Source organism: Pinus tabuliformis, chromosome 7 (assembly GCF_031772625.1).
Source record: "Pinus tabuliformis cultivar Carrire ecotype Pingquan chromosome 7, CPIR1, whole genome shotgun sequence".
In the NCBI taxonomy this organism is placed as follows: Eukaryota; Viridiplantae; Streptophyta; class Pinopsida; order Pinales; family Pinaceae; genus Pinus; species Pinus tabuliformis.
In genome coordinates, this window is record NC_142293.1 from 1,874,509,850 (window position 1) to 1,874,579,530 (window position 69,681).

The 69,681-nt window shown below is 36.9% G+C and overlaps 2 protein-coding genes and 1 long non-coding RNA gene across 4 annotated transcripts; all 3 read left to right on the forward strand.

Annotated features, from left to right (window-relative positions):
• The first annotated feature begins 30,673 nt into the window (after nt 1-30,673).
• On the forward strand, nt 30,674-37,938 carry LOC149255958 (uncharacterized). Of its 2 annotated transcripts, XR_016266430.1 has the most exons (4): nt 30,674-30,958; nt 31,047-31,390; nt 31,510-31,578; nt 37,867-37,938. It is a non-coding gene; the product is annotated as an uncharacterized LOC149255958 (long non-coding RNA). The 2 variants fall into 2 exon arrangements; XR_016266429.1 differs by having other exon boundaries at nt 30,674-31,390.
• Nucleotides 37,939-38,840: 902 nt separating this feature from the next.
• LOC149255959 (putative LRR receptor-like serine/threonine-protein kinase At5g48740) lies at nt 38,841-39,616 on the forward strand. The gene is made up of 4 exons (XM_089457344.1): nt 38,841-39,010; nt 39,088-39,214; nt 39,303-39,371; nt 39,480-39,616. Exons 1-3 carry the CDS (start codon nt 38,861-38,863, stop codon nt 39,368-39,370), a joined length of 345 nt encoding a protein of 114 aa, XP_089313470.1. The 5' UTR covers nt 38,841-38,860; the 3' UTR covers nt 39,371; nt 39,480-39,616.
• Nucleotides 39,617-45,555: 5,939 nt separating this feature from the next.
• Nucleotides 45,556-46,550, forward strand: LOC149255960 (putative serine/threonine-protein kinase PBL11). Its single transcript, XM_089457345.1, has 2 exons — nt 45,556-45,671; nt 45,790-46,550. The coding sequence occupies exons 1-2, from the start codon at nt 45,576-45,578 to the stop codon at nt 46,126-46,128; spliced, it is 435 nt and encodes a 144-aa protein (XP_089313471.1). The 5' UTR covers nt 45,556-45,575; the 3' UTR covers nt 46,129-46,550.
• Nucleotides 46,551-69,681: the final 23,131 nt, after the last annotated feature.

The window sequence follows — 69,681 nt, forward strand, 5'->3', positions numbered from 1 at the left end:
CTCACAGTAATATATTGTTCAAAGGAGCTTGAATCATGAAGAGAATGTGTATTTTTGGATGGAGACCTTTGAAAGTATGATAATACATCCATTTGCCTTGATGGTTTCTTCCCACAATTATATTTTGAAATATCAATGAATATTCCACAGGTAAAATTTCAAATCGATCTATAAACCTGCATCAACAATTTCGAAGAGTTGAGATATGCTTCATATAAATTCACTTGTTCATAGAAAATATAATTGTACTTTGCAAAACAATTGTTGAGTCAACATTGAAAGAATATATATCAGGAATTAAATTTTGAGACAAAATGGAATTTCACAAAAATTATTTAACAATGATAATGGGAAATTATTAACTTTTAAGACATTAAATATAATAATTCATTTGTATAACATTGAAACAACATCATCCTTGCAGGTCTATCTTAGTCATTTTGGTTTACTAGTTTGGCTTGGGTCGATATCCAGGCTAGATATCTATGGGTGGGCTTTGAATCATTCCCATTACATGCAGTCAGTTTTTTGGACAAGTTCTATTAGAAAAATTAGTGACTCTTTGATTTTTGTGCAGAAAATAGAATATTAATCCTCATGGATTTGAATGTAGGCATGATCCAGCATGAAATCCATTGTTAAATGAGTAAATTTCATATGGATTTTTTATAGAATTCCCTTGTTGTTTTACTGTTAAAACCAATGATTTCATACACTCAATGTGGTACAGTTAAACACCAACGATTTCATACACTCAATGTGGAACCGAGAACACTAGCAGTAGTTTAAATGCAACATATTTTATGTTTCTCATCCTCACTATGAGATCATCTTCAAAATAATTTCTACTAAAAATCACTAATATAAGTAATACATACCTTTTGTAGGAATTTACAGGGTAAGTTCTACCAAAAGGACACCGCTCACAACCAGATCTCAAATCAATACACCAGTATTTTTGACGTGGTTAAAACCCTCAGAGTGCAAGGAGGGAAACAGTCCACGGCCTATCCCAACGTGGGTACTACAGGCAATTTATTAATCAAAGAATGAAAATTTACATAAGCTTCTCTCATGCACGGATTACCCGAACAATGACCCTCCATGCGCTTTAAATAGAACTCATGGACCAATCGGGTGTCAAGCCAGGGATCAAGTGTCGGTAATACCGAGGTGAGAGTGAACCGTCGGATCACTACATATCGTGACCGTCGGATTGTAAGTTACAAAATGTACAACGGTAAAGAAACACACTTTACCTAACTCTAACCTAACTCTATACTAGACCAAGTTGAACTTAACTATATCCTATGTGTCGGAATATCCTAACATCCCCCCTTAAGAACAACTTGGGATAGGATTGAAGGATTTACAAATATGACACAATAGGAGAAGGAAGGAGGCACTAGAGCCTATCCCCCCTTAGTGACAACTTCCTGAACTCCAAGCATATATCGAAGTTTAATGAACTTCGCCTCTGTGAGAGCCTTTGTGAAGATGTCTGCAACCTGATCAACTGTTGGACAATATTGCACTTCAAGAACATGGTCATGAATGAGCTTTCTGATGAAGTGCATGTGTAGTTCAATGTGTTTGCTGCGCTGATGCTGGACTGGATCTTTGCATAGCTGGATGGCTCTTTGATTATCACACCAAAGTGTGGTTGGATGCTGCTGCTCAAAGCCAAACTCTGATAGGATCTGACGAAGCCACAAGGCTTCCTTACTAGCTTCCATGGCACCACGATACTCTGCTTCTGCTGACGAAAGAGAAATGGCAGCCTGTTTCTTACAAGCCCATGTAATAGGTCCTGAACCAAGAGTGAAGACATAACCGGCAGTAGACTTCCGATCATCAGGGTCACCAACCCAATTAGAATCAGTGAAACCAACTAACAGAGGAGCTGCTTTGGCACTGTAATGAATCCCAAACTGTACTGTACCTCGAACATAACGAAGTATTCTTTTAGCTGCTTTCCAATGACTTTCACGGGGGTTTTGCATAAAACGAGCAACAAGGCCAACAACAAAGGAAAGATCAGGACGAGTATGGGTTAAATACAAGAGTTTTCCAACAAGTTGACGGTATAAGGTAGCATCAACTTCAGGAGAGGTACAAGAGACTGAAAGTTTGACTTTAGACTGAAAGGGAGAAGGGGCTGGCTTACAGTCTTCCATGTGAAAATGACGAAGAATATCACAAGCATACTTGGACTGGGAAAGGAAAATACCCTCTTGGGATTGCAAGACTTGAAGACCGAGAAAATAGTGTAAATGTCCTAAGTCTGTCATTTCAAATTTCTTTTTAAGGCTGGACTTCACATGGTTTATAAGGTTGGGATCACTACCAGTAAGAATAAGATCATCAACATAAAGAACAAGGATGATAAGAGAGTTGCCCACTTTCTTGGTGTAGACAGTATTGTCAGAATGACACCTAGAAAAGCCAGATTCTAAAAGAAAGTTATCCATTTTGGCATACCAAGCCCGAGGAGCTTGCTTGAGGCCATAAAGGGATTTCTTAAGTCGACAAACAAGGCTGGAGTCTGTTTGTATGAAGCCAATGGGTTGTTCCATATAGATTTCTTCCTGCAAGTCCCCATGCAAGAAGGCAGATTTAACATCCATCTGATGGACTTCCCATTTTAAAGAGGCAGCAAGGGAAAGAACAAGGCGGATAGAGTTCATTTTGGCAACAGGGGAGAAGGTTTCAGTGTAGTCAATGCCTTCAACCTGTGAAAAGCCCTTAGCAACGAGACGAGCTTTATGTTTATCAACTTTCCCATCTGGTCCATACTTGGTTCTGTAAACCCATTTACATCTAACAAGTTTGCATCCCTTTGGTAGAGGAACAAGATCCCATGTATCATTTGTCATTAATGAATGATATTCTTCATTCATAGCTGCTTCCCAATGTGGATGGCCTGAAGCTTCTGCAAAAGTGTCAGGATCATGATTTACTGGAGCTTGAGCCAGTAAAGAAGAGGCTCTTTCAAACTGAGAACGTGTACGTCGCTGATCTGTAGGATTACCGGCAAGATCACCTGCTGCATCCCGAGTAGCACGGACCCATCTTGGAAGTTGAGGATCCTGAGAAGGTGGGGGAGGATTATCATCCTCGCTTTCATCATCTGAAGAAGAAAGGTTTTCACAAGTAGAAGAGATAGGAAGAGGTGGCACATCCGCCGGACTAGGCTCGCAGGCCGATTTATTTTCATCAAATTTTACATCTCTTCTAATGATAACATTTTTGGACTTAAATGGAATAAGTCTATAACCTTTTACATCTTCAGAATATCCAACAAAAGTACATTTCTCACTCTTAGGTTCTAAAGCTTTATGCTTTTCATCTGGAATATGGGCCCATGCTTCACTTCCAAACACACGAAAGTGACTTACATCTGGTTTAATGGAACTCCAAGCTTCTTCTGGAGTGATATTCTCTAGAACCTTAGTAGGAGTGCGATTGATTATATAATTTGCACAATTAATTGCTTCGGCCCAAAAACTAAGACTGAGTCCTTTAGATTGCAGCATACAATTAGCCATTTCCTTTAAGGTGCGATTTTTCCTTTCAGCTACACCATTTTGTTGTGGAGTGTATGGAACAGTATGTTGCATTTGAATTCCATTTTTGGTGCAAAAGTTGATGAATGTGTTTTTAACATATTCTCCACCATTATCAGTTCTTAGCTTAAGAATTTGATGTCCAGATTGTTTTTCAACAAAGGCTTTGAAGGCCAAAAAAATGTTAAATACTTCGCTCTTGAGTTTTAAGAAGTATACCCAAGTGCGTCTGGAGAAATCATCAATGAAAGTTAAGAAGTACTTGCAGCCAGAGAATGAAGCAATAGGAAGAGGACCACATAAATCACTGTGCACAAGCTGTAAAGGGGCTGAGGCGTGCCAAGAGGCACGTTTGTCAAAACTGCCCCGATGATGTTTTCCGAGTACACATCCGGAACAAACACCATCTCTGCAAGATACCATAGGAAGACCTGTCACCATATTTTCTTTACATAGATGCTGAAGGGAGCGATAGTTTAAGTGACCAAATCGCTCATGCCAAAGTTTGCTCACTTCATCATTATGAGCAACAAATACTGAGGGAAGATTGGATGACCCAAAGTTGTGAAACTTATACAACCTTTTGGAATCATCAGCAAGACCAGTAGCTAGAATCTGTTTAGGATCTTTTAGATCCTTGATTACAACATCATGAGGTGAAAATTCAACAATTTTACCTTCACCTGAGTGAGTTATCTGATAGACAGATAGAAGGTTGCAGGATAAGGTTGGAACACATAATACATCATTAAACTGACCATTGTCTAGATGAACAGTTCCAGTCCCTACAACATTAAGAGATCTATCATCACCAATATATATATTTTTGGTGTTACAATCATTTAAAGAAGAAAACATGGCTTGGTTTTTGGCCATGTGACAAGAGGCTCCAGAATCAATGAGCCACTCATGAGAATGAGAAGAAGAAGAAGATACATTTAATGCATAACCAGACTGAGATGATTGACAATGAGATGCAGAAAGTGCCATTCCGGAAGTTGAAGTTGAAGTAGGCTCCACATGGATGTTATGTTTCTTCATTGCGGCTTCCAAGGCTTCCATCTTCTTAAAGCATTTAGATTCTAAGTGGCCATCTTGATTACAAAAGTTACAATGTCTATCAGTCTTCTTCCATTTGTTTTTATTGGTCTTATCATTTTGCTGAAATGATCTTTCATTTTGAGGCTGAGATGGTTTAGGACCATTCTTTTGAGGATATGACTTCTTAGGATTCTTTGAATTTGGTTGCTGCTGGGCGGCTAACGCTTTCGTGGAAGAGTTTCCAAGATTAAGAAGACCAAGGTGTAAGAGTTTTTCTTGTTCTCTTATTAAGGAATCACAAAAGGAGTCAAAGGAAGGGGCCTTGTAGTCTTGTCCTTGACAAATGAAAGCTTCCCTTGTAGAATGGAAAGTGGAAACAAATACAGAGTAGGCTGGTCCCAACTTAGTAAGGATGGAATAAATAAGGTTACCATCTTCTTTCTTAACTTTAACACCTTCCAAGAGATATCTAAGGGTCTTGAATTTGGACAAGAAATCTTCAATGCAAGAAAAATTATTAGGATCCAAAGTAAGCAGCTCATTTTCAAGTTGATGGGCTCTAATTTCATTTTTAATCCCAAAAACTTTAGCAAGTTTTTCTAATGCTTCATGAGGAGTCTCAAGTCCTGCAATGTGGAATCTAAGATCAGGAGAAATAGACATCCCTATCAAACCACGTGCTTGATCTTGTCTATTTTCCCATTTTGCCGCCTTGTCTTCATCTTTTGGTTTCTTCTCTTGGTTTGTGGCTATTCTGAAGAGACCTTTACTTCTAAGTAAATCTTCCATGTATTCTACCCATTGGAAGTAGTTAGTGCTGTCAAGAATGACTTGGCATGGACTTTCCATTTTAAAAAAAACTGAAGCTGAAGATGCTGAAAGTAAGTGTTCCAACGGATAGATCTCGAAAAAATAGGCGGTTTTAAAAAAAACGGCTCTAAAAAAGGCTTCCGGATGAAGAAGTTATGGCTTTTTGAAAAAAAAATTGTTGACGTTGCCGGCAAAGTGCGCGAATGTGCGGGAATGAAAAAATCCGCCCCCACAAAATGGAGACTTGAACCCAAGACCTCTACTCTCTTAAAATAGCTTTGAACCAATTGATCTATACAAAAAATTTGAGAGAGAGAGAGAGAGAGAGAGAGAGAGAGAGAGAGAGGGGGGGGGGGGCCTTGGTTTGCGTGCTTGCCTTGAGAAAGCTCTTTTTCCCTACAAAACACAAAACACAAAACCCGACACGAATATGCAAAGAAAAACGAACCTTGCGGCTCGAAGTTAGCTTTAGCCAAAAAACTAGAAATTTTAAAAAAAATCTCAAAGTTAGCTTTAGCCGAAAAACTAAATATTTTTCTCAATGTTTCTGATTTTCCGAGATCACACTAAGGTGCAGGGAAAAGAGCATACGCATGAGAAAAATCCTTCCTTTCTGTTTCTGATTTGCCCAGATCGCACAGAGTCGCAAGGCAAAGAGCATACGCAGAAATGAAAGGTATAGATCCGGTTAAAAAAAAGGCTAAATAAACTGAGACCGAAATAAGCAGAGAGAAAATAACAGTAAACTGCAAAAGAAACACTGTATACCTCCCGATCTGAAAAATGACGCAGCTAGGGCTACCGGAAACCTTTTCGCGTGAAATGAAAGGGGTTCCTCACTGGAACAGATGCTCCGAATGCAACAGAGCAGTCCTCTCGGCCCGAAAGCAGTCAGAAAAACCAGATCTAGGAAACGACAGCCGCATGTAGTTCTACCAGCTTCAGATTTGGATCACCAACGGACGCGGCCCTCAAATAGCTCTGATACCATGTAGGAATTTACAGGGTAAGTTCTACCAAAAGGACACCGCTCACAACCAGATCTCAAATCAATACACCAATATTTTTGACGTGGTTAAAACCCTCAGAGTGCAAGGAGGGAAACAGTCCACGGCCTGTCCCAACGTGGGTACTACAGGCAATTTATTAATCAAAGAATGAAAATTTACATAAGCTTCTCTCATGCACGGATTACCCGAACAATGACCCTCCATGCGCTTTAAATAGAACTCATGGACCAATCGGGTGTCAAGCCACGGATCAAGTGTCGGTAATACCGAGGTGAGAGTGAACCATCGGATCACTACATATCATGACCGTCGGATTGTAAGTTACAAAATGTACAACGGTAAAGAAACACACTTTACCTAACTCTAACCTAACTCTATACTAGACCAAGTTGAACTTAACTATATCCTATGTGTCGGAATATCCTAACACCTTTCAATCTAGGGATTGCAATTCAAACAAGCCTTAGCAAACTTCCTGAAGACACCTTCACTGGTTTTTTCACTAATTAAATAATTTCAAACTACTTTGGATCATCTTCTGAGATTCTTGAGCCTTGGATCTCTCATCTTAGGTATTTTAATTGATTTCCCCATACATCAGAGGCAACAAATTGGAGTTCTATACCATATTTTACTTAATCCATGGTCATACTCCAGAGTAAGAAACATAACACTAGGTGTTTTAAAAAATCATACCATTTGTCTCCTAAAACATTGCAATAGTTGGTCAAACTCATGTGATTATATCATATACTACTCAAGTTAGATACTAGATAACACTGAAAACTAAAGCATCTGTTCAATCTTATAAAATAAATCTTAACTAACTTTGACTGAGGTATTTGAGACTTTGAATATTCTGAGGCCATGTATGAGGTTTATTTTCCATCTGTGAAAAAATATAATGCCTTCTCAACCTACTTTAAAAACACTGAGGTTTTTTAGATAGATTAGTTGGTCACTGAGGCCCTTAAATAGACTCTTGACCTTCCTTAGATTCAAATTGAGGTTTTAGATGTATTAGAGCTAATGATTTCCTAAGGATTTCTCAACATGGTATTAGAGCTAATGTCAAAAGTATATGCAACTAGAAGAACACAAGAGGGGCCTTTGCATTACTCCATAAAGTAGAAAAGAATGGTTTGTTTGCATAATCATAGAACCAAAAAAAATAGAAGTGACGAAGGCCATTTTTTGAGCATACCTATATTAGTAAAAGCCTCTCAAACTAGGTCAAAGCTCTGTGCAAGAAACCACCAAAAAAAATTAAGGAACGTTTTTTTATCTCTATGAAAAACCGAGCTTCAAATGAAATTTTATGGATTACTTATGGTTAATCTATTAACATCATACCTCCAAATCAGGCCTAGTCTCTAGGAGGTAGTCGACATCTTACAGGACCAAATACATGGCTACAAGAGGAACCTGTAAGTGAAAATTGAAGTAAAGATAGATCACTGTGATAGAATGAAGACAAGAAGGAAGAATATAAGTCAAGTTTCAAAAGGTCTAGGTTTTTGATTGAGCTCAAAAGAGAGACTTATTTTAGGTTGAAGGTCCTATGCATATGTACAAGAAGAACGAAAAATAAAAATACAAGTTTTGTGGCTTAATTCTAGCTAGCAAAGTGAAGCAACAAAATAAATTTGAAAGAATTTATAGAGGTATCAGACCTCTTTAAAAATAGAAAAATAAGGAAATAATATGGTATCTCAATCAACATTCATTTGAGGCAGGGAATCGTAATAAAAATCCATTTTAAATATTTATAGGAGTATCCACAACATACCCTTGCCTTTTTCACACACCTTTCTTCCCTTAGAAATGCAGATAGAAACTTCATATTACTTGCCTGGATGGATGTCACACCCTAACACCCTACACATAGCCATATGCACATAATATAACTAATGCAGATCAATGAAAGGGCTGGTGCTAAGTGATTTTGTTGGCCAATTGTGTAGCATATGATTATGTGCATGTGTATTTGTGGTATTGTTAAACACAAATGATTTCATACACTCATTGTGGAAGCAAGAACACTAGCACTAGTTTAAATGCAACATATTTTCTATTTTCTCATCCTCACTATGAGATCTTCTTCAAAATAATTTCAACTAAAAATCACTAAGAGAAGTAACACATACCTTTTGATCTAGGGATTGCAATTCAAACAAGCCTTAGTAGACTTCCTGAAGACACCTTCACTGGTTTTTTCACCGACTAAAGAATTTCAAATTAATTTGGATCATCTTCTGCAATTCTTGAGCCTTGTATCTTTCATCTTAGATCTTTTAATTGATTTCCCCATAGATCAGAGGCAACAAATTGGAGTTTGATACCATATTTTACTTAATCCATCATTATACTCCAGAGTAAGAAACATAACACTAGTTGTTTTAAAAAATCATATCATTTGTCTCCTTAAACATTGCAATAGCTGATCAAACTCATGTGATTATATCATATACTACTCAAGTTAGATACTGGATAACACTGAAAACTAAAGCATTTGTTCAATCTTATAAAAGAATTCTTAACTAACTTTGATTGAGGTATTTGAGATACTTCGAATATTCTGAGACCATGTATGAGGCTTATTTTCCATCTATGAAAAAATATAATGCCTTCTCAACCTACTTTAAAAACATTGAGGTTTTTTAGATAGATTAGCTGGTCACTAAGGCCCTTAACCAATGCAGATCAATGAAAAGGAATATGAAGATGGGAACAAAGGCCTAGATTGTGATCTTGCCAAAACTAAGGAATCTGGTGAGAATGGTGGTAGGAATGTGAGGTTCAACACTGAAAACCAATATTATATCTTTGACATGTTAATACATTGTCATAAATGTTGAGACCATGCCTCTATTAGTGCCTATGACTACACATACATAAAACAACGTAGACAAATGCTTCCTAGATAGGATAGGTTGTTATGTTTCAATAAATAAAGTGTGCACAAACATTACACCTACGCGCACACGACCAGTAAGACTCCTGGCTATGGAATAAAAGAAATGCACTAACTAAAGTACTTCGAGTTGGCCTGAAAATATGGAACATGCATACAACATTTTCAATAGAAAAATTTATTAAAGCATGATAATGTAGATGCCATGCATTATCATATACAATATGTTTACTGCAAATTTACCTAAATCAACAATACTAATTCCAAAAAACAAGCGAAGGATGGAATGCAGTTACATATCCAAGAAGAGCATTCATAATGGCTTGAGCTAGAACATAAAGGGAACCACTAGATATCGAACAACATGCTAAGACACACAAGCATAATAATGAATGTAAAATAATTGTGATAAAAACAGAGGAAGCACAGTAAGATAACTATGGGTGTAATATGATAGTTACTATAGTGAAACTCCAAAACGGATGGCATGGCAACATATTCATGTATTATACTATCTAAAAGATAACAATAAGATAATTACAAAAAGATGAATATGCTTATTGCCAAAACAATAAAGACAAGAATCTCATGTAAAAGGAATGTCTAGAAACATAGAATTCAATTCCCCAGCCAAAATCCAAGGCATGGAAGTTCAGAGTAACGTAGGAGAAGACATCACTTACAAAAGCATAGAAAGATCCTTCCCTACTAGATTGGGGAAGCCTTTCCATGCATGTCCACAAAACACAATCTGAATGCCCCAAGACTAGCTGAAAACAATGTCCTAAGGAAAATTGCAAAGACTAACTAAAAAAGGCTAGTATCTCATTTTTTTCTTTTTGGCAAGAGGCTCTTCATCCTCATAATCATGCCTCTACTAGTGCCTAAGACTATACATCCTGTGATACACAATACAAATATGTGACTGAATATGATTGTTATAAACATTAGTGACTGAACACAAATACAAATACAAATATGTGATTGAATGTGATTGTTATAAACATTAATGACTGAATACAAATATATAAGGTAATGCAGCGATATATTTTAGAAAAGTAACTAAAGGTTATAGGCTAGTGGAAACAATGAACTAACCTTCAATTCATGCAATGTAAGCTATAATTCGTGGCTGGATATGGGTCTGGAATGCACAGGGATGGAGGCAACAGCATTAACCTCGGGTAGAGAAAGAAGATTAGATAATTGGAATAGGGATTTGTAGTTCTCCTCTCTTTGCAACATTATGGGTTTGTGCAAACTTGATTTGCAATTAAAATCAATCTAGCTGCAACACAAATTTGCTCTTATGGAATGAAAAATATGAACTCAATAACCATTCTCAGATAGATGAGACATAAAAGCAGTCATGAACATTCCTAAAGGAAAACATCAACAGACTGCACTTTGAAATTAACCATTCCAACTAATCTGTCACTCACAGTAGACATGGGACATCTAACAATTTTATTTATATTACATCATATCTTTCACATTAGTGAGTGAATACAAATATATAGGGTAATGCAATGATATGTTTTATAAAAGTAACTAAAGGTTACAGGTTGGTGGAAACAATGAATTAACCTTCAATTCATGCAATGTAAGCTATAATTTGTGGCTGGAGATGAGTCTAGAATGCACAGGGATGGAGGCAAGGGCATTACCCTCAGGTAGAGAAAGAAGATTAGATTCTAGCTCTAGAGTCTACACACATCTTCGAGGAAATTGTAGTAGAAACTATGATAGTTCCGGGTGACTTGAGTCTCTAGACAAATCAACAAGCATAAAACATATTGCAAATTGGAATAGGAACTACACATAGTTTGAGAAACGCTTCATAACCAATCGATAAGCGACGCATGGAGACAGGGGCAAAGTCTACAAATTTTGCATGCAGACATGAAGAGCCAGTAATAACATATAAGCATATTCATATTCAAGTAGTTGGATGGTTGTTGCTGCTTACCTGGAAACGAGTCAACAATTTAGAAATGGTCCAAATGGAGGATTCTTTCACAAAATTGATACCCTACGCTGCCTGCAACGAGTCACCAAGAAATGGAGGAAGATTTCAATTCACAAAATGTATACCCTGGTCCTGGTGCTGCTTGAAAGGAGTCAACAACTCAAATATCAGAAATGGAGCCAACTCAGAAATTAGAAATGGAGGATTCACAAACTGACTACCAAATTTATACATCCTTGCCATCAATGAAAACCAAATTTGAAAACAAGGAGCTGTATCACCCTTGCCCTCCATTTGAAAACCAAGAAATCAGGAAATTAGGGCGATTGGGAGCAAATCCAACCTCCCAAACCAGAAAATGGGCGATTTGCAAGAAGTTAACAACCTTCCAAACCAAAAAATGGGTGATTTGCAAGAATTTAACAACCTCCCAAACTAGAAAATGGGCGATTTGCAAGAATTTAACAACCTCCCAAACCAGAAAATGGGCAATTTGCAAGAATTTAACATCTCAAAGTAAAAAATTGGGCGATTTGCAAGAATTTAACGTCCCAAACCCAGGCGAATCGGGCCAAATGAGTTTTGCATGGTTTGGCCGCCCCTTCTTTTGGGGGCTAAAATGAAAAAAAATATATTTTTAAAATAAAAGTTGGGCTAACTATATCAAATGGGTGTTTTATAAAAAGTTTGCCCCTCTAAAATGCAAAACCCCTTAAATTTCACCCTTGGGCTAAAATTCTCCCCTAAAATTTACCATGCTTAGTGCTTTTTGCTCAGGAAAGCCATTTGCATTTAAATGCTAGACCTGCTAGTATGATGGCTTCAAAGGATCCCACTGTTGCAATGTAAATAACCTGATCTCCATTCTCCACTTCAACATGGAACAAGTGAGCTATTATAATTACACATCAATTTTGTCACAACAATTTGACAACATGAGTAATACTAATATAATATATTTTAGGAGAAAATGTTATGTAGCGTCATAAATTATGCAAGTAGTTTAAATAATATATGAAATGGCTCTCTTTTTGGTCAAATTTTCCTAAAATTGATAGATATTTTTAAGAATCATAAGTTTAAGTTGTTTAATCTACAAAGTTAGAGTGCCCTAAAAGTTTTTTATGGTGCTAAATTCCTTAATGCATTCAAAAGTACAATTTAATTGATAAAAAATTACAATATTGCTTAAAATTATATTACCCAATTTAGATAAAAATAATAATTGTGTCTATTAGTTAAACTAAGTCTAAATTATATTAATAATCGAGATGGCTACCATTCACGATTTGGTCTAGAAAGAAACCTCTAAAAATGACAAAAATATTATTATCAATAATTCCTCTTCCTCTCCAGTGTTACAACTAGCTACTTGTGGGACCAATCACAAGGTGATGATATTCAATGTAGCCTTAGCTTGAACTGTCTAACCTTTTCTTTCTTCATGTTCTTTCCCCTTATGGAAAAATTCTTCTCGCTCATGTTTTGGGAGTTTGTTCTCAATAATTGTTTTACTCATTTAGATTCTTCAAACTTGTCCCATGGAATGTGATATTAATTATCACTTTATTAAGATAAGTTCCCATTGTGATCTTTATCAGATAATTCTGTCTTTTAAATACATGCTTTCAAGTTCTGACTTGAGTGTAAAATTTGCAAATATTGCCTTAGGTAATAATAATAAAGTTGGGTTAATTAAAGTTGGACAATGGAGATGTGATCTATCTATCTCTATTGGTTGGTTAAGGCTAGAAATTGGAGATTTGTGGTTCATCTATTTCTATGTGTTTCATATCATTTGTTACATTCCATTAACCTCTATTTTTCATTTTCAGCTACAAATATTATATTATAATTCATGTGTTGCATATAAAACTAAAACATATAATGTGTTCGAGCATGTGTTTGTTGGCTCGTGTATGCTAGTTTCTAGCTATTCTATTCCAATCTTTGACCAATGCATATAAATGAATCAATCAAAAGAAAAATTAAAAGTGTATGTAATGATTCAAATACACAACATGGTGATTCGATCTGCTAATCTATAACGACTGGGTGTTCATCCATATCTAAATAATTTTTATTGATAAAGACATCATAAGCTTATCACATTCAGATTCCATCCAATAGTGACAAAAGAAGCCAAATTCAAATTCAATCTAGGATCTCCATCCAACATCACTTCATCATTAATGATATGGTAGGGGGGAACCTTAGGAATAGATCTTTCTAGCAATCGAAATCTGCACACATTACATGAACCATATCAAAACATACAAAAAAAAAACCAATGCTAATAGTAATAACTAATTTTATGCACATTTTAGATCCATCATGACTCTCAATTATGGGCACCCATCTGCATTAATATCTCAAACACCATGGAGACATAAAAAAGAATAAGTGATGGAAAACTCCCATCTACTACCCATTTTCTCACCATTAACAACTTAGATGATTTTTTTTCCATAACACAGTCCACGAACATGGAAAATCATCCTCTTAATTTACAACAAAATATTTACTTAAATCCAACACCAAAACATTTTAATGCAACTTACTCAAATGGACTTTGTGTAGCTTGAAAAAACATACCTTAGTAACAGGGATTGCATGTAAATAGAAGCAAACATGCAGAAATGGACTAATTCATCAGACTAACTATAGTGGTGAGCACAATTTTGTCTTCTGAATGTCAAAGATCACAACTGAGTTGTTTAGTTGCTGCTAGTAGCAACAGGTAAATTGGTGACAATATATTCCACCGACTATGCCCTGCACTTCCAAAAAAAACGATGCTCATCTATCACAAAAGTTTTGATGTTGATTCTATTCTCATCGCATGTATTTAACATGAAAAATTGTTCTCCATTACACAACCAATGAAAATGTTCAAAAGCATGCTATTATTTTTGGTAATAATGTTTATATCATATTTTGTGTTAAACACAAAGGAGTTTGCGTGTGTTTTTATTATCTTATTGGAAAGTAAAGACAATCTTCATTGAGTAGTTTTTTAGTGTAATTTTTTGGAAAGTTTTCTGGTTTATTTTGCGATCTAATTTGTTTATTATTCGACACGGATTCATTGAAATCACAATTTTCATAGGTGAACTCTTCAGAATCAAAGTGCCCCATGGATTTTTTATGGTTCTTAATCTATATATAGTAAAAAAACTAGATTAAACAACACTAATTAAGATTTGGCCATAATTCTTTTCCTCGGATTCCGACCAAAAATCTGTCAAAAACTCTAAAAAATCACACTTAAAAACTACTCCAATCCTAATAAAATTGCACCATATGAACATGAGCAAACTGACAAGACCTTACATAAAAAGAAAAATGGTAACTAGATATACATGCAGTGGCGAACAATGATGATTATAACATTAGGATACGTGGCTCTTAAAAATTGGAACACAAATTATTAATGTGAAACAACGCCGATCACTCTCACACCATAAGTCAGAGAGAGGTGTGAGGAGAGACAACATTAATGTTACCTACTCCTTGCAGTCTTGCTCCATGCATAAATGGATGTCAGAGACACTTTGGCATGATTGTCTAGCTAGCTTTTGGTTAAATGGATGTCAGAGACACTTTGGCATGATTGTCTAGCTAACTTTTGGTTAAATGGATGTCACAGACACTTTGGCACGATTGTCTAGCTAGGTTGTGGTTAAATGGATGTCATAGACACTTTGGCAGGATTGTCTAGCTAGCTTGTGGTCAAAAGTACATGACTAGGCTTATTTTGACACCCAAAGATTTCTGGCAAGTAGTTTGTCATTAGTCTCCAAGTAACACCTTAACAAATCCTAGCCCAAATAAAACACAATTTAATATAAAATAATAAAATAACAATAAAAAAATTAATAAACCATCAAAAAAATAAGTTTGATAAACTTTAGAACACTTCATAAGTGAAATACAAAATTTTTAAATTTCCAATATAAAAGTTTTAAATAGGAAAAGAAGGCCCTATGAAGGTCAAATTCCAACCTCCGTCCTGATCCCAAAATTAATGCAATATACATTAATATGGAGTTGTTTTTAGTGTTATTTTTTGGATTTTGCCGAATCCAATTTAAAAATATGAAGTGAAATCTTGATTTGTGTTATTTAAACTAGTTTTTTGATTGTATATATGGATTCAACACCATGAAAAACCCTTAAGGCACTTGCAGTGCGCAGCAATTTCTTATCAAATTTGCGTTTTCAATAAATTCCTGCCAGATTTCAAAGAAATTAAACCTGAAATACCCACCAGAAAAACTTCCAAAAATTTGTAAAAAACAACTCACATTAATATACAATTGCTAGAAAAATATATAAAATAAAATATTAAATTTAATTAATATGCACTTAGTTGAAAAGTATATAAAATAAATATTAAACTTAAATAATATTTGAAAATCTAATTGTATATATCTCCACCTACAACAATATTTATATTACTTTACTGCAAAGTTGACTTTATTATTATTATATTATTGACTTTATTATTATTATATTATTTACAGAGGAAGATATCCTTATTTAATAGGGGAGGCTCGGCCCAAAAATGATATGTAAAATATAAACTTGGATTGAGCTGGGCGGCCATATGTCCGTATTCTTCTTCCAATCCACTGCTTCTCGATAACTTAAGGAAAACTGGTGTCACCATGGATAAAATTTGTTATGGCAAATGGACCGCATGGATAGCTCCCGTAGTAATGCTTTTGCTGAGTTTACTCTATGTGATCACTGCTCAACCAGGTATGTGTTGAAACATTCTAACTCGAAAAAAAGGCTCATGTATCCGGCTCTAACCTTTATGCAACGTTGCAGTATTTCTCTTTCGTCTACTTTTTACAGTCGTCATTTTATATCGAACGACTCTTCTAGGATTTGGGGAACAAGATGTTTGATTTGTTTATTATTTTCTTGCGGCGTGCAGACTTTCTGAGTATAAGTTGTGGAGCAAAAACGAATCACACGGCGGACAACAATATAACATGGATAACTGATGCTCATTACATAGATGTTATATGGGACCTTAGTAAGCAAGCCTATGGGTCATACTTGCATAGTTTACGTTATTTCCCAGAACTGTTGAATTTGTAATTTCAACCACGCACGTACTATTCCAAAACCACCACAGTGAAACCACAAACCGCCCAGAGCATATCGCACCGCTTTTGTGTAAAAGCTGTTTCCGTATTTTTGGCTCCGATGCGATTTGGTGCAGACGCGTGTCACTCACCTGACATCAGCCAACGTAATTTATCAGAAGCTAAAGTTCTGTAGCATGAGGCCTTCCGATATTCTTCTCCACCGTTCGATTGCTTCCATCGCTCTCCACCGTCGATCGTCTGAAGTTGCATATGGGCCCGCATTAAATCAAGGATTGCGTGGAGTGAATGTCAATTTTTGGTTGACCGCCGTAGGTGAAAGTGTCATGGAATTTAATGTTGCTACGTAGATTTAGGTGGCCCTTTTTAATATGAGTATGGGCACGTTTTAGTATATGTTTTTTATATATTTTTTTATACGGCATGTATTAAAATTTAAAATCGTATGTAATAAGTTTATGTTTTGTGTGTTGACTTTTATTATGTGTATGGCACACGGGAGGTAAATGTAGTGTGTGTGTTCGCAGCAGCGAAAGAGAACTAGAAATGTATGCACAACAGTGCACATGATATACTTGGTAAAGTTTTGTTTTGACTTTTGTAATGGAACGGTGGTGAAATGAGAATGTTTTGTGTGCTGAAGGTGTTGTAATATCCATGAGCGCATTTGTTTTGGATGTAAATGTAATTTGTTTTTGATTTACAGCAGCGTGTAAAAAGAGTTTTACACCAGTGAATGTAAATGGAGGTTTTACAGCAGTAAATGTTAATGGGAATTTTTCCAGCAGTATAAATTCTCATATGCATACAGAGCAAATGCTTTTTTTGTCTTTATTGAATAGAAATCTTTTATGGTGTTAAAATACTCTGTTCCTCAGTGAAATTTTTAAAGGCTTCCCTGTGCAAAGATCCTGGAGTTAAAGAAATAGAGCATTGCCTCTGTGGTGTTTGTTTGAATCTTGGTTTTTGGAATTTTTCCCATCAAAAATACCCAACAGTGGTATCAGAGCAGGTTCAGGCTCTTTAAAGAAGTTAAAGAAGCTGAAGGGAGAAGGTTGTTGCTGCAGCAAAACTTCTCAGGCAGACAGAAGACTCAGACAATGAAGGATTCAGGTATTCTTCATAACTATCTTGTTTGTTACTAAAGAGACAGTCAGTTTTTAAAAATACACAGTCAAGGAATGGCTAGCACAAGCACTGGTATGGGTATGTTTAATACCCAGCTCCCACAGTTTAATGGGAAGAACTATGACTACTGGTCAATAACTATGAAAGCCTTGCTTGCTTCCCAAGACTTATGGGAAATAGTTGAAGATGGTTTTGAAGAACCAGCAGATGAAACTGAGTTCAATGCATTAACTCAGGGAGAGAAGGATCTGCTGAAGAGCAATAGGAAGAAGGATTCAAAAGCCCGCGTGTTGTTGTATCTAGCAGTAGACTAGAGTATATTTCCAAGGTTAGCAGTAGCTAAGACAGCAAATGAAGCATGGGAAACCCTCAAGACAGCCTATCAAGGCATGGAGAGAGTGAAGACAGCAAAACTACAATTGCTGAGAAAGGATTTTGAGAATCTGTGCATGAAGGAGTCAGATAACATTGACTCATTCTTCACTCATGTGATTGGTGTAATCACACAAATGAGAACTCATGGAGAAACCATTGAAGACAGAAGGATTGTGGAGAAAATATTGAGGGTCTTACCCTCAAGGTTTGATGCCATAGTCACCACCATTGAAGAGACAAAGGATCTCTCAAACTATTCAGTTGATGAGCTACATGCATCACTGATAACACATGAGCAGAGGTTGAGTAGGAATGAAAACTCATCTCTTGAGCAAGCCTTCAAGACCCAGATGTCCTTTGGAAGAGGAAGAGATCAAGGAAGAGGAAACCGAAGAGGAAGAGGCAGAATCCAGAACAGAGGTGGAAGGAACAGCCCATCAAATGCACAAGGAAGAGGCAGCAATCCAAATCAGAACCAAGGTCAAGGCAGCAGCCAACAAAGAGATCAGTATCAGGCTCAAGGACAAAGGTATGATAAATCTAATGTTCAATGCTATTATTGCAAAAAGTATGGACATTATGCTAGTGATTGTAGAAAGAAACAGCATGATATGAACAACAGACAAAATGCAAATGTTACAAGAGAAAACAGCAGTCAAGGAAATGTCCTGTTAGCTTGTAACATGGCTGAAACACATAGTGAGGACATATGGTTTTTAGACTCAGGTTGCAGCAACCATATGACCGGAAACATAGCCTTCTTTTCTGCCCTAGATAAAAATGTGAAATCAGAAGTCACACTAGGAACTGATAGTAAAGTGTCTGTTATGGGAAAAGGAGAAGTAAAAATATTTTCAAAGCAAGGAGAAAGGAAAACCATAGCAGATGTATACTATGTCCCCGAAATGAGATGTAATCTCTTGAGTATTGGACAGCTTGTCCATAAGGGGTACAATGCTTTCTTTAAAAATGATGTATGCACCATCATGGATATACCACCCAGCAAAAGATGCATTGCTGAAGTGAAGATGACAAGGAACAGGATGTTCCCTCTCCGGATCAGGGCAGACATGAAGAACAAAAGGGAAATGGCAGCAGTCACCCAAGAGGCCTTCCAAAGCGTGCCAAAGGATGAGAATTGGTTATGGCACTTGAGATTCGGGCATCTAAATTTTGGAGGCCTAAACTTATTGAGCAGAAAAGGAATGGTAAAGGGATTACCATTGATAGAGAAACCAGACAGCCTATGTGGAGGCTGCATTTTGGGAAAACAACACAGAGAAAGTTTTCCATCATGGAAGAGCATAAGGGCAAAGACACCCTTATAGATTATCCACTCAGATTTGTGTGGACCAATGCAAGCTCCATCATTAGCTGGCAGCCTATATTTCTTGACATTGATTGATGATTTTACAAGAAAGACTTGGATATATTTCCTCAAGAACAAAAGTGAAGTCTTTGAGAAATTCCAAAATTTCAAAGCACTTGTGGAGAACCAAAGCGGGATGCACATAAAAGTATTGAGAACTGATAGAGGAGGTGAGTATATCTCAAATGAATTTGTTAAGTTTTGTAGAGAAAATGGAATACATAAACAGTTCACAACTCGGTACACTCCGCAGCAAAATGGAGTTGCTGAAAGGAAAAACAGAATCATCATGGAGATGGCAAGGAGCATGTTGAAGGCAAAGCATTTGCCAAATGAGTATTGGGCTGAAGCTGTACATTGTGCAGTTTATATATTGAACAGGTGTCCTACAAAAGCAGTCTTGAACAAAGTGCCAGAAGAGGCATGGAGTGGGAGAAAGCAAGGAGTCACCCACATGAGAGTTTTTGGGTGTGTGGCCTATGCACACATACCAGATCAGCTAAGGAGGAAGTTGGACAGCAAAGGGGAGAAATGCATCTTCATTGGATACAGTGATGAATCCAAAGCCTACAGGCTGTACATCCCATCTACCAAGAAGTTCTTTGTAAGCAGGGATGTTCAATTCATTGAGGAAGAAGCTTGGGATGGAAGCATAGAGAAAACAATGAATGTCAAGAACTGTTTGTCTCATGATGAAGATGAAGAGGAGGTGGCTGAAATGCATCCCCAAACAGCAGCGCCAACACAAGGACAACAAGGGACACCATTGAGGATAAATGAAAGTGCTTCTCCAAGCACACCACAAGGAGGAAATTCAAGTGCATCTTCAAGCACTTGCACACCAAGTGAAAGAGGTAAGAAATTTAGAAATCTAAGTGACATTTATGATGAAGGAATGAATTCTTTGTTTGCCTTGTATTGTCATGTTGATGATCCTATTCATTTCGAAGATGCAATTAAAGATATGAAATGGATAGAAGCTATGGATGAGGAGATGAATGCCATAGAGAGAAACAAAACATGGGATTTGGTTGAGTTACCAAAAGGCAAAGAAGTCATTGGTGTGAAATGGGTCTATAAGACCAAGAGCAATGTTGAAGGCAAGATAGAAAGGCACAAGGCAAGGCTGGTTGTCAAAGGGTACAAGCAGCAGTATGGGAGAGATTATGAGGAGACTTTCGCACCGGTTGCAAGAATGGAAACCGTGAGAGCAGTGCTGTGCATAGCAGCTCAAAACAAATGGAAAGTCTACCAAATGGACGTGAAGTCGGTATTCCTAAATCGAGTGTTAAAGGAAGAGGTTTATGTTGAACAGCCTCTCGGCTATGAGAAGAAAGGTGAAGAGCACAAAGTGTGCAAATTGAAGAAGGCTCTTTATGGGCTGAAGCAAGCGCCAAGAGCATGGTACAGCAGGATAGATTCTTATCTATTGGATAATGAATTTGAAAAATGTGAAGGAGAACCCACAGTCTACATCAAAGAAAAGGATGGTAAAATTTTAATTGTTGTCTTGTATGTAGATGATGTTTTTTTCACTGGAAATGATATTTATCTTATTAAGAATTTTAAATCAGTCATGAAAGATGAATTTGAAATGACTGACATGGGTTTGTTGAGATACTTCTTAGGCATAGAAGTAGATCAAAATGAAAAAGGAATTTTTATATCTCAAGCAAGATATGTAAATCAAGTATTGAGCAGATTTAACATGCAAGAATGCAAGGCAGCGATCACTCCCACAGTGATGGGATTAAAGCTCAGCAGAGAGGACAGCAGCAAGAATTTTGATCCTAGCTTGTATAAAAGCATTGTGGGCAGCCTTATGTATTTAACAGCAACTAGGCCTGATTTAATGTATGCTGTTAGTTTGATTTCCAGATTTATGGAGAGGCCAAAGGAGGCACATTGGCAGGCAGCAAAGAGAATTTTGAGGTATGTCAAAGGTACCAAAGTGTTTGGAATTTTATATCATGCCTCAGAACATTCAGATTTGGTTGGATACACTGATAGCGATTGGGCTGGAAGTGTAGATGATCGGAAGAGCACCTCCGATTATGTTTTTCATATGGGTTCAGGAGCCATTTCATGGGCTTCTAAGAAGCAGTCCATTGTAGCATTGTCTACAGCAGAGGCTGAATATGTTGCAGCTACAGCAGCAGCATGTCAAGCAGTGTGGATGAGAAGAATGTTGAGAAGCTTAGGCCAAGAGCAGGCAAAAGCGACAGTGATATTTTGTGACAATAGCTCAGCTATTGCATTGTCAAAGAATTCAGTGTTTCATAAGAGAACGAAACACATTGATACAAGGTTTCACTACATCAGAGAATTGGTGAACAATGGAGAGATTGTCTTAGAACATTGCAGGACTCAGGAACAGGTTGCAGACATCTTGACAAAGCCATTGGATTAGAAAAGATTTGAATTTTTGAGGAAGTGTTTGGGTATGACCGAATGCCCAGCAGTTGAAATTAAAGGGGAGTGTTGAATTTGTAATTTCAACCACACACGTACTACTCCAAAACCACCACAGTGAAACCACAAACCTCCCAGAGCATATCGCACCGCTTTTGTGTAAAAGTTGTTTCCGTATTTTTGGCTCCGATGCGATTTGGTGCAAACGCGTGTCACTCACCTGACATCAGCCAATGTAATTTATCGGAAGCTAAAGTTCTGTAGCATGAGGCCTTCCGATATTCTTCTCCACCGTTCGATTGCTTCCATCGCTCTCCACCGTCGATCGTCTGAAGTTGCATATGGGCCCGCATTAAATCAAGGATTACGTGGAGTGAATGTCAATTTTTGGTTGACCACCGTAGGTGAAAGTGTCATGGAATTTAATGTTGCTACGTAGATTTAGGTGGCCCTTTTTAATATGAGTATGGGCACATTTTAGTATATGTTTTTTATATATTTTTTTATACGGCATGTATTAAAATTTAAAATCGTATGTAATAAGTTTATGTTTTGTGTGTTGACTTTTATTATGTGTATGGCACACGGGAGATAAATGTAGTGTGTGTGTTCGCAGCAGCGAAAGAGAACTAGAAATGTATGCACATCAGTGCACATGATATACTTGGTAAAGTTCTGTTTTGACTTTTGTAATGGAACGGTGGTGAAATGAGAATGTTTTGTGTGCTGAAGGTGTTGTAATATCCATGAGCGCATTTGTTTTGGATGTAAATGGAATTTGTTTTTGATTTACAGCAGCGTGTAAAAAGAGTTTTACACCAGTGAATGTAAATGGAGGTTTTACAGCAGTAAATGTTAATGGGAATTTTTCCAGCAGTATAAATTCTCATATGCATACAGAGCAAATGTTTTTTTTGTCTTTATTGAATATAAATCTTTTATGGTGTTAAAATACTCTGTTCCTCAGTGAAATTTTTAAAGGCTTCCCTGTGCAAAGATCCTGGAGTTAAAGAAACAAAGCATTGCCTCTGTGGTGTTTGTTTGAATCTTGGTTTTTGGTATTTTTCCCATCAAAAATACCCAACAAGAACCTCTTAAAAAGTCTTGCTATCAGTTGCCAGTGGCCCCTCACGTGCCTTACCTCTTAAGATTATGGTTCCCCCCTTTGATGATGGGATTTGGACAATTCTTCACTTTCTCTATTGAGACAGTGGATATGCTAGCTCAGCGAAATGTTACATTAGATCAGCAGATACCAATTTTGTACGAATTTATATTGGTTACTAATGGTACCGTGTTGTACATTTGTTTGGTCGGATCCGACTATGCTGAGCCATCTATCTCTGCGATCGAGATGAGGAGGCTCCAAGAGGGCATGTATAAAAACGCTCAGCCAGAAACAATCTTGGCCACAATATCAAGATATGATGTGGGTGGAAATTCGCCAGAGAGGTGAACATTGTGAACTTTTTATTTGAACCAATTTAGTGCGGTTGAGCTTTGGATGGTTGCCATGTTTTTTGCGTAATGTTTGACATGCATAGCTTTGGATGGTTGATTGAGCAGGTATCCTCAGGATAAATTCGACCGCATCTGGAGATCAGATTTAGAAGCAAGTTCACATTTACACAATATAAGTTCGAAAGAGCCTATTTCAACAAAAAATGTCAATAACCTTCCTCCAACTGCTGTCTTGCAAACTGCATGGGTTGTAAGCAACCCGAGCAAGATTAGATTTAAAAGTTGTGGACTACCCGCCTACGCGGATGAGACATTAGTGCTGTTATATTTTGCAGAGATCGAGGGGTTGAATATGTCTCAATCTACATCATTTTCGGTCTACGTGAATGGTGTCATACAACAAACCATTACTTTGAGGCGAAATTATTTTGCTCAAGAGTTCACAATACATTCAGATACTACACCAAATCTGGTTTTAGATCTGTTTAAGAGCAGTGACTCCACCCTTCTGTTGAAGTCATAATTTCAACGCAGCCGTACTGCGCTCCCCAAAACCACCGAACAAAACCACAAACCGCCCAGAGCATATCGCACCGCCTTCCAGCGAAAAGTTGTTTTCCGTATATTTGCCTCCGATGCGATTTGGTGCAGACGCGTGTCACTCACCTAACATCAGCCAACGTAATTTATCGGAAGCTAAAGTTTTGTAGCATGAGGCCTTCCGATATTCTTCTCCACCGTTCGATTGCTTCCATCGCTCTCCACCGTCGATCGTCTGAAGTTGCATATGGGCCCGCATTAAATCAAGGATTGCGTGGAGTGAATGTCAATTTTGGTTGACCATACCTTCTAATTAATGAAGTGTCATATATGTAGGTGGATAGTTAAGTTTTTTTTATACGACATGTATTAATGTTCATAAAAACGTGTTGTATTTTTTTTTAAGTGCGTTGACCTTTTTGTAATGAACAATATAACAAATGAAGTGTGCTCGTTTTGTTTGTTGTTGCACACGGGAGGAAAAGAACATTGGTGTTCGCAGCAGCGTGAAGAACCAGAGGATGTATGCACAGCAGTGCACAAGATATATTCTGTAATGTTTTGTTTTGATTTTTTTTTGTAATAGTATTCTGTAATGTTTTGTTTTGATTTTTTTTTGTAATAGAACGGTGAAAACGCAAGGTGAAATGAGAACTGAGCCCGCAATGTTTTATGTGCTGAAGGTTTTTGTAATATCCATGAGCGTATAATGAAATTGTTTTACAGCAGTAAACTTATGTAAATTTTATTACAGCAGTAAGGTGTTTTTCATAGCAGTGAATGTAAAAAGGATTTTACAGTGATAAATCCCTCTCAGTAAAAGAGGATGAAGTTTGTATCAGTTTTTTTTAATAGAAATGTTTTTATGGTGGTGAAATACTCTGTTTCTCAGCGAAATTTTTTTTTAAGCTTCCCTGTGCACAAAAAAATCCTGTGGAGGTAAAACAGAGCATTGCCTCTGTGTGTTTGAATCTTGGTTTTTGGTATTTTCCCATCAAAAATTCCCAACAGTGGTATCAGAGCAGGCTTAGGCTCTTTGAAGGTGACAAAGAAGCTGAAGGGAGGAGCTTGTTGCAGCAGTAAAACTTCTCAAGCAGAGTGAAGGCTCAGTCAGGAAAATACTCAGGTATTTCACAAAGTTTTTTTTGTGTTGCTGAAGAAACAGTCAGTTGTTTTAAACACACAGTCAAGGATTTAGAGGCATAGATCAGAATGCAAGGAATGGCCAGCACAAGCACTGGTATGGGTATGTTTAACACCCAGCTCCCACAGTTTAATGGGAAAAACTATGACTATTGGGAAATAACCATGACAGCCCTGTTTGCCTCTCAAGATTTATGGGAAATAGTTGAATCTGGGTTTGAAGAACCAGCAGATGAAAATGAGTTCAATGCATTAACTCAGGGAGAGAGAGATCAACTAAAGAGCAATAGGAAGAAGGATTCAAAAGCCCGTATGTTGTTGTATCTAGCAGTAGACCACAGTGTGTTTCCAAGGTTAGCAGCAGCTAAGACAACAAATGAAGCATGGCAAACCCTCAAGACAGCTTATCAAGGCATGGAGAGAGTGAAGACAACAAAGCTACAATTGCTGAGAAAGGATTTTGAGAACTTGAACATGAAGGAGTCAGATAACATTGACTCATTCTTCACTCATGTGATTGGTGTAATCACACAAATGAGAACTCATGGAGAAACCATTGAAGATAGAAGGATTGTGGAGAAAATATTGAGGGTCTTACCCTCAAGGTTTGATGCCATAGTCACCACCATTGAAGAGACAAAGGATCTCTCAAACTATTCAGTTGATGAGCTACATGCATCACTGATAACACATGAGCAGAGGTTGAGTAGGAATGAAAACTCATCTCTTGAGCAAGCCTTCAAGACCCAGATGTCCTTTGGAAGAGGAAGAGATCAAGGAAGAGGAAACCGAAGAGGAAGAGGCAGAAGCCAGAACAGAGGTGGAAGGAACAGTCCAGCAAATGCACAAGGAAGAGGCAGCAATACAAATCAGAACCAAGGCCAAGGCAACAGCCAACAAGGAGGACCACATCATGCTCAAGGACAAAGGTATGAAAAATCCAATGTCCAATGCTATTATTGTAAAAAATATGGGCATTATGCCAGTGAATGTAGGAAGAAACAACATGATATGAGTAATAGACAAAATGCAAATGTCACTAGAGAAAACCGCAGTCAAAATAATGTGTTGTTAGCATGTAACATGGCTGAAACAAACAGTGAAGACATATGGTTTTTAGACTCAGGTTGCAGCAACCATATGACCGGAAACATAGCCTTCTTTTCTGCCCTAGATAAAAATGTGAAATCAGAAGTCACACTTGGTACTGGTAGTAAAGTCTCTATTATGGGAAAAGGGGAGGTAAAAATATTTACGAAGCAGGGAGAAAGGAAAACCATAGCAGATGTCTACTATGTCCCCGGAATGAGATGTAACCTCTTGAGTGTTGGACATCTTGTCCATAAGGGGTACAATGTTTTCTTTAAAAATGATGTATGTACCATCATGGATATAGCACCCAGCAAAAGATGCATTGTTGAAGTGAAGATGACAAGGAACAGGATGTTCCCTCTCAGGATCATGGCAGATTTGAAAAACAAAAATGTAATTGCAGCAGTTACCCAAGAGGCCTTCCAAAGCGTGCCAAAGGATGAAAATTGGTTGTGGCACTTGAGATTTGGTCATCTCAATTTTGGAGGTCTAAACTTGTTGAGTAAGAAAGGAATGGTAAGAGGATTACCATTGATAGAGAAACCAGACAGCCTTTGTGAAGGTTGCATTTTGGGAAAACAACATAGAGAAAGTTTTCCATCAGGGAAAAGCATAAGGGCAAAGGCACCCTTAGAAATCATCCACTCAGATTTATGTGGACCAATGCAAGCTCCATCATTAGCAGGCAGCCAATATTTCCTAACATTCATTGATGACTTTACAAGAAAGACTTGGATATATTTCCTTAAAAACAAAAGTGAAGTGTTTGAGAAATTCCAAAACTTCAAGGCATTTGTGGAAAACCAAAGCGGGCTGCATATTAAAGTTTTGATAACTGATAGAGGAGGTGAGTATATCTCCAATGAATTCCTAAAGTTTTGTAGAGAAAATGGAATTCATAAACAGTTTACAGCAAGGTACACTCCACAGCAAAATGGAGTTGCTGAAAGGAAGAACAGGACCATCATGGATATGGCGAGGAGCATGTTGAAGGCAAAGCATTTGCCAAATGATTATTGGGCTGAAGCTGTAAATTGTGCAGTGTATATTTTGAACAGGTGTCCTACAAAAGCAGTGATGAACAAAGTGCCGGAACAGGCATGGAGTGGGAGAAAGCAAGGAGTCACCCACATGAGAGTTTTTGGATGTGTGGCCTATGCACACATACCAGATTAGCTAAGGAGGAAGTTGGATAGAAAAGGGGAGAAATGTCTTTTCATTGGATACAGTGAGGAATCCAAAGCCTACAGGTTGTATATCCCATCTACCAAGAGGTTTTTCATCAGCAGAGATGTTCAATTAATTGAGGAAGAAGCTTGGGATGGAAGCATAGAGAAAACAGTGAATGTCAAGAACTGTTTGTCTCATGACGAAGATGAAGAGGAGGTGGCTGAAATGCATCCCCAAACAGCAGCGCCAACACAAGGACAAGAAGGGACACCATTGAGGATAAATGAGAGTGCTTCTCCAAGCACACCACAAGGAGGAAATTCAAGTGCATCTTCAAGCACTTGCACACCAAGTGAAAGAGGTAAGAAATTTAGAAATCTAAGTGACATTTATGATGAAGGAATGAATTCCTTATTTGCCTTGTATTTTCATGTTGATGATCCTATTCATTTCGAAGATGCAATTAAATATAGGAAATGGATAGAAGCTATGGATGAGGAGATGAATGCCATAAAGAGAAACAAAACATGGGATTTGGTTGAGCTACCAAAAGGCAAAGAAGTCATTGGAGTAAAATGGGTCTACAAGACCAAGAGCAATCCTGAAGGTAAGATAGAAAGGCACAAGGCAAGGCTGGTTGTCAAAGGGTACAAGCAGCAGTATGGGAGAGATTATGAGGAGACTTTCGCACCGGTTGCAAGAATGGAAACCGTGAGAGCAGTGCTGTCCATAGCAGCTCAAAACAAATGGAAAGTCTACCAAATGGACGTGAAGTCAGCATTCCTAAATGGAGTGTTAAAGGAAGAGGTTTATGTTGAACAGCCTCTCGGCTATGAGAAGAAAGGTGAAGAGCACAAAGTGTGCAAATTGAAGAAAGCTCTTTATGGGCTGAAGCAAGCACCAAGAGCATGGTATAGTAGGATAGATTCATATCTATTGGATAATGAATTCGACAAGTGTGAAGGAGAACCCACCGTCTACATCAAAGAAAAGGATGGTAAAATTTTGATTGTTGTCTTGTATGTTGATGATGTGATTTTCACAGGTAATGATGATCTGCTCATTGAGAATTTTAAATCAGTCATGAAAGAGGAATTTGAAATGACTGACATGGGTTTCTTGAGATACTTCTTAGGCATAGAAGTAGAGCAAAATGAAAAAGGAATTTTTATCTCACAAGCAAGATATGTAAATCAAGTATTGAGCAGATTTAACATGCAAGAATGCAAGGCAGCGATCACTCCCACAGTAATGGGATTAAATCTCAGCAGAGAGGACAGCAGCAAGGATTTTGATCCTAGTTTGTATAAGAGTATGGTAGGCACCCTTATGTATTTAACAACTACTAGGCCTGACATTATGTATGCTGTTAGTTTAATTTCCAGATTCATGGAGAGGCCAAAGGAGGCACATTGGCAGGCAGAAAAAAGAATTTTGAGGTATGTGAAAGGTACCAAAATGTTTGGAATTTTATATAATGTCTCAGAACATTCAGATTTGGTTGGATACACTGATAGTGATTGGGATGGAAGTGTAGATGATCGGAAAAGCACTTCCAGTTATGTTTTTCATATGGGTTTAGGAGCCATTTCATGGGCTTCTAAGAAGCAGTCCATTGTAGCATTGTCTACAGCAGAGGCTGAATATGTGGCAGCTACAGCAGCAGCATGTCAAGCAGTGTGGATGAGAAGAATGTTGAGAAGCTTAGGCCAAGAGCAGGCAAAGGCGACAATGATTTTTTGTGACAATAGCTCAGCTATTGCATTGTCAAAGAATTCAGTGTTTCATAAGAGAACGAAACACATTGATACAAGGTTTCATTACATCAGAGAATTGGTGAACAATGGAGAAATTGTCCTAGAACATTGCAGGACTCAAGAACAGGTTGCAGACATCTTGACAAAGCCACTGGATCAGAAGAGCTTTGAATTTTTGAGAAAGTGTTTGGGTATGACTGAATGCCCAGCAGTTGAAATTAAAGGGGAGTGTTGAAGTCATAATTTCAACGTAGCCGTACTGCGCTCCCTAAAACCACCGAACAAAACCACAAACCGCCCAAAGCATATCGCACCGCCTTCTAGCGAAAAGTTGTTTCCGTATATTTGCCTCTGATGTGATTTGGTGCAGACGCGTGTCACTCACCTGACATCAGCCAACATAATTTATCGGAAGCTAAAGTTCTGTAGCATGAGGCCTTCCGATATTCTTCTCCACCGTTCGATTGCTTCCATCGCTCTCCACCGTCGATCGTCTGAAGTTGCATATGGGCCCGCATTAAATCAAGGATTGCGTGGAGTGAATGTCAATTTTGGTTGACCATACCTTCTAATTAATGAAGTGTCATATATGTAGGTGGATAGTTAAGTTTTTTTTATACGGCATGTATTAATGTTCATAAAAACGTGTTGTATTTTTTTTAAGTGCGTTGACCTTTTTGTAATGAACAATATAACAAATGAAGTGTGCTCGTTTTGTTTGTTGTTGCACACGGGAGGAAAAGAACATTGGTGTTCGCAGCAGCGTGAAGAACCAGAGGATGTATGCACAACAGTGCACAAGATATATTCTGTAATGTTTTGTTTTGATTTTTTTTTGTAATAGAACGGTGAAAACGCAAGGTGAAATGAGAACTGAGCCCGTAATATTTTATGTGCTGAAGGTTTTTGTAATATCCATGAGCGTATAATGAAATTGTTTTACAGCAGTAAACTTATGTAAACTTTTATTACAGCAGCAGTAAGGTGTTTTTCACAGCAGTGAATGTAAGAAGGATTTTACAGTGGTAAATCCCTCTCAGTAAAAGAGGATGAAGTTTGATAGAAATGTTTTTATGGTGGTGAAATACTCGGTTTCTCAGTGAAATTTTTTTTTAAGCTTCCCTGTGCACAAAAAGATCGTGTGGAGGTAAAACAGAGCATTGCCTCTGTGTGTTTGAATCTTGGTTTTTGGTATTTTCCCATCAAAAATTCCCAACACCTTCCTCCTATAATCAACGCTTACGAGTGTTACGGGGTATATCTGTCGGACGAGGCAACAAATTCTGGAGAGAGTAACACTTGCCCTCGTTAAATTTCTCATAAGTAAATTACAATATTACAAATCAACGCATAACGAAGTTCTCAAAATGAAGTTGACGTTCTTAACGCCATCAAAAGTAGATTTGAAATAAAAGATTGGATTTCTCCTGATCCTTGCTATTTGGTACCCTGGGACAGAATTGGCTGTGAAAATAGGACAATTTCTGAACTGTAAGTTAAATTATTCGATTTCTTTACTTCTGAAATCGTGAAATCATGAGGCATATAAGCGAAATTGTAACATGCCGAGACGATATTCTTGTTGCCAGAAATTTGTCGGGAAGGAATATTACGGGAGCGGTGCCTGGCAATATTGAATAGCTGTATTCATTGGTTAATCTGTAAGCAAAATTAGACCCTCTTTTTATCTGTGTGTAACCTATAATTTGCCCTTCTAAGAAATTCTCCAAATGAAATGTCGTAGAATATGACAAATACTAATGGCCATTCTAAATTGTGTTCATGTGGTCGTGTTTTGGGGATATTCTTGATAGTGTGTTAAAAATGTTGGCTGTTTGTTAGTCTTCCACTTGGGAATATACAACTCTGGTTCGGCTTTTCGAAGGAACATGATATGCCTGATTATTATACGAGGCATCAATCATCTGTGCAACATTTACCCATTCGTTTGAATATTATGTCAGCTGATAATCATCTGTGCAACATTTACCATTTTGTGTTGGAATTAGCAGGTCACTTGCCCATAATCACTTAACGGGACCATTGCCAAATTTGACCAATTTAGTGATGTTGCAGGGACTGTAAGTTTCTCCTAAAAGAGAACTTTCATTTTGTGGGTTCTTTTGTTGCTATACATTTAAACAAAAATTCACTTTGGTTACTCTGCAGATATTTACAAAACAATAACCTTAGTGGGACTCTTGAGTTTCTACCTTATTTCAGTCCCCTTCGATAGTTGTACGTCTGCCTCTTTTCTCTTTTTTCTATTTAACTTTTTTGAAGTTTTTGTTCAAAAACCAAATAGAATTATTTAATAATCATCTGTGCCAATCTATACGAATTGGAGCGATTGTAAGTTAATCTCGAACACAGCTTCCATTTCGTGGGTTCTTTTGTTGCCATATATTTTCATAAATCAAATATTAACTTTGGTTACTATGCAGAAATTTACAAAACAATAACTTGAATGGCACTCTTGAGTGGCTATCTTCTCTAGAATATCTTCGAGAAGTGTACGTTGGCGTGTTTTCTCTTTTTATTGTTAATTTGTGTTTTTTGGTCAAACTTTTATTCAAAATTAAATAGAATTAATTAACAATTTTGTACTGAACGCTTGTGTCGAAATTAACAGGTCTCTCAATCATAATCAATTCACTGGACCAATGCCAAATTTGGTCACTCTAGACAAATTGGAGCGACTGTTGAAATCTAATTTCAACGCAGACGTACATCCCCCAAACCGCTCAGCAAAACCGTCTTTTATCTCGGACCGCCTTCCAGTGAAAAGCAGTTTCCGTATACTTGGGTCCGATGGGATTTGGTGCAGACGCGTGTCACACACCTGACATCAGCCGACGTAACTTTCTCGGAAGCTAAAGTCCTGCTGCAAACTGCCTTCCAATATCCACTCCAGCCGTCCGATCTCCTTGCGTGTTGTCAGCCGTCGATCTCTTGAAGGTGCACGGGCCTGCGTCAATTTAAAGTTTGCGTGGATTGAAATTTTTGTGGTTGACCGCCGTGGAGGAAACGACATGGCTTTAATGCATTTACGTAGGATTAGGTGGAGGCCCTTTTAAATGGTTATGGGCACGTTATTATATTTTTATATATGCATGTACGTAGTTTAGGTGTGGGCTTTTAATATTATTATGGGCCACGTTTTTTTATATGTTTTATATATATTATATAAGCCCGCGCCCTCATATATATGTGTTGAAAAAAAAGTCAATGTGTAATAGTGGCTGCTCATGGTGTATCTTTTTTGGTATTGTAGTGTGTGAAAAGAGGATAGGGGGCAGAGTAAAAATGGGGACAATACGCAGACCATTTTGATAACACGCACACATGAATAACAGGAGGAACGCAGAAGGGGAATCCAGAATTTGAAGTGTTGCACAGCAGTGCATAAAAATTAGTTCCTCATTGTAATGAAATGCGAGCAGTGTGAGAGTGAAAAGTAGTGGAGCGCATGTATTTTCTTTGTGTTGACCTTTGGTGTTTGTTTTTGCAAGAGGAAATGCACAACAGTGCATAGATTATATGTGTTGACCATTTTGTAATGCGCAGTAAGTTTTTGGGGCATATAATGTTTTGTTTATTTTGAGCAGCATATGTAAAATGTTTTTACAAAAGCATGTGTAAAATATTTTTACAGCAGTATGTGTAAAAATAGTTTTACACCAGTAAGTAATGTGTTTTCACAGTCAGTGAATGTAAATGAGAATTTTACCCAGCATAGTAAATTCTCATGTGAAGACAGAGTAAATGTTTTGAATGTAATTATTTTTGGTAAATCCCTCTCACCAAAGAGGATGAATATGTTGCTTTAGGCATTTTGGTTTTAATGAATACAAGTCATTTTGTGGTGGTGTTATACTCTGTTTTCAGTATAAAAAAAATTTGGGCCTTCCCTGTGCATAAAGATCCTGAGGCAGAGAAACAGAGCATTACCTCTGTGGTGTTTGTTTGAATTTTGGTTTTTGGTATTTTCCCATTTAAAAATACCCAACAGTGGTATCAGAGCTGGTCCAGGCTCTTTGATGGTGACAGAGCTAGTCCAGGCTCTTTGAAGGCTCAAAGATGCTGAAGGAAGGACTCTTGTTGCAGCAGTGAAGGCTCTCCAGCAGTGTGAAGCCACAACCAAAAGGGGTAAGGTATTTTTCAAAGCTTTCCTTTCTGTTACTGTGAAAGGAACAGTCAGTGATTTAAAAGAAAACACAGTCAAGTATTTAAAGCCTAGATAAGAATGGCAAGGTCAAAGAAGAAAGCCTCCAAGCCTGTTAAAAATGTGTCTCCCTCCTCTACTAAACTAGAAGGCAATCCATTAGAATACATTTTATTTGAAACCCCAAAGTTTGATGGAAACTTTGATGTATGGGAAATAATGATGAGGGATTTCCTAATGTCTGAGGGGATTGAAGTCTGGGAGTCAGTGATTGATGACAGCAAGATGGATAAAGAATCCATGGAGTATGATGCACAAGCAGCAAAACTAATCTTGGATGGACTCCCTGATTCAGTAAAGAAGAATCTAGGAAAATATACATCAGCAAAAGATATATGGGACAGACTGCATGACCTTCATGCAAAGGGAGCACTGACCATGACAATGAGTCAAGAAGAAAGTTATGAACCCATCATAGAAGCTGAGAATGAAAAGCTTGACCTCATCAAGCTTCAAGTAAAGGAAAGGGATGAAGAGCTTACCAAGCTTAAGAAGGAGCTTGACCAATGCAAGAAGAAACATCATGAAGAAGTCATATCCATGACAAATCAGCTGAATAGTGCAAAGAAGCAAGCAGATGTCTTGACAAGTGAACTTGAACATCGACACAAGAAAGTGAGTAAGCTTGTGGAAGAAATTGTACAGTACAAGGTAGAGGTCTCCTCCCTTAAGTCTGAACTACAAGAAGCAGGCACAAAGAGCTGAAAATAAAATGAAGCGCAGTCAAGCACAAGATGAAGAAATCTCCAAAATGAAGACATATATTATCTCCTTCAAAATAGTAGCAGCTGAAGCTACTCGTAGCAAGGAAGAAACTGAGGGACAACTAGCAAAGAAAAATAATGAATGTGAAAAGTTAGAAGAAGAGATTGTCCTCCTCAGGAAGAAGGTTGAAGGGATGAACAAGATCATGAAGAGCTCTCAAGCTTTGGATGACATGCTCAGCTATCACAGATCTCCATCTGATAAATTAGGACTTGGGTATGTAGGTGAACCCTCAACCAAGGATGAGGATGCTTTAAGCAAAGGAGATGTGAAGAAGTTAGAAAGAGATGGTGATGCTCCTAGTTCCAGCAAAGGCAAGGAGAAAAATGAAGGATGAAATAGAAGAAATCCTCCTCCAAGTAGAAAACCAGCTCCAAGAAGAAATGTAGCTGATGACAAAAAGGCAATAGGCAATGGTGATCATCAAAGGATCTCAAGGCAGCAAGGCTTCAGAAGTACATCAAGGAAACCTCCATCTCCCAGGTACCAAAGTTCATTTTATGGTTATTGTTATGCTTGCTCAAACTTTGGTCATATGGCAAAAGACTGTAGAACATTTCATAGAGATAAATGTTGTAGTCCCCGACAATCTCCAAGAAATAATTTCACAAGAAGAAATCATGAATTTTTATTCATGAACAATGTTAAATGCTTCAAGTGTCATAACATTGGGCATATGGCACGTGACTGTAACTTGACATGGGCTCTTACACAAGCTAGACCCATGCAAAAGAAGAAAGTTACACAAGTATGGAGAAGAAAAGAAATACAGTGTGAAAGCCCCTTAAGCAACGCAACTGATCTAAGTTTATTTTGAGAAGAGTCTGCTAAAAGAAGACAAGCATACATTAAAGGGGAGCTTGTAATTTTTTGTTTGCTGAACTGTATTAACAGTCATTTGTTGATGGAGGATGTATTGCAGCGCAGCAGTTGCAAATGAAATTTTTGTTAATCCCTCTGAAAGGTAATATGCAGCAGTGATGAAATCAGCAATTTTTTTGCTTTGTGTTTATGCAATATGCACAGAAATGCATAAAGAAGAAAAGATGGCAGCGCTGAAATGTAAAGAGCAGCAGCGAGATAAGAAAAGTATGCAAAGCATGGAGACCCTCACAGCAGTGGGAAGACAGAACATAAGACAGCATTTTGGAATTTTTTTTTTGAGCACATGGATTAGAATGAACAGCAGTTTAAATTTTTTGTGGTGCACATGCATTGAAATGCATAGCAATGGAAGGTAGTTTCCTTTTATGTAGTATGAGAGAATATACTCACAGTAGAATGAGTGTAATACACAGCAGAAGGAAATGTTTTGTATTGGGAATGAAAATGCAAAGCAGTGAGAAGAAAATGAGAAGAAGGCAAAACGCAACAGAACGTAAATGCCAGTGGCTGAGAATGCAATGAAATTCTTTCACACAGCAGTAAAAAAAATGTAATTTTTTTATGCAATGCAGCATGCAAAGAAATGCATAAAGAAAAACAAGGACAACAGATTTTTAATGCACACTGGATGTATAAGAATGTGTATGGCAGCAGAAAGCCAAAGGAATTGCACAGTAGTGCATTGTGTAAAAAAAAATGAAGACTAAGATTGTGTGAAGCAAGGGTGTAAAAAGTAACAGCCCGTGTTATTTTTTTTGTGTGGAGAATGAAGTGCCAAGAGTATGGGCACAGCAGTATGATGAAACAAAAAGCAGCGACAGTGCAAATTACAGAGGCAACGCAGCAGCAAATAAAAAGCCCAGGGATGACAGTCTATGGTTATGGGTATGGACAACAGTGAATATGAAAAATGCAGCAGCAAGAAGTTATGGACAACAGCATGATGGCAAGAAGGAGAAGCACACAGAAATGCAAATGTGAAAAATGCAGCAGCAAGAAGTTTTGAACAGCAACACATGCAAAAGAAATTTTCCTTACAGCAGTAAAGGTAAATGTAATGAATTTGTTGTTCATTGAATTGATATGCAACATATGCAACAGCAGTGAGTGTAAGAAATATTTACACACAACAGTGTAAATTTGCAAGTTGGGACAGTGTAATTGTTCCAGAAAAGACAGAGTATTTTGTCTTTGAAAAGTGCACAAGCAGTGCAAGTGTAGACACAGCAGTGTGGGGTAGACACAGCAAGGAAGATGGCACAACAGTGCAGCAGAGAACATACAACAGCATAAAAGAACAATGTAATGAGTTTGCACACACAGCAGTGCAATGATTGTTTGTTTTTGAAACTGCATGTAAAGCAGTGTCTGTTTGTAATCCCTCTGTTAATGAGGAAGGTGCTTTTCAGCACAGTGTCATGGTGAATCCCTCAGTCAAGAGGAAGATGCTTTTCAGCATAGTGTGGTAAATCCCTCTATCAAGAGGATGATGCTTTTCAGCATAGTCACAGGTGAATCCCTCTGTCAAGAGGAAGGTGCTCTTCAGCACATTGTTATGGTGAATCCCTCTGTCATGAGGAAGGTGCTCTTAAGCACAGTTTCAGGTTAATCCCTCTATGTGAGGAAGGTGTCTTTGTAACAGCAGTTGGTGAATCCCTCGATGTGAGGAAGTGTCTGGGTATGATCGAATGCCCAGCTGTTGAAATTAAAGGGGAGTGTTGAAATCTAATTTCAACGCAGACGTACATCCCCCAAACCGCTCAGCAAAACCCTCTTTTATCTCGGACCGCCTTCCAGTGAAAAGCAGTTTCCGTATACTTGGGTCCGATGGGATTTGGTGCAGACGCGTGTCACACACCTGACATCAGCCGACGTAACTTTCTCGGAAGCTAAAGTCCTGCTGCAAACTGCCTTCCGATATCCACTCCACCCGTCCGATCTCCTTGCGTGTTGTCAGCCGTCGATCTCTTGAAGGTGCACGGGCCTGCGTCAATTTAAAGTTTGCGTGGATTGAAAGTTTTGTGGTTGACCGCCGTGGAGGAAACGACATGGCTTTAATGCATTTACGTAGGATTAGGTGGAGGCCCTTTTAAATGGTTATGGGCATGTTATTATATTTTTATATATGCATGTATGTAGTTTAGGTGTGGGCCTTTAATATTATTATGGGCCACGTTTTTTTATATGTTTTATATATATTATATAAGCCCGCGCCCTCATATATATGTGTTGTAAAAAAAAGTCAATGTGTTGTAGTGGCTGCTCGTGGTGTATTTTTTTTGGTATTGTAGTGTGTGAAAAGAGGATAGGGGGCAGAGTAAAAATGGGGACAATACGCAGACCATTTTGATAACACACACACATGAATAAAAGGAGGAACGTAGAAGGGGAATCCAGAATTTGAAGTGTTGCACAGCAGTGCATAAAAATTAGTTCCTCATTGTAATGAAATGCGAGCAGTGTGAGAGTGAAAAGTAGTGGAGCGCATGTATTTTCTTTGTGTTGACCTTTGGTGTTTGTTTTTGCAAGAGGAAATGCACAGCAGTGCATAGATTATATGCGTTGACCATTTTGTAATGCGCAGTAAGTTTTTGGGGCATATAGTGTTTTGTTTATTTTGAGCAGCATATGTAAAATGTTTTTACAGAAGCATGTGTAAAATATTTTTACAGCAGTATGTGTAAAAATAGTTTTACACCAGTAAGTAATGTGTTTTCACAGTCAGTGAATGTAAATGAGAATTTTACCCAGCACAGTAAATTCTCATGTGAAGACAGAGTAAATGTTTTGAATGTAATTATTTTTGGTAAATCCCTCTCAGCAAAGAGGATGAATATGTTGCTTTAGGCATTTTGGTTTTAATGAATACAAGTCATTTTGTGGTGGTGTTATACTCTGTTTTCAGTAAAAAAAAAATTGGGCCTTCCCTGTGCATAAAGATCCTGAGGCAGAGAAACAGAGCATTACCTCTGTGGTGTTTGTTTGAATTTTGGTTTTTGGTATTTTCCCATTTAAAAATACCCAACAGCAACTGTAAATACCTTTTAAACACAACTTTCATTTTGTGGAATTTTTCAGCTGTTCATTTTCACAAAACCAAAATTGACTATGCAGATATTTACAAAACAATAAACTGAATGGTAATGCTGAGGAGTGGCTTTCTGATTTACCAAATCTTCAAGAATTGTACGTCTCCCCCTTTTTCTATTTGATTTTTAGAAGTGTTTTTCAAAATTCAATACAGTTAATCGATAAATATTGACTCAGTTGTTTTAACTTTTTGTCAGTTGATCGCCTGCTCCTTAATTGTTCGTTGAAACTCAAGTAATAATATCCTATTTTATATTTCTTATGCTCGTACACAAACTTGTTTTAAGATCCAAGTGTATGACGTTTATGGAAAATGATATTGAATGAACTTCAAATTTTAATTAATTCAATTTATGGAAAAATGTCTTTCGGCATTTTGCAGTTACTCGACAAATCCCTACCTACGGATGGGTAAGAGGAAATGTAATCTCGACAAGAAAGAAAACAGTGATAATCACATGAAATTGATGGTTGTCCTGGGAATTCTATTCGTCGCGTTAATGGTAGATAAATTTGTAAAATTGAGAATAAAATTCTGTTCTACTGAAAGCAAACATTTCTTGAACCAAGGTAAGCATTAGAAATTTTATTATAATAGGCTTCGGGTACAGAGCCTACAATTTTGTTAGGAAAGTTTTTTTGCCAGTCTGTGTTTTTATGGTTTTTTTGATAGTAGAAATAATTTTAACATTATTCAGCACTATCAAAAACTTTTGAACACCTGAAATCTGCAAGCTTAATAATTATAACTCAGATTTCCTAAAATTTCTACCAAATTTTCATCAAAATCCTAAAAATTTCCACTATTTTTTTGGGGTAAATGGTGGCCAAGATATATATTATAATATATACATAGTTGGAGTGTAAGCAATAAATGGAAAATCATTGTGTTTTTACTATTATTAACTGTACTTTCCATTAACGATTTGCAGACCGCTTGATGAATATGGTGTCAAATGCACGTGCCTTCACTCTAGATGAGATGATAGCTGCTGCACGTGCCTTCACTCTAGATGAGATGATAGCTGCCACACAAAATTTTAGAAGGGAAATCGGACGAGGGGGATTTGGTTCGGTGTTCTTTGGCAAATTGCCCGAAGGAAAAGTCATAGCTGTGAAAGTGCTATCCTTATTCTCCCGACAAGGAATTCAAGAGTTTTTGAACGAGGTAATTCTCATATATAATACGTTTTAATGTCAGTTTTGGCTGCACCCTAACTATTATTATATGTATGTCATGAGCAGGTTGATCTTCTTTCTAAAATCAACCATAGGAACTTGGTATCTTTATTGGGCTACTGTAGCAAAACCGAACAAGTTATGCTGATCTACGAACACATGTCAGGAGGATCCCTACGAGACCACCTTTATGGTAATTATGCAATGTAAAATATGTTTGTTTCAGTCAATAAAATAGCCAAGGTAACCAACAAACATTTGGTTGTTGTCTTCTTTTTCAGGTCCTCGTGCAGAAAATTCATATCTAAATTGGAAAAGAAGGCTCAGAATAGCTTTAGATGCAGCATAGGGTAATTATTTCTCTTAATTATTTTGAAATACAGTAGATATGTACAATCTAAAAGGTAAAATAGCTATTGATGTGTCTCATCTTATTGATTTCCGATTTCTATGTGAAGGTTTGGAATACCTGCACGTGGGTCGCACCCCAAAAGTAATTCACAGGGACATCAAGACGTCCAACATACTTTTGGATGGCAATTTGAATGGGAAGTTGGCCGATTTCGGTCTTTCGAGGGTGACAACGGATGAAGAGGCTACTCACGTTACCACGACAGTGAAAGGAATGTTCGGATATCTGGATCCAGAGTATATAACTTACTCTCTCTGCAATATTCTTTATGTTAAAGGAATTCAATGTATAATTAAGAGTACATATGATTTTTTCACCATATTTGTCATCTAATTTTTTAAGGAATTCATGTAAAATTAAGAGTACATATGGTTTTTTTGTTGGAATGTTAATTTCAAACTGCAGACTTTTTCCTGCAACGCGATCCCATCGCATATCGCACTTCCTTTCTTGCCAGACTTCAACGTGTCCTTTGATTGTCTGCCATGCGATTTCGCGATGCGATCTGATCGCATATCGCAGATCGCAGATCGCATGATTTAAAGGTTATAGAGGCGGTGGAACATCCTCTCTCTTGTTGCGATGCGATGGTGTGATAAGCCATGCATTAAATTCCAGCAAGATATTTTGAGGCATGTAATTAATGATATTTACTAGGGTCGGTAAATGTAGGTGAAATCTTAAATTTTTTTATTTTTTTTTATTTTCACGGAAGTAGGGAAAAGCAACACGTATTGTAAAAGATATTTTTGTGTTGTTCGATATAAAAAGAACGCAAGAGCAGAGACGCGTAGAGAGAGTAGAGTATTAGCCAAGAAGTTCCTTTTTTTTCTTGCAATGCACATCAGTGCTGAAGAGATAACTTTCTGAGATAGTGGAATCAGATTCTGGAACTGAAGTTCCTGTTGTAAATCACTCTGAGTCGAGGAAGACAATTCTGTAACAGTTTTTATTATTATTTTATATGATTAAGAACCTGTAGAAAACCAGAGCGTTGTTCTCTATGTGTTATTTTTTTGTGTTTGAAATGAATAGAAATTTCCATCATGGTATCAGAGCTAGTCTAGGCACTCAGTGAATAAAAAAACAGAGGTGGTTTTTTCACTGTAGGAGCTGTAATAAGCTTATTGAGCAGATTTTTTTTCCAACAAAGAAAGTTTTTTGCTTGTTTTTTTTACAGTTCAGTATCTCTTCTTTATTTAAAACAGAGTTAATATGGCAGATGCTGGAACAGGTTTGACAAATCCCCAACTGCCACAATTTAATGGGAAAAATTACAGTTATTGGTCCATAACCATGAAAGCATTGTTTGCTTCTCAAGGAATATGGGAGCTGGTTGAAACTGGCTATGCTGAACCTGCAGATGCAACAGCACTGGCTGCTTTGACAGTAGCAGAAAGAGACCAGTTGAAGAGTGACAAGAAGAAGGATGCCAAAGCCCTCTTTTTCCTCTTCCAATCAGTACATGAAAGTGTTTTTCCGCGGATTGCAGCAGCAACAAAATCCAAGGAGGCATGGGATATTCTCAAAACTGCCTATCAAGGCATGGAGAAGGTGAAGACTGCAAAGTTGTAGATGTTGAGGAGAGACTTTGAAAATCTCAGCATGAAGGAATCTGATACAATAGATTCATTCTTCACTCAGGTTATTGGCTTGATAACCCAGATAAGATCTCATGGCGAGATTCTTGAAGAAAGAAGGATTGTAGAGAAAATCTTGAGATGTTTACCCTCAAGGTTTGAATCTATTGTGGTAGCAATAGAAGAAACAAAAGATCTCTCACAGTTCACAGTAGATGAGCTGAGTGCTTCTCTTTTGTCTCATGAACACAGACTGAGTAGAGGAACAGATTCCTCATTTGAGCAAGCATTCAAGACTCAGATATCTTTTGGCCAAAGAAGAGGTCGAGGCAGAGCAAATAACAGAGGTCGTGGAAGAAGCCAAAACAGAGGCAAAAATTATCCTGCAAGCACAAGTGGAAGGAGCTGCAATCATAACCAAGATGAAGGTTCAAGCAAACAGCAAGCTCATGGACAAAGGTATGACAAATCCCAAGTCGAATGTCATTATTGTAAGAAATATGGGCACTATGCCAATGAATGTAGGAAAAAGCAAAGTGACATGAATAATAGGCAGAATGCTAATTTTGCGAATGAAGAAGATAAGAACCCAAAGAACGTGCTGTTAACATGTAACATAGCACAAGACAAACAAGAATATTTTTGGTTCTTAGACTCAGGTTGTAGTAATCACATGACTGGTAATATTGAAATGTTTGCCAATCTGGATGAAAATGTGAAATCTGAGGTAACAACAGAGACTGATGATAAGATATCTGTCAAGGGTAAGGGCAGAGTCAGTATCCGAGCAAAAAATGGAGAACAAATGATTATTCCAGAGGTATACTATGTACCTGGTCTGAAATGTAATCTTTTGAGCATTGGACAACTCATAAACAAAGGTTACAACGTGTTCTTCAAAGATGATTTGTGTACTATCAGAGACATCCCTCCAAGTAAGAAGATCATTGCACAGGTGCAGATGACCAACAATAGAATGTTTCCTCTCAAACTCAGAGCATATTTGAAGGAAGGCAAAACTATTACGGCTGTAACACAAGAAGTCTTTCAGGAACAATTGAAAGATGTGAATTGGTTGTGGCATTTGAGATTTGGACATCTCAATTTCGGAGGCCTAAATCTGTTGCACAGAAAGGGAATGGTAAAGGGATTTCCGTTGATCGAGAAACCAGACAGCCTTTGTGAAGGCTGCATCTTGGGCAAGCAACACAAAGAAAGCTTTCCAGCACGAAAGAGTATAAGGGCAAAAGCACCATTGGAAATTGTTCACTCCAATGTGTGTGGACCGATGCAAACACCATCATTTTCCGGAAATAAATATGTTTTAACTTTCATTGATGATTACACGAGAAAGACATGGGTGTATATGCTGAAACAGAAGAGTGAAGTGTTTGAGAAATTCCGCCACTTCAAAACTCTTGTTGAGAAGCAGTGTGGGCATTATATCAAAGTGCTCAGAACAGATAGAGGAGGAGAGTACATCTCCCAAGACTTTCTGCGTTTTTTCAGAGAGAATGGCATACAAAAGCAGTTCACCACGAGGTATACACCTCAGCAGAACGGTGTTGCTGAAAGAAAGAATAAGACCATTCTTGACATGGTCAGAAGTATGCTGAAGGCAAAACACTTGCCGCATGAGTATTGGGCAGAAGCTATTACTTGCGCAGTTTACATTTTGAATAGATGCCCAACTAAAGCTGTCATGAACAGAATACCAGAAGAGGCATGGAGTGGTCAAAAACAAACTGTCACTCACATGAGAGTATTCGGTTGTGTGGCATATGCACATGTACCGGATCAGCTAAGGAAGAAGCTTGATAGTAAGGGGGAGAAGTGTGTCTTTATTGGCTATTGTGATGAGTCAAAAGCATACAAACTCTATAATCCATCCACCAAAAAATTGATAGTAAGCAGAGATGTGCAGTTCATTGAAGATGATGCTTGGGATGGAAGCTTAGAGAAGACAGTGAATGTGAAGACAATTGTGTCTCATGAAGAAGAAGAGGAAGGGACAGAAGCAAATAATCCTTCCTTTGTGGCTCCTCCTCCACCACAGCAAGTATAACAAACCACACCACAATCTGGAATTCGAACAGCCTTAAGAAGTCAAGGAAGTGCTTCTCCAAGCACACCACAGGGATCAGATATACCCTCAAGTTCGGATGGAACTCCAAGTACACCAAGAAGACCAAGATTCAGAAATCTGAATGAGATTTATGAACAAGGAGAGGTAAGTAACAATACTGGTCTGAATTCATTATTCGCTTTATATTGTCATGTTGATGACCCAGTCCATTTTGAAGATGTTGTAAATGAAGACAAATGGATTGAAGCAATGAATGAAGAAATTGGTGCAATTGAGAAGAGTAAAACATGGGAGTTAGTGGACCTCCCTGAAGGCAAAGATGCCATTGGAGTTAAGTGGGTCTATAAGACCAAAAGAAAAGTTGAAGGCAAGATTGACAGGCACAAAGCAAGACTTGTTGTGAAAGGCTACAAGCAGCAACAAGGCAAAGACTATGATGAAACCTTTGCACCAGTAGCAAGGATGGAAACAGTGAGAACAGTGTTGTCTATTGCATCACAACACAAATGGAAGATTTATCAGATGGATGTTAAATCTGCATTCCTAAATGGAGTGTTAAAGGAAGAGGTTTACGTTGATCAACCTCCAGGCTATGAAGTTGAAGGCCAAGAGCATAAAGTTTGTAAACTGAAGAAGGCTCTTTATGGGCTGAAGCAAGCTCCAAGAGCATGGTACAGCAGAATAGATGCTTATCTGATTGAGAATGGGTTTGACAAGTGTGATGGTGAACCCACACTCTACATAAAGGATAATGACGGTAAGATTCTTATTGTTGTTTTATATGTAGATGATTTAATTTTTACAAGCAATGATGCTTCTCTCATTGCTGATTTTAAAGCAGTCATGAAAAGTGAATTTGAAATGACTGACTTGGGCTTCTTAAGATATTTTCTTGGAATTGAAGTAGACCAAAGTGAAAATGGTGTTTTCATTTCTCAAGATAAATATGTAGAAGCAGTGTTGAAGAGATTCAACATGCAGAATAGCAAGGCAGCTGTGACTCCAACTGTAGTGGGGTTGAAATTGACCAAAGAAGACAATAGCAAATATTTTGATCCAAAATTATACAAGAGCATAGTTGGCAGCCTTATGTACTTGACTGCAACTAGGCCGCACATTATGCATGCTGTAAGTTTAATTTCCAGATTTATGGAAAGACCGAAAGAGACTCATTGGCAGGCAGCCAAGAGGATTCTAAGGTATGTGAATGGAATGAAGGGGTTTGGTATTTTATACTCCTCTTCTGAAAGTTTCATGTTGACAGGTTACACTGACAGTGATTGGGCTGGAAGTGTTGATGATAGGAAAAGTACATCAGGATATGTGTTTCATATGGGATCGGGAGCCATCTCATGGGCTTCCAAAAAGCAACCAGTTGTGGCTTTGTCAACAGCAGAGGCAGAATATGTGGCAACAACAGCAGCAGCATGCCAAGCAGTGTGGCTGAGAAGAGTTCTCAGAGATTTGTGTCATGAACAGGAAAAGGGCACAACCATTTACTGCGACAATAGCTCAGCAATAACATTGTCTAAAAATTCTGTTTTTCATAAAAGAACAAAGCACATAGACTCCAAATTTCACTTCATACGTGAATTGGTTAACAATGGTGAGATTGTTTTGCAGCACTGCAGAACAGAGGATCAGCTAGCCGACATCTTGACAAAACCATTGGCAAAAAAAAGCTTTGATCATTTCAGGAAATGCCTGGCTATGCAGAAAAAACCCAGCAGTTAAAATTAAAGGGGAGTGTTGGAATGTTAATTTCAAACTGCAGACTTTTTCCTGCGACGCGATCCCATCGCATATCGCACTTCCTTTCTTGCCAGACTTCAACGTGTCCTTTGATTGTCTGCGATGCGATTTCGCGATGCGATCTGATCGCATATCGCAGATCGCATGATTTAAAGGTTATAGAGGCGGTGGCACATCCTCTCTCTTGTTGCGATGCGATGGTGTGATAAGCCATGCATTAAATTCCAGCAAGATATTTTGAGGCATGTAATTAATGATATTTACTAGGGTCGGTAAATGTAGGTGAAATCTTAAATTTTTTTATTTTTTTATTTTCACGGAAGTAGGGAAAAGCAACACGTATTGTAAAAGATATTTTTCTGTTGTTCGATATAAAAAGAATGCAAGAGCAGATACACGTAGAGAGAGTAGAGTATTAGCCAAGAAGTTCCTTTTTTTCTTGCAACACACATTAGTGCTGAAGAGATAACTTTCTGAGATAGTGGAATCAGATTCTGGAACTGAAGTTCTTGTTGTAAATCCCTCTGAGTCGAGGAAGACAATTCTGTAACAGTTTTTATTAATATTTTATATGATCAAGATCCTGTAGAAAACCAGAGCGTTGTTCTCTGTGTGTTATTTTTTTTTGTGTTTGAAATGAACAGAAATTTCCATCATTTTTCACCATACTTGTTTTTATCCTTCCAGATATTACAACACTCAAATGTTGACGGAGAAGAGTGACATGTACAGTTTTGCAGTGGTGTTGTTAGAGATCATATATGGTAGACCACCCATAGATATAAATTTACCTGAAGAAGAACTAAACATAATTCGATGGGTAAGGAACCTTACTATCAAACATCCAAAATATACATATTTAACAACACTGAGAACAGAATATGCAGTAGTGCATCTTCTGCTTGAGACTAACCATGAGTATCGGCATCGCGTTACAGGTGACACCGCATCTACTAGAGACCGATGAAAATGGTGGCAAAATAATAGATGTAATAGACAAAAGGTTGTGTGGAGATTACTGCCTGAAATCCATGATTAATGTTGCAAAAACAGCCATGAGATGTGTCCAGGCTTTACCGTCTTCTAGGCCGCCTGTGAGTGAGGTAGTGGCAGAGCTCAAAGAGGCTATCAAACATGAGAATAATGATTCTATTTCGATTGCAGAGGAGAATGGTATCCAAAATGGGCATGCATTGACTGGCGAGGCGAATTCAACTAAACGCGAAGGAACGAAGTGGAGCGATAATAGCTCCAACATGCCAAATGAAGGAAGATAACTTCGCAGATACGAATCGAACAAGAGGAGAGAACATAACTCTAATTCTAAAGAATGTTTAACCTTCTTTATAAAAATTGTTATGTATAGCACTTCCATGGGAGCATCTAACTACTTTGAGCCCGTGTTGTTTAATACTATCTTTCTCAAACTTTATATTTTTGTATAATCGTTCAATAAATTTGAATGAGGTAGTAATTTCCTTTTTGTCTTAGGGTCAATGCTTTCGGATTCTGAAGTAACAACGAATGTGAAGGTATGAGTATCATTCCCAGATCATACCCGTTGCCAGCATAACCAATATTTCCTTACAACTAACTTGTACTGAAATATGAAAATTAAGTTCTTCTCAATTATAATGATGCACGAAATTCTATTCTAACTAAACAATCGTAACAATCTGATGCTTCAGTAGAAAAACATGGTGCTTCATATTGTTACCATTAAATTTGTGTATGCTCTGCTCCCAGAAACTACAGTGAAGAGGATAGAAAATGAAATCCAAACTAACCATTGCAATGAAAGATTTTTTCATTTAGACTTTGTTGGTTGTATCTTACACAGAGCACACAAAATGACAAGTGCCACTTTCGCAGTAAGCATAATATTATATGCATTTAACTCTATTTCGTATAAGCCCCATAAAAATTTCGTCCTTGAAATTAAAAGAGCACAGGCACCCTCTGATCTGATTTGTTTTTAGGAAAAAAATTAATAGAATGTGCTTGATGATTAACTAACGGATGGCAGTCAAATAATCCCTTCACAATTAAGTTTTGATTTTCCTTTTTCGTCTTCCAATCCTTTCGGATATTTATTAATCTTTCTCATATGCGTTGGAAAGGCAATATGGAAAAGACAAAAATTCACACACAAAACACATAATTTGTTTTTTCTCTATTAAACACACAAATTTGATTGATTATAATTGATCCAATGTGGGGTATTTATGCTTTCTAACTAACCACTCAACTAAAGCTTATCTGGGCTAACGTGTTTATGTAAACCCACACTAAATTTGGCTTTCCCAAATATAAACTGAACTCGAACTAAGTCACACTAGCTCAAATTAACTCACACTCTCAATATAGACTACTTTGTGTGTTCGAATAATTAGATAATTTTAATACTCCCCTTTAATTATGACCTCTAAACTAAAACACGACTCATCACAACTCAAACATGCTTGCTATTCTAAGTCTCCTCTACCTTCACAACACCTAAGTTTCCTCTATGAAACTCAAGGACATCTTTTTCTAATGGCTTAGTGAATATATCACCCCATTGATCATTTGATTTACAAGGCTTTGAATAAACTTCTCCATTGCTCACAAGTTCTCTTAAAAAATGATATCTTGTATCTATATGTTTTCTCTTTTGATGAAACACAATATACTTCGGTAGTGCAATGACTTAGATGTTGTCACAATAGACTGCTGTTGATCTTCTTGTTTCTCCTGAAGTCCATCAAAAGTCCTCATAATCATACTATTTGACATGTTGTTGATGTCACTGTTACATATTTTTATTCTTCTTATGAAAGTGTCACAATAGACTGCTTCTTAAATGTCCATGATATCACACCTGAACCAAGATGAAACAAATAACCAAAAGTGTTTTCCCTATCATCGAAACTTCCTACAAAATCACTATCACTGTAACCAACCAAATCTTTCTTTTTTGTGCTTTCACATAATATGCCACAATTTGTAGTTCTCACTATGTATCTCACAATCCTTTTGCTAGCTTTTCAATGTGATTCTCTTGATGACTCCATAAATCTAGAAATCAGACTAACTTCATGCATAATATCCGATCTTGTAGCTGTGAGATACATAAGATTGTTAACCAATCTTCTGAACAGATTTGGATTTACATATGATCCTTCATCATCCTTACTTAACTTTGTACCTATCACTATTGGTGTAGGAGGGTTTACAACTTTCCATTTTGAATGTTTTTAGCAATTTCTTTTCATATTTATTTTGACAAATAAAATTCATTCTCTGATTGCTCAGCTTCTATGCTAAGAAAATATTTCATAAGACCAAGATCTATCATTTCAAATTCTTTCTTCATTGGTAGTTTAAACTAGTCTAGTTCAAGATCACTAGTATAAATCATATCATCTACATGCAAACGAATAATCAAAATTTGACAATGCTCATTTACATTTGTGTACAATATTGGTTCAATGTTGCTTCTGCTAAGTCCATTCTTGATCATATAACTGTGAATTTTTCTATACTAGATTCTCAGAGATTGTTTGAGTCCACAGATGCTTTTTTAAATTTATAAACTTTGTCTTCATGACCTTCAACTTCATATGTTGAAAATAGCAACAAGAAATGTTAAAAATAGAATTTAGAATTTCCAATTTAATTTTTCCTTGAATTAAGTTGTGAATTAAAATCGAATTCTATTCTCATAGCAACTTGTAAATAGTTAATTAAGTTCAATTAACTTAATTAGCTTAGGAATTTCGAGTTGGAAGTCTTTTGGAAGTCATGTATATGTTCTCCCTAGATTTTAGTGGTCAAATATGAGTTCAAATTGAGTTGTAATTAGATAACTCAGTTTTACTGAGTTATAGTCAATTAAACTAATTAAAAATTGTTTGTTCAACTAGTAGAGGATTAACAATCAGTTAGTGCACTGGCGCATCCACAAGAGCTACTCCAGATAACTGAAGATTCACTCATTGGAAACTCATGCATGTCAGTTCTGAGAATGACCCAATTGAGATTAGAGTGCAAGAACAATGTACTATTAGTTGTATGATTTATTGAGTTGTAAATATCGTGCATACAATCAAGAAGAGAACTTAATTAGGATTTTGTAGTTTTGGAAGCATGAATTCCCTATAAATACGGGCTATTCATCCTAGGAATTGCACAAGGAAATAGGCGCTTGGAGAGCTGCAGAATAGGCTAAGGATTTGGCTTGGGCTAGCTTGTGAGTTGAAAGTTGATTATACTTGTGCAAGGATTGTTCTTGTGGGAACAAGCATTGTATTCTCCTCTTGGATTTTTGATTAATGCAATATAGATAGTATGGGTTTTGAGTTGTGGCTTTCCCCGGATAAATATTATGTTATGTGTAATTGATTATCTTCCTCTTACTGATTATTGTTTTCATTGACCTTTATGGGCTTCTGCTATAAAGAGTAGAGCAGATTCTTATCTTGTGTTTTAGGAAATTACATGAGTTGTGAATCTACTGAAAAATCCATATGGTATTGGCGCTGAAGACATTATACTAGAAGAAATTTCGAAATTTTGAGTTTTGGGTTACAGTTGAAATTCGAATTTGTAGTACATACATCAGGATCGGTAGATGGCGTTCTACAGTTTGTAGCTCGAGTATGCCTTAAAAGGAAACTCGAATTATATAGCCTGGAGGGACAGAATGGAGGTTGTGCCAGAGGATAATGACTTGAAGGAATTCATTGATCACGACATTCCTAAACCAACAACATCAGATGCACATAATCTGGTCGAATGGAAGAAGTGTGTGGCGATTGCTAGGTGGATAATCCTTGAAGGAGTTCGAGACCAGATTGTCTCGAGTCTCCATGGAAAGGAAACTCTGTATGTTATGCGGAAAGCATTAACAAACCTGTATTAGAACAACATTGACTAAAGGAAATTGGCGCTGAAGGACAAACTTCGAAAAATCAAGATGGAGGTACGCGACTCAATTCAAAATTACTTGACCAAGTTCACTCATTGTCAAGATGAGCTTGGAAGTGTTGGAATCACTATTGCCAAGGATGATATGGTGAGCCTAGATCTTCTAGGACTTCCCAAGAGTTGGCATAGTTATCATGACTCTATCAATGGGAGGGAGAAGCTGCCAAATTGGGAATGACTTTAGTCATATTTGGTATAAGGGGAGTTTCGACGAAACACCAAAGATGGGACCTCTTCCAAGGAAGTGGAAGAGGAATTTCCCTTAGCAAGTAAGGGAAAGAAATCCCAAGGCGAGGCGGACGACAAGAAGATGGACTTGTCAAAAGTCAATTGTTTTAACTTCACGAGCACGGGCACTATGCCATGAATTGCCCACAGAAGAAAGAAAGCGAGAAGGAGATTGCAGTAGTCACAGCAGGTGAAGCTCTAGTTTCACAATTCAAAGTTGATTTCACTCTCATTGCATGCATGGCCAACACTATAATGGGAGACAGGTGGTATCTTGATATTGGTGCCTTGTTCCATATGTGAAGGGGAACATATATCTCTTTAGTGATTTTGAGGAGAAAGACCTCAAACATAACATAGAGTTTGGAGATGATGGGAGGTACAGTGCTACCGAGTTGGGTACGGTTACCTTTCAGAGGGAGTCTAGCTCACCTCTCGGGATCACATATGTGATGTATGTTCCAGGACTAAAGAAGAATCTTGTTTCGGTCACGGTATTGGAAGACTGTGGCTATGATGTGATTTTTAAGAAGGGAAACATTTTCCTTAGACACATCACCACGGGACAGGTGAAACAGATCGGTGCACGGGTCAAGAACCTGTATGCTCTTGAGGTACAAGATGCTTGTAAAGCCTTGAGGAGCAAGGCAAAGGTTAGAGACAAGTTATGTTCTTTGTATTAAATACACAAACTGTTGATCTCTGTATTAAATACACAAACTTTGATTGATTACAATTGATACCAATGTGGGGTATTTATCCTAACTACTCAATTAAAGCCCATTGGGATTAACTTTTTCATACGTTCCAAATATAAATTGAAGTCTAACTAGCTCACACTGACTCAAATTAACTCACTCTCTTAATGTACACTCAAATTAACTCACACTCTTAATATACACGACTATGCATGCAAGAGCAATTAACTATTTTTGACAATAAGTTCAAGCTGATCGCTTGCAAGATTGATTGTATTCAACACACTCAAGAATGAAGTTTCTCAAACTCTGGTGGCAATGGCATCATCATACATAGATCTATTTGTTTGTTGAAACATAGGCAGATAAATTCATCAAATGCTGGTAGAATACATCGTACATAAAAGGAACACTTGAAATTAATGGAGAAAGTTTGTTTCATGGTTGTGTGTGTGCCTTGATTTAGATTCAGTTCCTATTTTTAGGAGATATTTTTGATCTCCCTAAATTGAATGTAATCTTATTTATTTTGGATTTGATGAACAATGTAAAAGAGCAATACTCTAGGTGTAGCTCATTTCACTTGTGAGCTGCAAGTTTCATTTTAATGTGTATTCCCATTTTTATCTGACACTCACGCCATTAATGCTCCATTATAGGTTTTCTTATCAAATGGATTTTCAGAAGATGAAAGATTGAAGAAACCCATTTCATCAAAACTGCAGAAATATTGTTTTTAGATGGAGCATGTAAATAGTGGAAGATATGGACTATGTGGATGTGGTGTACTCATTGCTACTGAACGTGACAAGTATTATCACTTTTGGTGGGAGGGTGGTTCCAGTGCCAACAACAAAGCGGAAATCATCGCATTATGGGGGCTGCTATTCACTGCTAGTTGGCTCAACATTTCCAATCTGCATATTTTTTAGGACTCTAAAGGATGCATTGATTGGATAAAGGGATTGTCATGTTTCCAACATCATGTTCTAACCTATTGGATGAAGCGTATTCGTATCCTGATAAATGCGTTTCAGCGCATTGATTTTAATCATATATACAGGGAGCAGAACCTCATCGCTGACTTACTCTCCAAAAGAGGCATTTCAACATCCCCTGGAGTCATACATTGTGTTGTATACAACTGAGACTCCATATTTGACTTCGACACTATTCCTACTTCTTAGATAGGACTGGTATAAAATACTTGCTTTATTTCTACTTTGGTTTTTTGTAACTAAGCTCTTTTGAACATAAAATGAACTTTCAGTGAATGATAACATAACAGTCAGTTTATGTTTTTTTTTTCTTTCTTTGATTAAATTTTTTGTTGTTAAGTTTGATATTATACCCTCGGAAAAAACCATGTAATTGTACTTTCTTTACTAATATTGAAAAAGAGGTTTTTTTGAGTGAAAAAAAAATAAAAATAAAAATAATATAGTGGAAGATGTTGAAAGTGACGTTCTCCACGTCACTTTCTTTATAAGAGAATAAACACCCCCGTAAGGACTTGTTCAACGAACTAGCTAAAAATTTGCTTGTTCGACTAACTAATCGATATAATGTATAACCAACATGCTCTTTGATGATATAAGGTCACGAAAATGAAATCGAAAGGCACCATTGCAAATTGCATAGAAAATAAAATCGAAAGGCACCGTTGCAGTGAAAAGTTTTTTCACTCGGATTTTTCGGGCAAAAAATGACAAGTTCCGTATACATTTAACTCTCCTTAAATGCAAAATTTCGCCATTCAAATAACACTTTACATCATTTTCCCTCTAATCTCGATGTCTCCCAAAAAGTAAACGAGGCTGCACAAATGCCACATAATGCAAGTTCATTGATATGAAACATCACTCTTCTTTTTGCACGGCGGCCAAAGATCTTAATGGAAAGTAGCTGTAAAATTATGGTGAATCATCACAATAATTATCGAGATATGAATTGTCGAGATCTTGGACACCATTTTGACAAATGCAGAGATTATTCTTGACCTCATTTTGTCATACAATTTTGCCAATCCTAATCTTAATCTCAATGTCAATGTAGATATGTTATTGACTATAATAATATTTTACAATAAGTTTTAAGGGTTAGCTCCACTGGTTGAGAGTCTCTATTGTTAAGTGCCTCGCCGATTGGGAGGTCACAGCGTCAATTCTCCTCTACACCCTTGGGGTTTGGCCATGGTAGTTTGGTCGCTGGTGGGATTTGATTCCCTTTCGGGTTGATCTGTGCAGATTAGATAATAGATTTTTATAGTATTATAGGGAAAATGATTTAATTTGTATAAGTAACGAGACTAAATATTAACAATAAAAAAGGTCACATGTATATGAAATAATAATGAAAAGGATTAAATAATATGAAAAAATCTTAGTTATTATTATTAAATGGGAAAAAATGTCATACTACTACATCATGAGAAATTTCATGTCTTTTACAATAGGGAAAACCTATATTTATAGTATTTTTGGGTGTCTCTTTACTTGGAGTCTTGCACTTTTATTATATTTCAAATACCATGGGTGAATACCATAAACCACTATTGTTAAAACTAATAAAAGGTTGCATATGGAAAAACTAATTGTACAACTAGCTTTCTATTTTTTTTTCTTCCACCTTTCAAATACCATGGGTGGATACCTTCTAAACCACCAATAGCAGAAAAAAATTATTGAGTGTGGTGATCCACTAACATCCATCTACATGAATCGTCCCCTCTTAGAAAGAAGTGGTCCCCATTACATCAAGTTTCCTCATCAAATGGCCTGGAAACTTTTGTTGAATTTGGCTCATGGTCAGCTGCTTTCCTTGGTGAAGAAGTTATCTTTCATTGACAACCTAGTAGAGTTGTATATTCTACTAGTGTATATCCTTCATTTTGGTGTCCATGATTTAATTTGTTGTAGCTTAAAACTTGTGTGGAACCCAATGTTGGTCATGTTGTTGTTTGTATTTGGCATTGACTTTTTACATGACATCATGAAGTTGTTGTTGGAGGTTTTAGATCCTTTCAATAATTTTGACTACTCAATCTGCTTCGACCTAAGCATGGCAGGTCTTTATCACTGAAGATACAATCAAAAGAGTGACATCCATGGGGGTTGTTGACCAGAACCCTGAACATGTTTGAAAATAGCTTAAGAGCTTTGGTCAATACAATTGTGGAGAGTTATGTTATAGCCATGTTGAGCATATGGAAGACTTTCATTCCATGTATGTGGATGTTTGAACTTGAAGTGTAAAGGCACACTTGTAGATGAGGTGAATATGTCTTTGGACCCTCATACAAGATTGCCCACATGTTTATGTTATGTAGAGAGAGATTTTTCTGAAGCTATGGTGGTTATGGTGACCCTTTATTCTCCATCTGGCCAAAATATGAAGCGAACAAACTTGGAAATATGAGATACTACTTTTTAACATTATTTTTCCAATATTAATGAGTTTGTTGTAGTTGGAACTACCTCTACTATTTTGTAGAACTAACCTATCAGAGTAACAATGACACTACGAGGTCGAGACTCAAAATAACATAATGTTTCCACATATAAGATTGTCCTAGAAGAACATCACAAACTTTGAGTGGGACAACATCACACAATACTTCATCATTGATGCCATAGGACATACGACATTGCTAAATGACATTGATGTCTAATCCATGGCTCAACCAATCAATGGTGTATGGTTGGGAATGTGGCACTGTCGATCGCTATATTCTCTTGACAATCTTAACTGAGATCATATTATTTTGGCTTTTATTGTCAACAATGAAATGTAGTGGGTCCCCTTCACCCACATTTATTGAATGGAAGAGGTGCTCTCCCTCCTTAAGCTCCTTTAGCTCTTTTGGTTGGGTCTTCACAATTACAATGGTAGCATTAGGTTTTACATCAATGAATAACTTTCATTTATTTTTTTCTGAATTATAATATGATCCAAAATCTATTTTTTTCTCTTTAAGCCTAGCAAACAATATTTGTTTCAAGCAAAATTCATCAGTGTTGTGCCATGGGCTTCTATGGAATTCACACCACCTTCTAGTATCCTTCTTTGACTTCTCATTACCCTTCTTTGCCTGCAACTTGGGCTGATTACCTTGAGGTTGGCTCTCTTTGCTTTGTCCCTTGTTTTGTGAGTTAGGGCCTTCCTTTCTAGGCTTTTGTTGTAATGGATTTGAAGATGCAAACACTCACTTATTCTTTTCCTTCCATTTTTTCTCTAGTTAACATCATATTGATAAGGCACCCCTGGTGAGGAGATGTCCAAGAAATCCATCTCCATTTGGATGTATGTATGTAGGCCACTGTGCTACTTCAAAACTAAGTGTTACTCAAAGTCTTTGATTCTCAACTTCGAGTGCAATATATGGAAAATAGTGTTGTTCTCTGGAACTATCTAGTCTCTCTCTTATTGTAGAGTTATCCATATCATGTATTGTTCATCATAGTTTCCTTTTGGGTAGAATTCCTCCATTAGGGCATCAACGAAAATGGCCCAAGTGGGTTTGCATCCAATATCCCAGACTCATCTTCTCTACATCTCTCCTAGTAACCTTCCAACCAATATTTGATATGAGGAAGGGATTTTATGAGCATGAAGGCGATCTTCTCATTTTCATTTTCTTTTGGATAGAGTAATAGCCCTTTAATATATTTAACCGTATATCCAAAGTGTTTGCATCTATTTTGCCTTTGAATAAGGGATATCAAAGTTAACTTCTAACTTGAAGGGTGTCTCACCTCCAAAATTGTCGCTTGTTGAAGATGTCTTAGCCAATGTTGATAATTGTCGAAGGATCTAGGTGAAATTGTCCATCATCTTATTCCTCTATCGTGTGAGCAGGGTTGCAGTTTGACAGGAATTTTTCCATCAAAGACCATTTTACTCGTAAAATACATTGAAATTTTTTAAATGACCATTTGACCTGACGTGTTTGGAAGGATGCATAACGTATTTTTTACGGTTAAGGTTTTTTTAAAAACATTATTAATATATTATCCAGAGAGTGATACCTTTCCATTAACAGACACTATAATAAATCGATAATGATCTTATCAACAAATAAACTTTAATTTTGAAGCTTTGCTTGGTAGGAATTCAAAATATGAAAAATTCTACTACCAAACTTTGCAATTCAAACAAAGTGCTACTACAACACTTAATTTTTAAATTTGAATAGTTTGCTTGCAGTGTAATTTTATCTTCATAATTATAGGATGTCTGGGTTATTTTGGTCTTGCCATTATAACCATAATATTTGTAGAGTTGTATAATTATTGAGGTTGTGTCAATTTTTGATTAAGGGTTTGAAAAGTGGTTATAGAAGAAAAACCCATGTGCTTTCTGATGATGATTCTGAAGAATTGAAAGCATTAGAGGACGATAATGGTAGTTTCCTTGACTTTATTTTACATAAATGATCGACTTATATTAGAATCATGTGCACCATAATCTCCATGATTGTGGCTTCGACAAGACTTGCTGAAAGATATTTTTCATGACCATCTCGCTATTCAGAGCTTGGTTATTATTAAGTATTTTTGTTTCTTTTGGGATTGGAATTAAGTATGGTATCTTTTTTTTCAGCCCCAAGGGTTAGCTCAGTTGGTCAAAATCAGTGCCTCATTGATCGGGTGGCCACAAGGTCCATTCTCCCCAAAGCCCTTAGGGTTAGGCCTAGCTAGTGGATCGCGGGGCTAGATTCCCTTCAGAGTTAATCAACCCAAATTTTTCCGTGGACATAGCCACCACCTGTTGACCAGGGTGTCCGTGAACCACAACCAAAAAAAAAAAAAAGTATGGTATATTTTTAAAAAATTGTAGGTTTGTGTGGATTAAATACTTTTTCTTTTTTAATGTATAAATCAATTCAGTATGTTTAAAAACTTCTCCAATCTTAAACAATTAAAATTTGATAAATATAATTCTTTAAAAAAGTTTATTGTTTTTTTAATGATGTTTTAGTTAAAAATATACTTGAAATATATTCAATGAACTTAGTGAATTGCTCTCTATAATATTTTTTTGTCTACTTTTCTCTTTTTTTAACATATTGGAAAAAATGATTATAATTCAATGGTGAAATTCACACTGGGGACAATCCTCACCCGCAACTATCCATAATGCAGGTTGACTCATCATGGTTATTCAAGAAAAACCACTCCCTGGAATTACCCTACTTGTAGTTCGAGTCTGGATTTCACTCTTACCGAATATCTCCGAGCCTTGGGCTATTAACCTATTTCTTTACATTGAATGAAATCAAACTCTTAGCCAAACAAAAGCAATTTTAAGACATATTATAGAACTAAAAAGAAAATTGTCAACAATTCCAATTTATAGACATAATTCTTTTATAAAATTTGTAAGTGTGTTTATATTTAACTATTACAGTGGTTTATATTTTACTCTATCCATCACCAACAAGGTGTGTTACTTAAACACATACTTTTAATACGTTAAGTGGGTTCAAGTAAACCAAAATCTAATTTATTAATTGTACAATACCATCAGAATGAAATGAATCTAAAACATCACTGGAAACTATTTATTAATTTATTAGAATTAATAAATGTAGAAATGGTGTTGAAGAACTCAATTGTAAACATGGTAATAATGTAGATATCTTACCTTGGAAACCTTTTTTGAAAAAACCTTCTAGAAATGACCTTTGTTTGGCTCTTTTATGCTTTAGGAATTATTACAAATAGAAACTATAAACTTATAGATAACATTTTTGTGTATTTTATTCCTAGGCTTCACATTCTTAGTCTTTCTCTATTTTCTTTTGTGCCATTAATAATGCAAGATTTCAATTTTCCATGGGTAAATCTATTTAGGCCCCTTTTCACTTGTCATTGATTTTCTTTCTTGTTGATGCAACTTGAGGTGCATGTGAGTGAACCATGTCAATTGAAGAAAGCTCCCGAGTGAATTTGAATATGCACACACATAGAAAGTGAAACATATTTTTATTAAAGTAGGAATTAAGATACTTACAACTTGCACAAAAGCACCTATAGCCTAAGGACACATAACCACAAAAAATGGATTTGAGACCATTCAACAAATGTTATTAACTAGTTTCCTTAAATATATGTCTACAAAACTAGGTGATCAATAAGCATCTTGTCTAATAGAGACTTTATATCAAATAATGTCATTCATGTACATATACATATACATATATATAGATATATATATGCCCACAACACAACAAATTTGGCTTGGTTTGAAATGTTTTGTTCATGATGAGATCTCATTAGATGCTCAATCTTAGTATGATTGAATTCCCGTAAGTGTCACCTAGAAGGTACAAGGGGAAGAAAACATATATATTTCATACTCCTTAGAAGGAATGTTGTTCAATAACTCACAATTCGTTCATTTGATCAGGGTAAGCTGGATTAGAATCCAAGTCCAAATAGTTTCCTTGAAAGCCAATGAATATGTATCTATCTCTTATGCAAACATCATTAAAATTCCCACTTGAATGAATCAAACAATCAATCCATGAGTGTGTTAGTGCATCATCGAACCTACATAGCTAAAAGAACAAAATGTGTTCCTTGTCACAATAATTTTGGACCACAATCTTGCTTGTTCCCATTTGCTCTCCCTGAGTGTATTGACCATCCATCTTTATTGGATTGATTGGGCCAGAGGCCTATCACAGTGTCACCGACTCACCACCCAATTATGAAATTTATCCTATGTCACAGTATCACCTATGGAACAGTGGAAGTGTCGCTTCGACTACAATCTGCACCAAATATCGAGTGTCTCAACATATCACTTAAAAGATTTGAAAGATATGGATCATGAAGAATGACATCTACCGCCACTTATGAAATACTAAAACACTTTTTGTACATTGTACTTACTTGACTACAAACTCTCTGCGGTGGACCCCCACATTGATTCCATGTGATTATGATTGTGGAGAGGATGCAGAGGATCGTCCATATCATATTTTTACTTTGTTGGTCATCTTATACATCCCATAAGATCTTCTTACTAATATCATGTGATGGCATGTCTAAGTCAAGGCCATTTGATTTCAGAGTTATGGAGATTTTATTATGAGTATTCCATATAATTTCAAACCAAAATTGAGAATCCAATAAGTCATTTATGTGTTATGGTCATTTTGTTTTTTTCTTCTTAAGATAGGTATGTGTTTTTAATGAAATCTTTATTAGTGAAGGGTTAATTTATTATCAAAACATCACCCTTGGAAGGGAAAAAATTTAAACATAATTTTTCTTGAACGGCCACATAAACACCTAAAACCTCAAAAAAATTATATGATGGGTAAAGAGGAATCCAAATTCCAACCTTAGGTAGAAGTGTCACACCAAATGACAAATACCATTTTCGAAGTGAGTAGAAGTGTCGCCTCGTAAAAGGACGCTGAAAAAAATGACAAATACCATTTTTGAAGTAAGTAGAAGTGTTGCCTCATAAAATGAAGCTCCACAAAATGACAAATACCATTTTCGCAGTAAGCAGAAGTGAAGAATTGTATGCCCAAGATGACAAATGGGATGCACATGATTAAGGAGAACTGAAACTTATATGCACAATATGAGAAATGTCATTTTTACAATAAGCATAACAAAAGAAAGAACTATTTAAACTCTTGTTCATATATAACCTCATAAAATTTTGTCCTCATAAAAATTTCACTAGGAGTTTATGCTTACATCTTATATTTGTAATATTGGTTTATAAGTTGTTGATGATGGTTGAGAAATTCTCTCAACCTTTCCTTCTAAATTAGGAATAAGTTAGATCTCACAAACTCTATATTATGGAGTAATCTCTGAATGTAAATTGTGTGTGTGTTGACACATACACCTTTGTGTGTAATATATGAGTGCTTTCAACCATTTTTAACATGGTATCAGAGCCTATCTAGGCTAACTCCCTCATGGGAGGGCCCAGGGGCATAGGGAGAAAGTACGTCGTTTGCAGGGACACTGTAGTTTGCCACTGCATATTTTATAGTAGTGTGTTGGGTTTGTGATGTGTGAAGTCTGGAATGATGGGAACTAGAGTGCATGCACAATGTGCCAAAATCTCAAGCCGATTGATCTTATTTATGTGTTGCAGGTCTCTTACCAGGTGCTCTGTCTGGAACTTTAATTGTTGGCATTTCATTTGATTTATGATTTCCTGGTGGTGATACAGATAACCGAGATCTCATTGCTTGACTTGAACTTCGACAGGAGTTGAGTTTGGAATTTGATGGAGACACAAGCTGGTGTGTGCTTAAGACATAGTTGACAAGTACAAAGAATGTGTTCTCCATGCAATTTTGTTTTTTGTTAATTAAGCTCATGACCTGCGTGTGGGTGATCTACAAGAGGGGTCGTATAGTGGAGAGTTGTAGCACTTGGACCTGAGAGAGACATCAGAAAATCTTTTTTGAATGACATAGTTTTGAGATTCGAGAAAAAAAATCATTAGATCAAGTTTTGAAAGCTTCCAAGTAGTTTTCTACTGTCTGGAAACCTTGCAAATATTGAACTTGTGCGGTTCATCTTGAGATTCAAAATTTTGTTCTCTCTATATTTTCTTTATCATATTTCCCAAGAATTAATACGATATAGTTGGTATAGCGAAGAACGGAGGCTATTAAGCACGGTAAAGACAAACGCGAGGTTCTACCACAAGCCTAGGAATTGACCAGCGATATGGCAATGAACATGTTTTCAAGACAGTGTGAAAATTTAGTTTATGGAAATATTGCGCTAACTATACTAGAGGCTTCGAAGGGTACAAATAAGGTGTTGTGTCATAAGGAAAATTGTAGGAAGCAAGTGCAGATAAAAGCTCAGCATGGATGGTTGTCAGGTTAGATTGGAAGTTGTGGATCTAGGGAAGGATCCCTGATTTGTTGAAGACATGAGAGTGGTCTTCTGGTGAGGTTATGCGACAACTTGGGATGTTGTTCAGTAATTGAATTCAGGAGTTTGAGGGTGGAACTCGGGAATCCAACTTGCCGACTACACCTTTACAAGAGTTATGAGGCAGCTTGATGGAGCCTATACTGATAAGTTGTAAACCAGTTAAAGAATGATTGTGTAATTTTTTGTTTATGGGTGGTTTCAATAAATTTATGTAATGTAAGAATTAAGAGGGGAACTTGGAGTTAATGCTTACATACTATATTTGTAATGTTGGTTTATGAGTTGTTGGTGATGGTTGAGAAATTATCTCAACCTCTCCTTCTAAATTAGGAATAAATTAGATCTCACAAACTCTATATTATAGAGTAATCTCTGAATACAAACTATGTGTGTTGACACATACACTTTTGTGTGAAATATATGAGTCTTTCAACCATTTTTAACAATTTCATCCTCCCAAAATTTAAAAAATACATGTACTCTCTCATTTGTTTTTAGTTAAAAAATTAAGGGAGATGTGACATCTAACTTACAGATGGCAGTTGAGGAGTCCCTTCACAATTACACTAACCTCAAATTTCGAACCACTAGGTATTGACCATGGATTGTACATTTGATGTATCAAAATACATATATAATATTAATGATAGGTGAATGTTTATTAATGGCAGTTGAGGATTTGGTTTGGAATTAGAAAGATAATTGTGTGATATGTATTAAATTTATTAATAATATAAAAGAAATGGTTTAATTATTTAATTTTTTAGAATTTATTTTTATTAGTTTTGATTAATCTTTTAAACAAAATATATTAATAAATCAAATTTTATTTTATTTTAATATTATAAATTTATAAAATCTATTTAAATATGTTTTTATTTTTATTTTTATTGGTATAACTTTTTAGTTATTTTATGTTTTTATTGTTTGATAGTATTTTAGATTTTAAATTTTTTTATGTGATAAAATACAGTTTTAAAAATTATAACGATAGTTTTATAATATAATGTAAAATTAAAACTAACACTTGGAGTGAAGTTTATAAAGGCTTTACTTAAGGCGCGTTGGTTGATATATGTGTGTGCGCTTATTGGTTGTGGGTGAAGCTTTGGGGTCAAATCCCATGAGACCCCAAATTATTATGTTATTTGGTCGGTTTGTTTGATCAATCTATTGGATAGTTATAACTATATATAATTGGGGATATAACTATATATAATTGGGGTTGGCGGGACTGCAAAATAGGTGGCCCAACAACTTTCGCCAGTTGTATGATGTGTCTCGTGGTTGACCCGAGCCTCTTTGGTTGTCAGCGAGGTGCCACATGGCCCCGTATTATTGGACCACATATAATCTTAGTCAACCCCTTCCTTGCCATGTCAACCACCATCAAGATTCCACATCATGCCACATGGTGTGTCTAAGGGTTGATGTGTGGTACTGCTGAGGGGTGCCACGTGGTAATGTCAGTGCCAAAATTTTAGTTTTGCCAAAAAATTTAGATGAGCATAAATTTGTTATACAAACTCGGATTGAGGTGTTGTTCACACCGTTGGAATCTTTTTGACGAGATCTATGACTTGGTGATGGTTTTGCTGAGATTTCAAGACTTTAAATTTTGAGCCTTTTTGGCTCCTCTAGGATCACCTCCTAATGCTCCTACAGCTACTTCAAGATGTGTCATAACCTACAGCCACTTCATTCGTCTAAAACTCTACTTATACCTCACGTCTTGGCCCTTAACTCATGTGAATTCCCTTAAGGGAACTGGGTCCTCACTCCAACACCTCTATTTACCTCAAGACCTCATTGTGCAACAAAAATGAGGGTCTTAACCTTCCTTAATGCAATAGAGATCAAGCTCAGTCTGTTCACAAAGATAGACACAGGCCTTATGCCCATAACCATAAACAAACAAAGCTAAACCAACCTTCCTTAGCTTGATGTGCACTAGAACACAAGGAAAAGTATACTCATCCTTATTCTTTCACTCCAGCTCGACTCTTGAGGATCTACAGTCTTCTTAGGCTCTTGTCTTCACATTAGACGAGATGCAATTTTGTCAGATGAGCTCAACTTTATCTATACTTATAGTGTTGTTAGTGGAGTGATATTTCCACCAAGGGTCATGCCTTTTAGCCCAAGCTCACCTGAGCCTACATGCTCAAATGCCATCAACATAAGAAATAAAATTATTCTCATCGACTTACACCTTCTTCATTGTAGTCGTAGGTGCCCTTTAGCCCTTCAAAGGTGCCTCTCATGCAACAATAAGAATAAATAATAATTTTCACTTGGGTCTTTAACCCACAACTTTAGGTACATTTCTCACAAAACCACTTTTTCGTGGTTCAACTCCACACAAACCTAGTACCCTGGGGGGTTGTGGGAGTACCTTCCAAGCTAAACATCTCAACACCTTGTCTAAGGCCCATGAACCAACATAATGTTGCATTTTTCAATGTAGCAAGAATTGGCTTCAACTTCTAGGCATCAATTACATGATCATATCTTTGAAAAAGGACATTGAACTCAAAAAGGAAAGTATAAGTATCCTCTTTAGAGAGACCATGAAAGTTTGGCAATGTTGAATGAAGAATATTCTTCGTTTTAGCATCTAAGTCCATCTCTATGATGGGGAATCCAAAGGATTCAAATTCTTCTTAGATAGTCTAGTGTGCCATATTTTCTAAGAGAGTATCTTCTTCTTTTAATGGTCCCTACAAAGATGCGAGAAAGCTACTATCTTTAGGGTTGTAGGACTACTTAAAAGAACATTGCTAACTTTTTGAAGGGTTTTGATCGTTGAATTGATTTTTAGGAAGGTATTGTTCATTCTCCAGAGAGTTCTGCCTAATTAGATTGAAAGATAAATGATCAAAAATCAAATCTTTTGTTGTATCATAGATTCATTCAACTCCCAATTTTTTAGCAAGACCCTGTACAATGGAAGTATACGATTTAGGATTTTTCTTAGCAAGAGAACTTATTGTTGGTGCAAGTAGTTTAGTTGGCCTTTTTCTTTTTCCTCTTGCAAATGTCATGCAGTGTTAGTATGGGGGGTTTCGTTGATAAATCTACCATGTTAGTTTCTACTCCTAGGAATCTAACAAGTCATTCTGAAAGAAAAATAAAAGGCCAAAATAATTAAGTTTTGAAAATTCGAGAATCAACAAATAAATTAAAAAAAGAAAAAATTGAAAAAAAACGGATTGTACTATTGAGATTTCCTTGAAAACGATGCTAAAAATGATGTGCTTTCCAATTACTTCTAATTATCTTAGTGGGCAATTCATTAGTTATACATTTAAATATTCAATCCAAGATTTTTTTGGAACTTGTGAATTGTTGTGCATAGTATATGTTAGTGCAATATGTTGTGTCCTAAAATTGTAGTAATATGATGGTCACCACAGTACAATATAAAGATACTTTTAGAGGTCACTAATATGACTAATAAAGTTACCAATCAAACGAGAACTATAACCTCAAAATGAGAACTCTAGCCAAAAAAACCCCAAAAAAAACATGAAAAAACAACCCAAAAATGCAAAGAGTGTATGTTGCAACGATGTTTTTTAAAGTAAATTTTCAGCATTTTTTAAAAATGCTAGTAAAAACCAAATTTATTTTGCGCAAAGAAAACCCTAAAATCCAAAAATGTTGATGTTGGCATTAATGCTTTTTTTGTTGCTAAAATTCCAACATTTTTTAGTAATAACATTAAAAATAAACTATCATGACTCAAAAAATCATTAACATTTGTTGACACCTAATCCTTGTGATTGGGTGAATTTATGTAAATAGATAAATTAGAAATATGAACAGTCATCTGGAGATGAACTAAACAATCTCTCCCTCGTGTATATAATAAAGACCTACCTGATGGAATAAAACACACGAATCATTTTTGCCTTATGGAGTTACTGCCTGGCCTGACATAGTATCAGAGCCAGCTCCTTTTTTTTAGCTTTTATGTCCTTTGTAACTCCCTTTTCTGCTCCTCTGCTCTCCATTCAAAGTGTTGTCCATACTACCATTTTCCCTGTCTAGTTTCTATCCCAATTGCTATTTGTGTAGCCTGAACGTTTGACCGCCTGAATGACCTACTCCACACAGTGCCTGTACGCTTGTCTATATATTTCGCTGTCCATATAATTCAATGCCTGTACGCTTGTCTATAATTCGTTGTCCATATAATTCAGGGTCTGACATTTTCGCTGTCCGTTTGCAGCCCAGGTTCTAACTATTCTCAGTCACTGTTTACACAGCTATCATGCTGCCACCATAGTGGCTGCCGCTGCAATTCTCCACCTCCCCATCCGAATGAGCCTGTCTTTGCGTTTCTGTTATTCACAAAACCATATCTGGTCTGCCGGTTCTTGTCTGAGGGGCAGAAGAAGGATACCCAAGTCGTGTTACCACTGCGCCATGCGGGTAAACCCATGACCTCACCTTTGATAACGCACTATTTCACTTCCTTCAAACACTACCCAATAACGCACTGTTTCACTTCCTTAGCGCCGGGGTTCCGAGCTCATGCTGCGTGGAGGCACCATGAAACATTTTGAAGCGAGAAAATTTTTTGATGATGCCTTTTTCTATTAAGCCGAGAATGTCAACTGTGCCTTACGCTCATGGTACTACGTTAATTGACCATTGTTACTGTGTTTTTTATTGTGAGAAGATGCAAACGTACCTTTGTTGGAACGTTGTCTTGGTGAAAGCTGCATATATATTGAACGTTGCCCCACTTTGTGTATGTACTGAAGTTTTTAGCATTATATTCAAGCTGGTCTCTGCCTGATTTGGTACGCTGCTGGTATATACGCTGCCTGATTTTGTGATACGCTACTGGTATATACATCATTTTAATACATGCGTTGAACTATACGCTGCTCCATGTGTTGACTGTTTTGGACGCTGGCTATATATATATTAAAAAATTCTGTTGTATTTAAGCTGCATTACAGTCTTGGTGTATTACAATCTTGAATGCTGCCCAGTCTGAGTTCTGTAGTGTTTTGGAGAGACGTGGCACGGAATTGGTAAAGAACGGCAAGGAGTCGCTGCAGTTCCAACTGAATGATAGTGAAAGATATGTGGTGATGGCACTAGGGCTTATGTTGTTTGTTTTATGATGACATGCCATGGTATAATATGTGAAATATATATTGCATGATTGCAGTTGATTTCATTTTTTGGAAAGTCATAGCAAATTATTATTGTTTTTTTGCTACGAATACTGTAATTATTTTTGGGCTCAGTTCAAATTTTTATGATGGAGAAGTTTGTTGAAAAAGTGAAGGCTTTGGAAAAGAAGACAACTCTTCTTGCACGCAGAGAGAATATTCTTGCTCAAGATTCTTCCAGAGGAAGAGGTGGAAGAGATTTTAGAGGCAGGGGGGGCAGAGTCTCTCAAGTAGAAATGGAAGATTTGCACTGCATTCGCTGAAAAATAAATGGATCACATGATGCCTCTACATGCAAGCTACCATGGGACAAAATTGAGCAGAATAGAAACCAAAAAAAAGGTAAAACTGATGATACAGACAAAGGTAAAGCACCTGAATCCGCTCACTATGTTGTGGCACAATGTAACATTGGAGTAAATGAAGATTTATTTAATGCTTCACTTGCTTCTTGGAAAAATGATTGGTTGCTTGATTCAGGAGCAACCTGCCACATGACTCATAGAAAAGATTTTTTTGAAGATTTCACTGACAATGTTGATGGAGCAGTATACTTTGTAGACCAATCAAAAATCAAGCCATCAGGGTTGGCACAATCAGGCTTAAATGCCTAGTCTTCCAGACTTTCTTCTGCATCATGTTCTATATCTCCCACAGTTGAAGAGAAACTTGTTGTCCTTGGTCCACATCCGCCAACAAGGTCACTCCATTCATATGTTTGATGGCAAGCTTGAGGTAAGAAAAGAATCTGACCACTCACTTGTCATGAGGGGAATAGAAGAAGAAAGGATTCTCAAGCTGCAAGGAACCTCTGCTCATACACAACATTTCTCATACAATTCTCATCATGAAAAGGTACACTTCCATCAAGTTTATTATTGCATGCTAGATTTGGACATTTGGACTATGACAGCCTCCGCTTGTTGAAGAAAAATGGTGTTGCTGCGTTTTCCTATAATTCCTAGGAAACTTAAGCAATGTGATGCTCGCATTCTAGGAAAGTATAGCAAACAGTCTTTTCATGATTCACATTCAAGAGCACATAGAAAAATTGAACCCATTCATTCAAATTTATGTGGTCCAATGCCTGTTCCTTCTGCAAATGGAAACAAATATATAATGACATTTATTGATGACTACACCAGAATGTGTTGGGTTTATTTATTGAAGAACAAATCTGATGCTTTTCAAACATTCAAGAATTTTCATAAATGGATTGAAAATGATGCACAATATGATATTGGGTCTATTCGCACTGATAATGGAAAATAATACACATCAAATGAATTTGAAAACTATCTTCGCCAACATGGGATCAAACATCAAACAACTGTGCCTTATAATCCCCAATAGAATGGTGTAGCTGAAAGAATGAATAGGACAATCTTAAATATGGTACGATCCATGCTCTTCTTCAAAAATGTAAAGATAATGTTTTGGGCTGATGTTGTTCTATGTGCTGCATATATAAAGAATAGATGTCCATCTAATGCTAAAAGAAACAAGACTCCATATGAAATGTGGTATAGACATGTTCCTTCCGTAAAGCATCTCAGGGTCTTTAGTTCCTACTGTTATGCCTTGATACCAAAGGTACATAGAAACAAACTTGGTGATAGAAGTCATAAGTGTATCTTCTTGGGGTATTCAAACACCTCCAAAGCATACCATCTCTATGATGAAGTAAATAAAAAGTTTGTTGTATCTAGAGATGTAATTTTTCTTGAATCATCCAAAACTGACAATGTTGTTGAGCGACAACTTGATCGCTTGGATAGATTCGCAAAAGCAAAATCATTTCAAGAAATTGATAATCATATTCCACATCTTGAAGGGGGGATTCCTATACTAGATCAACATGTGGAATCTTCTTCTGAAGAACACGCTCCCCCGCATGAAACTCCAACAACGAATGATGCTTTAAGTGATGTAATTGATAGAATTGGGAGACTCAATCTTGATTTAGTACCAACTCAATCAACAGAGCAGCCTGGACCATCTGAGAAAGGTCCCCAAAAGTGGCTGACAAAAACACTTGAAAGTGTTCATCCTGATGAGTTTGGAAAGACAAGAACTAGAAATTCAAACCGGCAAAAATGGAGGTGATGTATATGACTCTAATTCACCTGTTGATATGGATGTCTCTTATGATTGTGCATTGAACTTGTCTACAGATTTTGAACCAACTTCCTTCAAAGAAGCTGCTTCTCATGATGAATGGAAAGAAGCAATGCAAAAAGAGTATGATGCCCTCATAAAGAATGGCACTTGGAAGCTGGTTGATCCTCCATTAGGAACCAAACCAATTGGCTGCAAGTGGGTCTACAAGAACAAGTATAAACTTGATGGCTCACTTGACAAGCACAAAGCTAGGCTTGTGGCAAAAGGTTTTGCACAGAAGGAAGGGGTCGATTATGAGGAAACTTTTGCCCCCACAGCAAAATGGGCTACCATCCGGACACTCTTTGCACTAGCAGCTCAAAACGGTTGGAAAGTCCACCAAATGGATGTAAAAATTGCTTTCTTAAATGGAGATCTAAAAGAGAATGTTTTTTATGTCCCAGCCTGAAGGATTTGCTATGAAAGGACATGAACATAAAGTATGCAAACTGGTAAAATCCTTGTATGGCCTCAAACAAGCACCGCGAGCCTAGTATGAAAAACTAACTGAGCATCTTCTCAAAATGAATTTCAAACATTATGATCTTGATGATGCAACTTTATTTGTCAAGAAAGTTGGCAAAACAGTTGTATATCTTGCGGTATATATAGATGATATTTTGATGACAGGGAACAATGAAAGCTACATTGCATCCATAAAGAAGGAATTGGGGAAAAGTTTTGAAATGACTTATTTTGGCTATGTTCATTACTATCTTGGCATTGAAGTAACCCAACATCCGAAGTCCATATTTCTTTCTCAAAAGAAATACATTGGAGATCTGTTGAACAGGTTTGGCATGAAAGAGTGCAATCCTCTTACTACTCCAATGGAACAAAACTTAAAGCTCACATCTATTGAAGGAAAAGAATTTGAGGATGCAGCAAAAAGAGTTCTAAGGTACTTGAAGGGAACTCAAGACTTTGGAATCAAGTATACGCAGGTGGACAAATTTAGCTTAATTGGATACTCTGATTCAGACTTCGATGGAGACAAAGAAACTGGGGTATCAACTTCAGGATATGCTATGAGTCTTGGATCAAGAGCTGTCTCCTCGAGATCACGCAAACAATCAGTTCCAGCAGATTCCACAACAGAAGCAGAATACGTGGCAGCAACTGAAGCAACAAAAGAAATTGTGTGGCTCAGGAAAATTCTTGAAAATTTGCAGGTAAAACAAGTACAATCAACCCCACTCATGATTGACAATACCTCTGCAATAAAGTTGGCCAAGAACCCAAAGTTCCATGATCGAACGAAGCACATCAATACTAAATATCATCTGATTCGACATCATGTTGAGGCCAAAACAATCCATCTCCGTCATTGTTCCACAAATGAGCAAATTGCAGACATCTTCACCAAAGCGCTTGGAAGAGAAAAGCTTGAACGATTCAGAATGATGCTTGGACTCACCAACATCCCTTCAGATTAAGGGGGCGAATATTGACACCTAATCCTTGTGATTGGGTGAATTTATGTAAATAGATAAATTATAAATATGAACAGTCATCGGGAGATGAACTGAACAGTCTCTCCCTCATGTATATAATAAATACCTACCTGATGAATAAAACACACGAATCATTTTTCCTTATGGAGTTACTGCCTGGCCTGACAACAAATCTAATGGTTTTCAATAATATGTTGAAGG

Bases quoted from the DNA above. Each gene is read 5' to 3' on its own strand.
- LOC149255959 (XM_089457344.1), top strand. From the start codon at position 38,861: ATGATAGCTGCCACACAAAATTTTAGAAGGGAAATCGGACGAGGGGGA. The intron at 39,011-39,087 runs GTAATTCTCATA...TGTCATGAGCAG, and splicing joins TTCAAGAGTTTTTGAACGAG to GTTGATCTTCTTTCTAAAAT. The intron at 39,215-39,302 runs GTAATTATGCAA...CTTCTTTTTCAG, and splicing joins CCTACGAGACCACCTTTATG to GTCCTCGTGCAGAAAATTCA.
- LOC149255960 (XM_089457345.1), top strand. From the start codon at position 45,576: ATGTACAGTTTTGCAGTGGTGTTGTTAGAGATCATATATGGTAGACCA. The intron at 45,672-45,789 runs GTAAGGAACCTT...ATCGCGTTACAG, and splicing joins AACTAAACATAATTCGATGG to GTGACACCGCATCTACTAGA.